Raw genomic sequence first — 72,089 nt, 5'->3', positions numbered from 1 at the left:
GAACATGTATAGTATATTGAGTTTTTTTAACAAACCGACTTCACGAGGAATTGTTCCTGTGAAGGAGTTCTCTTGAAGTTGAAGGGAAATTAGTTGAGTCCAATTGGACAGTAAATATGGTAGAATCTCACCAGATAATTGATTACTTGAAATTCCGAACTCGCTGAGTTGGGTTAGGGAAGCCATTGAAGGCGGCAAAAAACCTTGTAGATTGGTCGAGGCCAATCCCAGGAAGGTAAGATTGGTACACAAGCCAATCTCGTCTGGAATGCTGGAATTCAACTTCACATCTGTAAGGTCTAGTCTTTGCAGCATCTTAAGATTTCCTATAGAAGGTGGAAATGGTCCTTCTAATGGATTTTCATTCAATTCAAGAGTTCTGAGGTTGGCTAACCGACCGATCTCGGGTGGTATCGAACCATTCAACTGGTTTCTACTCAGCTTCAGGTCTTGAAGTTGGGTAAGGCTTCCGATTTCTGGTGGAATTGGTCCTTCAAATGAATTGCCAGACAGATTAAGGAACTGAATATTCTTCAAAGTCTTCATGAATTGAATTGGAAATAAACCTCCTATATCAGGATTATCTGAAATGTCAACATAGACTAGTTTCGGGCTTTTGAAGATGAAAGGTGGGACTTCTGATGCCAATGAATTGAGATTGAGATCAAGACGAGTCAATGATGCCATGCCCTTACACCGAGTAGGGTCTGGATTTGATAAATAGTTCACAGATAAATCAAGATTCTGTAACTTCTGTAGACTGCAAACCTGATATGGGATTGGTCCAGTAAGATTATTAATGGCTAGTCGAAGAAAACGAAGCTCTGCGAGTTTTCCAACTTCTGCTGGCATTGTTCCTGAGAAGTTGTTATTCGCCAAATTTAGGTAAGTAAGCTTTGGAAGAGACCCAATTTGAGTTGGTATATCACCAGTCAGATTATTGAGATTAAGATTGAGCGAGGTGAGATTGCGGAACACTGAGAAGTTGAATTGATCAAGTTTTCCATTCACACCTGACGAATCGAGATTTAACTCTACTACACTGTTTGAGCTGCGACATTTTATCCCAGACCACCTGCAAGGATTGGTGCTTCCATTCGAAAGAGACCATGAGGTAAGAGAATGAGAATTTAAACTGTTTTTCCATTTTATTAAAGCTTCTGCTTCGGTTTGAGCTGAAATTTTGAGAAGAACACAAGAAAGTAACAAGAGAATGATAATTTTTAACGATTCAGTAGCCATGGTTGTCACTCACTTGCTATAAACTGAAACAACTACATGAAAATGGAAGAAATAAGAAAGATAATGCATCATCCGAGATGGTCTGTTTTTCTGTGGTACTTGTTTGACTGCGAAAAGAAATGCCCTCATGGTCAATTCATGCTAGTTGTGTAAATCATGTCATCTCTTTATTAAAGGTGGACTGGAAAATTACACCACTTTGAATAATAGGAGTTCAATTTTGACATTTTAAAGATGTATGGGTCCTTTCAAGCACTTTACAGTCTGAATTTTCTAGCTTGGCGCATGTGGTGTGTATTATTCTTCCTTGTGTGACACAGTAAATTCTAGATTGAATTTTGTTCAGTTGGGATATTTTCTGCCGTTATCCTCTTGTAACATCTGATTAAGTTTCTTTTTATTGCATGAACGGCAAAAAGTTTGACACTGCTAATTTCGGCTGATACTAACAAATAACTAAACCTCAACTCGACAATACCTAAATCTGAAATGGTCCAAAGGGACAACTCCTAATAAAGAGTAATAGCTACTGTGTGACAATGAAGTATGAACGCAACATTGAACCACTTTATGGAGAAATGAATTGTTGACATTGGGAGTATTTAAATTTGACCCAGAAATTTTGTAGACCCACATTGGTTCTCAATGTACAATTTGCATCAAGATAGACAATGATATTCGAAGACTCAACAACTTTTCAACCTCGAGTTAAATGTGATATTGATACAATAAGATTCAAGAATCAGCAAAGCTGCAAATGGAGAGGAGAAATGTTGCTATGATAATTATGATTCTGTCAGCAAAGCTCCGCTCCAGCAGGGATGGCCATAAGGCGGTTATGTCAATCCCAGACACTACTCCGTTCATAAAAAAATAATACCGATATCCGCACCATTACCCACATGAATTGGGACGGGGAGGGTGTGGAGAATGCCCATATGGGACGGCTTTTCCATAGGTTACCCGTAACACTGAGTTAATACATAAATTTGTTTATAATCAAAAATAAATATATAATTCAAATAAAAATAATAACGTAAGAATAAAATTTTAAATTCAGAAATTCATTTTCGAGTGAACTATTGTTGTAGGTGTCTTTTTTTCTTGAAACAATGCCTTCAGCATCATTCTTAACCACATATCTTGTGTAGCACAGTTGCTAGCAGCTATATATTCATCTTTTGTTGTAGACAAAGCAACAACTTGTTGCTTCTTTGATGACCAAGAGAAAAAACCAGTGCCTAACTGAAATCCATAACCTGATGTGCTCTTTCTTCCTTCTGTATCACCAGCCTAATCACTATCAGTAAATCCAACCAATTTTGGATCTTCTGAAACATTATAGAGAATCCCCAAGCTAGTTGTTCCTCTAACATATCTCAAAATACATTTTGCAGCTTGTAAATGTGATTATATAGGGTCTTCCATAAACCTACTAACCAATCTAACCGCATACATGATATCAGGTCTTGTAGCAGTCAAATATCTCAGACATCCAACAAGACCTTTAAAGTCTGTTGAATTCACAAGTTCTCCTGACCCTTCTCTTGTCAACTTCAATCTCTCCTCTATTGGTGTTAAGATTGGATTCCAATTATCCATCTTGAAACGCTTTAGTATTCCTTCTGCATATCTTTGCTAATTGATAAAAATTCCTCTTTCAGTTTGTTGTACTTCTATTCCAAGAAAATATGACATTAAACCAAGATCTGTCATCTCAAACTCCTTCACCATATCCTCCCTGAATTCATTGATCATCTCAGAACTATTTCCAGTCAAAATAAGATCATCTACATACAAACATACTATAATATGATTGCCAAGAGTATCAGCTTTCAAATATAAAGTATGCTCATGTGGACATCTTGTAAACCCTTTCTTAATGAAATAAGAATCTATTCTTGTATACCAAGCTCTTGGTTCTTGTTTCAAACCATACAAATCTTTGTTTATCTTGTATACTTCATTCTCCTTCCCCTCCATAATATAACCTACTGGTTGTTCAACATAAACTTCTTCTTCCAAAACTCCATTCAAGAATGCTGACTTAACATCCATCTGAAAATATTCCAATGCTTCTGTGCAGCTAAAGCAATTATCATTCTTACTGTATCAAGTCTTGCAACTGATGCAAATACTCCTTGTATTTGTCTATATCCCTTAGCAACTAACCTTGCTTTCAGTCTATCTACTTCACCATTTGACTTGTATTTTTTTTTTAAACCCGCTTAACACCAATAGGTTTCTTTCCTGGTGGAAGTTTTGTCAATTCCCATGTGTCATTCTTCTCAATTGACTTCAGTTCTTCATTCATGGCTTGAATCCAACCTTGTTCTTTAGATAGTTCTTCATAAGTTACAGGATCACAATCTCCAAACAATGCAAAGTTCAGGAGATCCTCATCAATGTCTTCATCATCTCTTGATATTACATAATCATTCAACCAGATATAACATATTTTCTTCTTGGTCTTGTAGTTTCTTGTTGTGGTATTGCTTCTGTTCCTGCTTCTTCATGATGTTCTTCAACATTATTTTGAGTTTGCACTTCTTCTTCAACTACAATTGGAACTGTTCTGACAGCAGGTGGATTAACATTCCTTGTTGATTCAGTATGTGGATCAACATTCCTTGTTGACCCAGAATTTGGATCAACATTATTTGTTGACCCGGTATTCCAATTCCATTGTGAATCTTCATCAAAGATCATATCTCTGCTTGTAATTACTTTTCCTGTCTCTGGATTAAACAATTTATATCCTTTGATTACCGAGTTATAACCAACAATAATACACTTTTCACTCTTGTCATTCAACTTCTTTTTAATTTCTTTAGGTACATATGAATATGAAATGCACCCAAAAACTTTCAGATGTCTTATATTTGGTCTTGTACCTCTCCAAGCTTCTTATGGTGTCATATTATTCAAACTATTTGTAGGACATCTGTTAAGTAAGTATATTGTTGTGTCAACTGCATAACCCCATAAATTCTTTGGTAAATATTTTGTTCTTCTTATAGTTCTTGCCATCTCCATTATGGTTATATTCTTCCTCTCTGCAACTCCATTCTGTTGTGGTGTATATCTTGCAGTTAATTGATGTTGGATACCATGTTCTTCCATGAAACTATCAACTATAATATACTTTTTTCCTCTATCAGTTCTTAATATCTTGATGCTCTTACCAATCTGTTTCTCAACATATGCTTTAAAACTTCTAAAAGCATGAAAAGCATCACTCTTTTGTTTAAGCAAATATACTCATGCTTTTCTACTAAAATCATTAATGAAAGTTATAAAATAGTTATTACCTCCATGTGATGTAACTTCTATAGGACCACATAAGTCACTATGAATGATCTCTAACTGTTGTTCAGCTTTTCTAGCTTTGTTAACTGGGAATGGATCTCTATGTTGCTTTCCAAAGATACAATTCTCACATCTTTGTTCTGGAAATTCAATGAAAGGTAACCCTGACACCATCTCATTCTTTACGAAAGTTTGTAAACTGTTAAAGTTCACATGTCTCATTCTCTTATGCCATAACCAAGAATAATTATGCATACTACTGTTGTATCAACTCTCCTTTTGATGATGAATATTCAAAGGAAATAATCTTTTTTTTTGTCATCTGTACTTTTGTTATCAATCTTCTTCTTCTATCTCTGATGAAACAAAGACCATTGTAAATATTCATAGAGTATCCTCTTTCAGATAGTTGACCCATACTCAGTAAGTTTTGTTTTAACCTGGTACATAAAAAACATCCATGATATATGCCTTTGAACCATTCTTAAGAACAATTCCAATTCTTCATTTTCCCATAACTGGAATTGTAGAACTATTACCAAACTTCACAGTTGATCTTATAGACTCATCAAGCTTATCAAATAAGTCTTTTATGCCACACATATGATTTCTACAACCAGTATCTAAGTACCACTTAAGTTGTTATTGTTCTTTTTCTCTATGACATGCAAGTAGCATGTTTTCATCCTTCTTATTCTTCTTCTTCTTCTTGACTTTCTGCTATGTTTGCTTTGAAACTTGCTTTGTAGTTATTAGCAACTGTCTTTCTGGTTTTGTACATTCAGTAGCAATGTGTCCAAAATCTCCACAATTATAACATTGTATTCTTGATCTATCTAATGGCTTCCTTCCCTGGTAACTTCCATTATTTGATCTTCATCCATTGTTATATCTTCCTTGAAAACCTCCAGCATTAGGTTTTCCTTGATTGCTTCTCCAGCTAACTTGACTCTGAAGTGCCTCTTCAACTTGTTTTGCATCAGCTATTTTCTCTAGAAGTCTTTGTTCATAAGCTTGTAATGAACCCAACAACTCATCAAGAGTCATAGTTGCAACAGTGTTGCATTCTTCTATAACAGTAACCTTTGATTCAAACTTCTCAGGAAAGCTTCTTAAGATCTTCTCTACAATAGCTGAATCTTCAATAGTATCACCATTAGATTTCATCTCATTGACAAGATTCAGTGTCTTTGAGAAAAACTCTGATATTGTTTCAGTAGTCTCCATCTGCAATAATTCATTATTTTTTTTCAAAGTTTGTAATCTAACCTTCTTGACCTTGTCAGATCCCTTGTAGTAGCTTATCAATCCATCCCATGCTCTTTTAACTTCTTTAATGTAGATAACTTTATCCATGAGAGATTCATGAATACCCTGATGAAGAATATATATAGCTTTAGAATTCTTCTTTATGTTTCAGTTAATAGAGTTTGCGCAGCTCCTTCAAGTACTACTCTTTCTGCTGGTTCTACATAACCATCTTTCACAATATCCCATACTTCTTGGTATATGAAAATATTCTCCATCTGCAACCTCCAGTGTTCAAAGTTTTTACCTTCAAACACCGGTACCTTAATTGAACTTAAACTTGTTATCTTCTTCAACTTAACAACTGGTGGCGGCCGGGAGATATGTATATTTATATGCAAAATGGTCCCCGGCAGCGGCGCCAAAAACTTGGTGGACCCGGGAACGTGTATAATTAAAGTGAATAAAACGCGGGCCTACAGTAATACCGCAAGTGCACGGTCGTCAGTTGTAGCTCTTGCAAGTACGGGTCGATCCACAGAGATTGGGAGTGTTTTGTAGTGTTTAGCTATTTGGGCTCTAAATTGCTATTGTTGGGCTTTGAATACCCTTTGAATAAATTGGGCCTAATGGGTTTGTTTTTAACAATGAAATGAACTGAGCTTGGGCTCAGTTGGTTTTTGAAGTGTAAATGGGCTTGTGATTGAAGTTGGCTTTGGCCTTATTCCTAAGAATGAACTGGCCTTAGTCTTTTGAGTTAGGCTTTTGGGTTAAGCCCACAGTTGATTGAATTGGGCCTCAGTTATGTACACAGTAGACTGGGCTTAACTTCACCCAATGATGAAATGGGCTTCAACTTTTGGTTCAAACCTGGGCTTCAGTTTGTACAAACAATGGACAGTGGGCTTAGAACTGAGAACTGAGCTTGGGCTCAGTTGAAGTGAGCTTTGGAGCAGCAGTGCAAAGAAAGCAGCAGCAGCAGCACAACAGCTGCACAAGGCAAAGAAAGCAGCAGCAGAAGGGTTGCAGCAGCAGCTGCAGCAGTAGAAGGAAAAGGCAGCTGCAGCAACAGCAGCTGCAGCAACAGCAGTACTGCAGGGCAGTGGAAGCAGAAGCAAGGAAGAAAAAGGCAGCTGCAGCAACACAAGGAAAAGAAAGCAGCAGCAGTGCAAAGGGAGGCAACAAGAAAACAAGTAGCAGCAGCACAAGGCAGTGAATGCAATAAAGAAAACAAGCAGAGAACAATGCAAAATGAACCAAGGCCTAAGCCAAGGGCAGGGATGATAATGAAACTTAAATGGTGACAATGCAAGAGAGTTAAGCATACAAAAATGGAATGGCAAGATAATCAGCTTGCTCAACTGATGTGCTCCTAGCATTGACTGTCTTTTGACAGTACAATCAATCTTAAGCACAGTTAAGCGCTGATTTCTTCCATTACTCAATCAATTCAGTGCTCTGAAAGCTCTAACCTAGCATACCATCACTTCTTGACAATGAATTGAAACACAGTGAGCATTTAAACTAACATTAACATTACATGGAACTAAACATGATTAACAGGAACAACAATTTTAACATATGCAGTGAAATTGAACAGAACACATTGAAGAAAAAAAATATTAACAGAACATAGTTCTGGACACTGGCTAGTCCAGCATAAAGTTTTACAACAACACCCACAAGGCTATTTATACCCACAGACACAATTAGGGTTCTACCCAAAAAAAAATTCCCAAATTAACAGTAGACTAGGGTTTGATTTTTTTTTACCTAATTTGATGTAGCAACATCAAATTAAACTCGACCCATTCTTCCTCTGACTCTCCTGGTGCTTTTCCCATACCTTGATTTCTTTTCTAGCTTCACCTAATTCTCTACCATGTCTATCAATGCTTTTTCTCTATTTTCAAAACCCTATACTAGGGGAAAACAGTGAAAAGAAGTGAGAGGCATGTTAGAGTGATAGGGGTTTCGGTGGTTGAGCAGGTGGAGAGTTGGTGGTAGCGGACATGGAGGTACGGCGGTGGTGGCAGTGGAGTTGGTTCTGCAAACAGGGTGTGGTGGTGAAGGAGAGCTCGACTTTTTTGGGAAGAAGGGGGGTGTTTGGTTAGGTCATAGGGTTCGGGTGCTCCAGTGTGTGGCGGCTTCATCGATTTTTGATGTTCAGCGAGACTAAGCCGTGAGATGTGGAGCTGGTAGGTAGATCGGACGGTGATGCGGAGGCAAGCGAGGAGCGACCGTCGGATGAAGTGATACAACGAAACGAACGGTGCTAGATTAGGTTAGGTGCTGTAGTGTAAGGCGGAGATATCAAACTTTGATGAACATCAAGGGAGCAACCGTTGGATTCAACTACCATCTAATCTGAAGGCTTGGAATTTCAGCGCTGTGGTGCTTGGCAGAGACTTCAGATTTTGATGCTCTATGAAGGAGCGACCGTCGGATGCTTCTGAGAACTGATCTGATGGCTGAGAACGGAGGCGCTTTCGTGTGTAGAAAATGAGGTTGTGCGCACCATTCTTCGCGGCTTCCTTGCGTGATTTCTCCCGGCTTTTCACTACTTTTCTGCTCTTTTGCTCCGCAACTCATCCGAACTTTATTTATTACCTAAAAATGCAAAATTAATTAATAAAAATATTTATTCTTGAAAACAATGAAAATACAGAATATGGGATAAAATGTAGAATTAAGTCATAAAAGATGAGTTAAAATGCCAACAAAAAGGGATAAATATATACAATATTTGGCACTCATCAAATACCCCCAAACCTGAATTTTACTTGTCCTCAAGTAAAACAAAACTAAGGAAATCCTAACTATACCACTGTCGCTGGTCTCTCGAATGCATTTAGCGTATGCACTAAGCCTTTTAAACCACTAAGTGTCCCTAGTGGACGAGTGAAGTCTCGTGAAGGTTTACCAGAGGTGTGCCTACAAAACCTAAGGACAAAATATAAGCTCAGATTCCATCAAACGTGACATGTGCAAAACAGTTTAAGCTCACAGCAAAATGGAGATGTCAATCTAGCTATCGAAGGCACAATCCTAGCACTGATAACAAAAAAAGACATGTGATAAGAGTGTAAAGTGTATCTACACATGTGTAAAGAAAGATCTGAAGTCATGACTACTAATCACCAAGAGATAGTTTTTAGGCTAAGAACCGAATTCTAAGCCAAGCTAGCTGTCCGGCTTTACGAGAATTGTGAATGAGTTGGAGGTATTTCACAATTACTCGCGTTGTACATCAATGGCATACACCCTCCTTGCTTATTACAATGAAACAACAAAATGACTATTTACATGACTCTTATTTACATTGACTATTCTCTTTTATTTTTGGAACAAGAGAGAATGGAATTGATAAATACTTGATTTTTTTGTATTTTTTCTCTTTTTTTTTTTTTTTTTTTTTCTGAATATATACATCGTTTTTTTTTTTTTTTTTTTTTTTTTTTTTTTTTTTTTTTTTTTGATAAGGAAACACTTTTGATACATATACAAAAGGAAACAAAAATTACATGACACTTTGCAAGAGGTAGCCCTTTTTGATGCACCCAGTTAAATTCGATGGTTGTCTTTCTTAATGTAACCTCCACCTTCTATCCCAACCAACCAAAGAACAAGCTAGTCAAGTTTCGTTCAGTATTCTAAAGTGATTGGCAATCGTAACTTCCTATCAAACACCTTGAAGATCGAGGCCATACATGTATTGGTAGATCGTGCGCGTGCAAATTTCTTATCACAATGTGAATTGTGCTAGAATCAGGGTGCCTAAATATCTAGACTAAGACTCCTAATAAAAATACATATTTGCACAAGAGTCAACATTTCAAGGTAAATGAGCTCCATTTTTATGATTTTTTTCAATTTTTTTAATTTTTTTGAATTTTGATTTTTGAATTTTTTTTGGAATTTTTCAATTTTTTCAAAAAGAAGAAGGAGTTCGTTTTCAATTATGGCAAATTATCATGGTATCTACTCTATACCCCCAAACCTAAACTAAACATTGTCCTCAATGTTTCAAAATATGGAAAGAATTAAAATGCAATATATGGAAAGGGACATGCTGAGTAGAGTAAAAGGAGAGAGAATACCCGATTTCGGCGAAAGCAGAATTAAAACTCCGTTATTCAAGGCAAAAATCCAACATATTTCAGCCGAGGTCATATTGGATTAGCAAAATATATACAAAAGGAACAAAAGGGTTTTTAAGAAATTTTATCTACTGGATTATATACAAAAAAATTCACCATACACTAACAATCTAAAGAGTTGAGGATCAACCCAAAAGACAAAGTGTAGACATTTCAACAGCTTCACACATATATAACAGGAAAGAAACGCAAGTGAAACTGTGAAACAAAATGAGCTACCCCCAAACCTGGATTTTACAGAAGATATAATTTTGAAAACAAAATCGCGCAGTTTCGGGGGTTCATCATGCACAAGGTCTAGCTCAAAGTGAACTGTGCTAGGGACGGGCAAACATGCAATTTCCAACTGTGGTTCCTCAAAGTATTATACTTAGAAGCAAAATAGTCCAAAGGACTTGGGAAGCACACAGTTCCAATCCTAGATTAGGAATTTTCAGAAAAATGGTTTTACAATATTGGTACAAACCAAATCTAGGTTGGGTGGAAGGCCATCAGATTGTGACTTAGGTAGAAGAATAGGCATATCATTATCAATCAAATCAAAATCTCCTAAATCATCTACACATGTCACATCATGCTCACAATCATCAATCAGTTAGCAAGATCACTCAGAGTCATCAACATCATCAAAAATTTATTCTCATGCATCGGCAAATCAGGAGAAATATCACAATGTGACCTAGGTAGAGAATCAGACACATCAAATATTTTTCATGCATATTAGTGTCTACAGAAGATTCAACTATTCCTATGTCATGCTCATCTTCACAGAATAATTGTACGAATCCCATGTCAATATCAAAATCATATGAATTACAATGAGTATTAGAAAAACAACATTCATGAAGGTCGAGGGCGAGAAGCCATATGTTTTGAACCAACAGGTTCCACAATATTTTCATGTTCTTCTAACATATCATCATAATCATCATAATCATCATCATGGTAGCATGCATATTGGTCCTCATTAACAGTGGTGGTGTCATTAGTCGATTCATGTTCCTCTAAATTAGGTTCATATTCAACATTATTTACATGAATGGGACTAGACACTTCATTAGGGACACATACATTTCCTCATGAATTTCCTCCTTTTGTCGGTGAAGCAAAATCTGATCTAAATGTGCATGAATTCGTGATGTAGATCTATCATAGTCTTGCTTACAGAGTCTTAAAGCTTCTGTGGTGGAGTCTAAATTCATGGGAGTACAAAATTCTTCATGTTCAAATTGTGGTGAATGGTACATGTGTGCATGGTCATTAGGGTTTACAAAATATTGATCGCAACCCTCAAAGGATTGATTATGGTCCCAATGACTACCATTCTCACAATTTATGGGCATTTCATACATTGGATTTTCTCTAGATTGCCTAAAATTATGCAAAATATGACAATTCTCAACAGGGTGGTCTAAACTACCACATGCGGGACATGCATAGATTTCAGGTTGCCTAAGAAAATTAGATGTGACAGATTCCTCATGTGATTGCATTTCTAAAGCTGTGATTCGAGCTTCTATTTGATCCAGTGATGATTGTGTGAGTGAGGCACTAGCAAAATGTTCATTTTCACGTTGCGATGAATGATGCATGTATGAATAGTCATTAGGGTTCATGTATTGCGGCTCGGGACTTTGAAAATGTCCATAATAATTCCTATGACTATTGACATCATGGTCCGTGGAAGGTTCATAACGTGGCACATGCCCATAAGCAAGTTCTCTAAGAGTTTTATTTCCATCCCCAGGAGCAGACCAAAATCCAGACATGATTGGCTCAAAAGCTAAGTAACTATGTTACAAAGCCCAAAATTTGGTTTTTAAAGGGTTTGGATTTTTGGGAAAAATTTGGTTTTGGTGGGAGACATTTGAAAATTTGGTTTAAATGGGAGCAAGAGAAATTTGGTTTTAAAATGGGAGCAAAAGAATTTTTTTTTTTTTTTTTTTTTTTTTTTTTTTAAAGAAAGAAAATAAATTTGGTTTTTGAATGGGAGCAAGCCCACTGTTTGTTTTGTTTGCTTTGGCTCCGCTTGGTTGAAAACTTTTGGTGGAACTGAGTCCAAAATCTCGGCCTAGAATTTGGGTACTCGGCCCACTAACGAGTTCAACTAGCGTGATCGTTACAAGCTCAGCTGGGTTTAAAAACCCAGAATACAAAATACAAGTCCAAATTAAACAAGCTCACAAAAATTAAATACAAGCCCACAAATTAAACAAACAAGCCCACAAATAAATTATTACAAACCCAACAGAAAATAAGAGAAGCCCAAAAATTGGCTTTAATATTACAGCCCACAATTAAAAAATTGGAAGCCCACAATTCGGGTTCTCTTAAATGGGTTACCTTTTAAGCACAGCCCAGCTGCTCTGATATTGTTGCAAAAACCCAGTTGGGTTTTGGTTCTTTTCCTTGGTGGCGTCCCAGCAGAGGAAAAACAGGTTCAGAACAGCAGGTCCAACAGCAAATGAAGTGAAGCAGATGCAGATGCAAATGCTATGCAGTGAAATGCAAAAATAGCTAATAAAAAACACAGAAAACACAGCACCAATCCCCGGCAGCGGCGCCAAAAACTTGGTGGCGGCCGGGAGATATGTATATTTATATGCAAAATGGTCCCCGGCAGCGGCGCCAAAAACTTGGTTGACCCGGGAACATGTATAATTAAAGCGAATAAAACGCGGGCCTACAGTAATACCGCAAGTGCACGGTCGTCAGTTGTAGCTCGTGCAAGTACGGGTCGATCCACAGAGATTGGGAGTGTTTTGTAGTGTTTAGCTATTTGGGCTCTAAATTGCTATTGTTGGGCTTTGAATACCCTTTGAATAAATTGGGCCTAATGGGTTTGTTTTTAACAATGAAATGAACTGAGCTTGGGCTCAGTTGGTTTTTGAAGTGTAAATGGGCTTGTGATTGAAGTTGGCTTTGGCCTTATTCCTAAGAATGAACTGGCCTTAGTCTTTTGAGTTAGGCTTTTGGGTTAAGCCCACAGTTGATTGAATTGGGCCTCAGTTATGTACACAGTAGACTGGGCTTAACTTCACCCAATGATGAAATGGGCTTCAACTTTTGGTTCAAACCTGGGCTTCAGTTTGTACAAACAATGGACAGTGGGCTTAGAACTGAGAACTGAGCTTGGGCTCAGTTGAAGTGAGCTTTGGAGCAGCAGTGCAAAGAAAGCAGCAGCAGCAGCACAACAGCTGCACAAGGCAAAGAAAGCAGCAGCAGAAGGGTTGCAGCAGCAGCTGCAGCAGTAGAGAAAAGGGCAGCTGCAGCAACAGCAGCTGCAGCAACAGCAGTACTGCAGGGCAGTGGAAGCAGAAGCAAGGAAGAAAAAGGCAGCTGCAGCAACACAAGGCAAAGAAAGAAACAGCAGCAGTGCAAAGGGAGGCAACAAGAAAACAAGTAGCAGCAGCACAAGGCAGTGAATGCAATAAAGAAAAAAGCAGAGAACAATGCAAATGAACCAAGGCCAAGCCAAGGGCAGGGATGATAATGCAACTTAAATGGGGACAATGCAAGAGAGTTAAGCATACAAAAATGGAATGCAAGATAATCAGCTTGCTCAACTGATGTGCTCCTAGCATTGACTGTTTTGACAGTACAATCAATCTTAAGCACAGTTGAGCGCTGATTTCTTCCATTACTCAATCAATTCAGTGCTCTGAAAGCTCTAACCTAGCATACCATCACTTCTTGACAATGAATTGAAACACAGTGAGCATTTAAACTAACATTAACATTACATGGAACTAAACATGATTAACAGGAACAACAATTTTAACATATGCAGTGAAATTGAACAGAACACATTGAAGAAAAAAAATATTAACAGAACATAGTTCTGGACACTGGCTAGTCCAGCATAAAGTTTTACAACAACACCCACAAGGCTATTTATACCCACAGACACAATTAGGGTTCTACCCAAAAAAAATTCCCAAATTAACAGTAGACTAGGGTTTGATTTTTTTTTACCTAATTTGATGTAGCAACATCAAATTAAACTCGACCCATTCTTCCTCTGACTCTCCTGGTGCTTTTCCCATACCTTGATTTCTTTTCTAGCTTCACCTAATTCTCTACCATGTCTATCAATTTTTCTCTATTTTCAAAACCCTATACTAGGGGAAAACAGTGAAAAGAAGTGAGAGGCATGTTAGAGTGATAGGGGTTTCGGTGGTTGAGCAGGTGGAGAGTTGGTGGTAGCGGACATGGAGGTACGGCGGTGGTGGCAGTGGAGTTGGTTCTGCAAACAGGGTGTGGTGGTGAAGGAGAGCTCGACTTTTTTGGGAAGAAGGGGGGTGTTTGGTTAGGTCATAGGGTTCGGGTGCTCCAGTGTGTGGCGGCTTCATCGATTTTTGATGTTCAGCGAGACTAAGCCGTGAGATGTGGAGCTGGTAGGTAGATCGGACGGTGATGCGGAGGCAAGCGAGGAGAGACCGTCGGATGAAGTGATACAACGAAACGAACGGTGCTAGATTAGGTTAGGTGCTGTAGTGTAAGGCGGAGATATCAAACTTTGATGAACAGCAAGGGAGCAACCGTTGGATTCAACTACCATCTAATCTGAAGGCTTGGAATTTCAGCGCTGTGGTGCTTGGCAGAGACTTCAGATTTTGATGCTCTATGAAGGAGCGACCGTCGGATGCTTCTGAGAACTGATCTGATGGCTGAGAACGGAGGCGTTTTTGTGTGTAGAAAATGAGGTTGTGCGCACCATTCTTCGCGGCTTCCTTGCGTGATTTCTTCCGGCTTTTCACCACTCTTCAGCTCTTTTTGCTCCGCAAGTCATCCAGACTTTATTTATTACCTAAAAATGCAAAATTAATTAATAAAAATATTTATTCTTGAAAACAATGAAAATACAGAATATGGGATAAAATGTAGAATTACTGCACAAAAGATGAGTTAAATGCCAACAAAAAGGGATAAATATATACATTATTTGGCACTCATCAACAACTCATACCCACAACCCTAGAATCTGATACCAGTGCTCTGATACCAGATGTGGAGAATCTGATATCAAAGACTTAATGAAAGAACACAGAACTAAACTCAAACAATTCTCTTAATTGATGTAATTCGACTCATGGCTCAACGGCCTATTTATATGTTTAACAAACTTGACTCTCAAGAAATAAACACTTTCCTAACTTTAATCAAACTCTAACAAAGACTCTTCTAGAATATTCTCATGTAAACAAACTCTAAAACCAGTAATACTTGCAGCCCAGGTTTACTTCTAAACACCGTACCATCGTGTTAACCAAACTAGTTGATCCACGCATTGTGTCAACAACTCTTGTTGACCCACTCAAACTCTATCAACTCTCATAGTTGATCCCTATCAACTGTATCAACAATACTTGTTGATCCTTAGTGTAATCTTCACATTATCTTGGTTTAACCTTCAACAAAAACTAACATGAACCCATTTTAGGCCTTGCATTGCAACTAGGCCCAAGCTCACCAAACTGAAAACACCAACAGGCTTTACATATCCCATAACAAGACTAAATTGAAAACAAAAAATTACTTACGTACAATAAAATGGGATTCATGGATTGCGATATTGTGTTTATGTCGACTGCAGTATCGTCCTATACCCACTGTCAAACAAGGATTTTTTTTTCTTGCAAATTGTTTATCCCCGTCGCGCATGGAACTGCCTAAGTGTATGGATAAGGGAAATTTCTAGAGTACAATCAGAAATCAGCTCCCTAGATATTTCTGGGATGGGGCTGGCGCATAATTTGGATTACTTCAGCTTAGTACAGTCTGATACTGTACCAGGTTTACAAAGAAAGTTGAGATACTGTACAATTAACTTAATGGATAAAAATCCAAATATTAAGATTATGAATAGTCAAAATCAATGACTATTCAAGTCAATTATAATAAGGGATAATTGGTTCTTGATACTCGGGTTTAGAACAACACTAGTGTTTGGTTTAACATTTGTCCGACGTTAGGGGTTGGTACCTAGACCAGACGCTGACCTAATTTAACCATTTATGACCACATTTTAATAAAATTAATAAACTAAAAATTTCAAGTTACAATCGCACTCCTAAGGTGAATATGGAATCCAACGGATTTCATAACATTATATTAAGCCTACGGTGTAGATCAAATATCCATCATTTCCTATTTACTCTATTTACTCCTCCATCATCTCCACAAACATATCTTCACAACAGAAAAACAAAAACAGCCGCATAAAGTGATTTTGTTATTACTGAATCCAATTGATAGATTGGGTTTTTGATGAGTAATCTTCTATTCATGGTAAGGAATATCGATTGGGTTTTTAATGAACATCTCTTCATGGTAAAGAATGATTGATAGTTAGGGTTTGGTGTCTATTAGACTTGATATGTTCGTGAAAATCAAGTAAGATGAACCAGAGAGACAGAGATTGAAGAACAATTGAAGAATAGTGAAGACAAGCCTAAGCTATGGGTCATGCAGAAGATGATTTCTAGGGATTAAAAGTGGGTGTTTGATGATTTGAGAGAAGGGGATCTGAGATGTTGATGTTCATGGGTTCAGGTGAGATGGTTTGATCGTTTGTTTGTTCAGAATCAATGAAGAAATTGGCAGCTGGGGTTTGAGTTAATTTTGAATTTGGCAGTAAGATGGTTTCATTTCGAATTGATGGTGAAATTAGGGCTTTTGCAGCTTTGAGAAGAATGGGCTTTTTCTGTCTGTGTAATTGAATGTTGCAGCTGAGTTTGAAATGGAATTGAAGATGGGTTGATTTGAATTTCGAATTAGATGAGAGGAAAGTCAGGGTTCTATGAGTCTGTGGTGATCAACCAGGGTTTGGGTTAATTTTGAATTTGGCAGTTAGATGGTTTGATTTCAGATTGATGTGAAATTAGTGTTCTTATAGCTTTGAGAAGAATGAGTTTGAGATGTTTCTTGTTTCTGTAATTGAATGTTATTGCTAAACAGAAGATGAGTTTGAATTAGATGGTGCTTCTGTATTGATTTGATTCATTGAGTTGTGATGGTATTCACGGATATGGATATGGTGGTGGAGGAAGAAGGTTATAATAATAAATTTGCCTTCTAATTTCATCTTTTTTTTTTTAATTTTAATTTTTGTTTTTATTTTATTTTATAACTATTAAACAGAAGTTAAGACTTAACTTCGTCAAATCAGGTCAACGTCTGATTCAAGTACGAACTCCTAACGCTGGACAAATGTTAGACCAAACAATAGTATTGGTTGGTCTAAATCCGAATACCAAACACCAATTATCCCTTATAGTAATACTAGAAATCCTGTACATCTTTCAAAAGATTTACTATAACTAGTTGCATTGCAGGCTGTATTAGTGCACGTAGAGGACGTAAAACGAGGTAGTTTTAAAATCTAGAAATTGTCCGTACCTTGGTAGATTACTAAATTAGTGTACGTAGAGGACGCAGGAACTAGTATACTATAGTACATTACATTGCAATGAATGATCTTTAATTTTTTCTTTAAAGCATGAATGAGTGATCTTTATAAGAACACGTTGGAATATTTTATTAATGAAAACAAAAAATGTAAAAAAAAAATGGCCTAAAGATCCTTCAAACAAGTTAATGAACCCGACTAAATTGGGGCCTATATGATTTAATTGGGGCTTATAGGTTTTTCCTTCTCACACCCCAAATTACTCTAGGCACCGAAATCTTATCAAAAATACTAATTTATCCCCACATTAGTTTCTAAATCTCACTCATATATTATAGTCTTTCTATTTTTAGTAAATCCAAAATCAAAAAAACCTAAACCTAAAAAATCTTTCCATTTTTATCATAAACTTTCCAAATTCTCAAAACCCTAATCAATTTTTTTTCATCCTCTACTCCGACGATCTTCAATCCAACCAAGAAGAAGGTAATCTCCATCAACCCATCTTCTTATCTTATTGATTTACATCTTTAAATCATCGTTTTTGACAAATCAAAACTCGGATTCAATCCAGAATCGGTTTTATTGACCTATCGAATAAACCGATTTTGGATTTTTTCCCGACCATGAAGAGCATGCACAACAATCGGGTTACATTAGGATTAACATTATCCGATTCTGGCTTAGAAATGAAATATGAAAATGCATAGCCAGAATCGGTTTATATATGTAATATGTATAATCCGATTTTGGTTGTTTCTTCAGAATCGGGTTACATATAATTCTTTATGAACCGATTGTTAACTTGATTTTTGTTTATTTTTTGTGTAGAATGGACTTCGGACACCTACTATTTTACAATCGAGAGTTAACCGTGGAGGATATTATGAGGAAACCACAAAGAGTTCCAGTGAGAAGCCTATATAAGTTTGCTTACGGAGCTGAGACCCGTCTCGAACAAGCCCTTGCATTGATTGATATGCTTTCACTTGAAGAGCTTGTTGAGGTCATGACGTTTGCCAGGATGAGGAGAAAGATTATTTCAGCTGGTAGGAATGCCCATCAAGAATTGGAAGGTATGTTTGAAGAAATGGTTGAATTTATGGACATGGATGATGCAGAAGTTGCTGCTCTTGATGATGATGCTGCTGCTGGTGGTGTTGCAGCTTCTCCTGATGCTGGTGCTGGTGCTGCTGCAAATGCTCCTGGTGCTCCTTAAGTTTTTAAGTTTCACTTTTAAATTCTAAAACTTTAAGTTTATAAGACTTCTGGTTGTTTTAAGTCTTTTGGGATGGTTGATGTTTGTATTTTGGATGATATTGGTGTGGTTTATGTTTTATTTTGGATGATCTTGTGTTGAACTTAATGTTTAAATTGATTCTAGCCTGACATGTAAACAATCGGTTTACTCGATATGGCTTTAAAAACCGATTGTGCAGGCCAATCTTTCTGGATGTTACAAAATCGGATCACATATGGAAATATAAAAACCGATCATGCAGGCCAATCTTTCTGGATGTTTTAGAATCGGATCACATATGAAAATATATAAACCGATTGGTGTCGGTGAAAATTCAAAGTTTTAATTGTCTTTAATCGGTTTATATTGGTCTCAAGAAAGTCTGATTTCTAGTGCCATGCAAACACAATCGGGGTTTACAGTCTTTCTAAAAGACCGATTATTTCAAAACGACTTAGACGTCAATCCTCCAAAAGGGTAGATTCCACAACCTTTTGGGCTAGGGTACACAACAAATTTAGCCAAGATTTTACGCAAGAAGTGTTCAACAAGTACACGATAGGCACCTTGTCATCGAAAACGCGATACTTGATTTTTTAGCTCTCCAACCTCGGATTTTTAACACTCGGCTCTTCACCTTGTCCATTGTGCAATTTGTGAGTAATTTTGTGGTTTTTTTTACGTAACCCATGTTGTTTTATCTTCCAATGAAACACCACTAACAAATGTAAGTTTGTTTTTGTGTTTTTGTAGCACGAAGCCGTGAAAACGCGCTACTTGGAGGTAAAGGGGGAACCACTCGCGTTCGATGCAAGCTATCACTTCTTGGCAGATAGAATCCCGGTGGATAACCCGTACTACTTGGATGATGTATCGTCTTCTTCGGAGGAATATTGATGGATTTAGAAGTATTAGTGTAGGTTTTGTGGGTAGATCTCTATGTAAACCCTCACGAGACTATAACTCGTCCACTAGGGTCGCCTAGGGGTTTAAAGGCTTGATGCATGTGCTAAATGCATCCTACAATAATAATGCGATGAATGAAAATTTGGTAATGAAAAGAAACAATCGGTTTATATGTGTCATAAGAAAAAACCGATTTTCATAATCGGATTATAAATCATGTCAAAGTAAACCGATTCTGGATGTCCTCTGGTAATTCTAAACACCAATCCAGAATCGGTTTACAAGTGGATGAACATAAACCTATTCTGTGTAACTTTTACGAAGAAAAAAAATCAAAATGTTGATGTTTTGATGAACTCTCTAACATTAGTTAATCTCACATCCAAAACAAAATTAAATCCTAATATAATTAATTAGTGCTAATTAATCAGGAGTAAAATAGGTAGTTTGGTAATTATTTTGATAAGGGGTGGTGTGAAGTGATTTCTAGTGACCTTTTTTGTCATCTAGCTATAGGCCCCAATTAAGTCATATATGCCCCAATTTAGGGAGGTTAATGAAATCTAAAATAAGAAATGAAAGTACGCATATCCAAATCAACAGCAAACTTGGACATAGGGTCAGCACCGAAGTTAATTTATCTAAGACATGCTTAATCATAATTGTTCTTTAATTAGTCTTCTCCATCTTCCCAAGACCTTCTGAGGCAGCTTCACACCTATAAATGCTTGAACCGCACTTCTTGAAACAGATGCAACAATAATACTGTTCGTTTACCATCGTACTGCCCAGTCACATGCATGTCCATTCTAAACCGGAGATTATAGCCTCAATTTCAGCATCACAGATTTCTTGTCGAACCCAAACCAATCACCAAAGCACCCAAGCAAGTACTATTTGAATCAGGCAGTACACAACCAGCGCCTACCGCACCTGGATCCAACATTGCAGCAGAGCATTAGCCTGGATCCAAACACACTCTACAAGACTTCTATTTCTAGCTTTCCTATTCTCAACCTTAAATAAATTGAGAAGAGAACCAGTAAATTTCCATGTCTATTTTATTATATGTAAAAACAACTATAACTAGTGATGCTAAATTTTGTCTTTCAATTTTTTTCTTATCATTTTAATTAAACCTCACATAAATTCTAACATGTGTATGTCAAAAACCATGGCTATAGGGGGACATAAACAGTTTATTTTCAAGTTTTGGATGTCGACCATCTTTCATATCAACTCTTGATTTTGGCATTGTAATATTGTATAGCCATGGTTTTGGCCATCGATCTCTCTTTTTCAGGGCCTGGCGGCCCTGGCCTATAACTTGGATTATTATACGCTAGTACAGTTTGAATTTTGAGGCCGAAGCAGAAAATCATTCAAACTGCACACTCTTTTGAGGTGGCATGATTAATATCATGAAGAAGAGAAAGACAAAATCAAGATTTAACGAAGAAGTTAAGAAATAAATATTTGTATAAACCAACTTAATGGATAAAAAGACAAATATAATTCATTAACGAAAAGTCAAAATCAATGACCAATCAAGTCTAACTACAGTACTACTATACCACCAGAAGCTCTATACAAATCTTTCAAGACACCCACAACTTGTTGCATTGTAGGTCTTTTCTCGCTATGATTTTGTTGGTATCCTGTTTCTCTCTCTCCTCTCTCTCTGTCTGAACTTCTAACTCAGGCTAGTTTTCTCGATCATTAGAAACGATTCTGGTCGGTCTATGAAGCATCGACACGCAAATATTGGTGTCGTGTCCGTGTTAGATGCCACATGATATATGTGCGACACCGACACGATTCTTCTTTTTGGACACTTCTTCGGCACCTTCTAATGAGTGTGGTTCCTCAATGTCCCCCTCATCAACTTGATCATCGAAATTATACGATTGTTGCTCCTCGATAACAACTTTTGTTCCACCATCATTAGGCCGTGAAGGTTCTACGTCATTGGGTAAATCAGAATGTTGTGCAATTGATTTCATGACAGAAATTTCTTCCTCATTTGAAATAATTTCTTCAATCGGATTTGTAGTTTTAGCACCAATTATTTCGGTTATAATCCCCTGCTCCTTCATTCTGTAACTGGAATCAAATGTTTGATTTTTGTTAATTTACTAAAAGGTAATTGGTAATGTCACAAATTAACTAACTAACATAAAAAGACAACAATTTAAATTGAGGGAATGGCAGTTAATTAGTTACCACCGTGCCAGTGGGGAAATTAGGGAATCAAAACGATTTGGTCTCCTCAGATTCTAATAATTTCAAGTTGAAAGCACAAAAAATACATAACTTAAGCCTCATATCCCTTTTCTAATACACGAATATATTTTATCATTGTAGAACAAATCATGGTCGAAACACAGCCGTCGTTATTTCCCTGAACCAATGAAGACAATTTCTGTCAAACATTCTGGATGAATCAACGGCTTAGGAGTTTGGATGTGCAACTTCTAAATATTCATGATGTTTGTTTTACCTTTGTTGTCCACTCAAATTAAAGGGATCGGTCATAATATCAACCTAAGTGGCCGAACTAAATATTAGAATAATTTTTAAAACATAGACGAGTTTCATGTTCGATATTGTTGTTTAATAAATGGGCGAACAACCTGCAACTATCCACTGCCGCCATTAACCAAATTCTAAAGAACTTTTACAAAATTACTCAAGTCAAAACAAAAATTAAAAAAACGATGGAAAATTACCTGGGATTTTATATTGGTCCTTTTTCCTTTATCTACTAGTCAAAAAAGGTGTTTCTCTCAACCTTTTTTGGACGTGATACAAAACCAGAATAAAGTAGTACTTCGGTAGTCAATCTGGTTCGTTTTTTTATTAACAAATAGATGGATGCTTCAGGTTATCTTCGATCGACAAACTTTTTCGAATTCAAAGAAAAGTCCACAAAACCTTCCGACAGTGGAAAGTTTCAGAGTGTTTGGGATGCTGTAAATGTTAATCAAATCTAATATACCTATTCCGGGGTAAAGGGTACAAATATAATATGAACAATTCAAATCTAATATACCTATTCCGGGGTAAAGGGTACAAATATAATATGAACAATTCAAAAGTAAGATCAACATTTGGCTTTTCAGTGGAGACGTCCCTTGGCATAAATTTTGGATGGAATTAGTAGGTTTTAGCGCAAACCATGTCTTCATATATCGCAAACCATTTGTCCAAACTGGAATGTTAACATGACCCATTTTAGGCCTTGCATTATAACTAGGCCTGAGCTCACCAAACTGAAAAAAATAACAGGTTTATACCCTGTCATTTTTAGGGACGACCCAAAAGGAATTAGGGGAGACTTTTTTATTCCCAACCTATACACTACGTTAAGGGATGTCCAAAAACGCGGAGAATACGTTAATGCCCTTACATAATGGGAAGCTATATTGTACCCGATTGTAAATACCTAATCGGAAGGTTATTAACTAGGTTACACTACCGATTAAGTTCGTTTATGTGCCAAACTCGTATCTGGATTCTATAACAATCGGGAGTAACAAGATCCTCAAGAGACTACCGATTGTTAAAGTATAAAAATAAGAAATTTTTAGATTTTTGCAATGGTGAAATTTGGGGCTCCTATATAATCGGATGAATTAAAACCTGTCTAAGCTAACGATTTGGGGCTTCCCATAATCGGAAAGCTACGAGTAACAATACCTCCCGATTATGGTAGATTTCAAATTCATTAAATGAAGGATTTTAGAAGAAAACTTATTTTGGGGCAACCTATAATCGGAAGTTTATGTAATCCATATACCTTCCGATTATGACTACATTCAAAACACGAACCAAATGGTTATGGTCGGCTTTGTACCCTCGAAACCAATAATCCGTAGGTATTGTATTTAGCATATCTACCGATTATGGTAGCTTTCAAAATTTTAATTTGGGGAAACTTATAATCGGTAGGTTTTGTAATATATTTAACTCCCTATTAACGCTGCATCCAAAACACGAACCAAGTGGTTATAGCTGGCTGTGTACACTCAAAACCTATAGAATATGGCAAGGGTTTTATCTGTGGCTCCTTATAATCGGTAGGTTGTTAAGTTTTATTCTCTTCCGATTATAACAGGTTTCAAAATTCAATATATGAAGGATTTTAGAGAAAATTCATTTTGGGGCAACTTATAATCGGTAGGTTTTGTAATATATTTAACTCCCGATTAACGCTGCATCCAAAACACGAACCAAGTGGTTATGGCTGGCTGTGTACACTCAAAACCTATGGAATATGACAAGGGTTCGATCTGTGGCTCCTTATAATCGGTAGGTTGTTAAGTTGTATCCCCTTCCGATTATAGCAGGTTTCAAAATTCAATACATGAAGGATTTTAGAAAAAACTCATTTTGGGGCAACTTATAATCGGTAGGTTTTGTAATATATTTAACTCCCGATTAACGCTGCATCCAAAACACGAACTAAGTGGTTATGGCTGGCTGTGTACACTCAAAACCTATGGAATATGGCAAGGGTTCGATCTGTGGCTCCTTATAATCGGTAGGTTGTTAAGTTGTATTCCCTTACGATTATAGCAGGTTTCAAAATTCAATACATGAAGGATTTTAGAAAAAAACTCATTTTGAGGCAACTTATAATCTGTAGTCATATATGTTGGATAACCTACCGATTATAAAAGGGATTATTAGCCGAAGTATCTACACTATAATCGGTAGGTACAGTTTCAATTTAACCTATCGATTCACCTCTAACCTACCGATTTTGGTGTAGGCTCCCGATTATATAAGGGCATATTGGCCATTTCGAAAAATCAGAGATAAGGGATAGCTTAGAATTACGTTTGTGTGACTTTTTTTGTCTTTTAGTGTCGCCCCTAATTCCTTTTGGGTCGCCCCTAAAAATGCCATGCTTATATCCCATATCAAGACTAAATTGAAAACACAAAATTACATAGGCACAATAAATTGGATTCATCGATTGCAATATTATGTTCGTATCGACTGCAATATTTTCCAATACTTACGGTCAACCAATTTTTTTTTATCTCTATCCCAGTCGCGCATCAAATCTATCCATTGGAACTGCCTAAGAGCATGTTTGTTTTTTCCTCTATGTAGAAGCTAACCTCTACTAGCTTCTATGTAATGGTGGGTCCCATTTAGATTGGTGTTTGTTTTTTCCACTACCTCTACATAGATAGAGGCAAATCTCTATTAAACTTCTATTAGAGCCTCTGCATATGTAGGTGCTATCTTTGAGCCTCTACCTCTATTAAACTTTGAAATGATTAATATACACTCAAACAAACTTATCATTTCCAAAAAAAATTCCTTAATTCAAATCTATATTTTTCCCAGTTTCAGGAAAAAGTGATACTTTCGTCTCGTTTCAGAAAAAATGATATTTTGCCCCGTTTCAGAAAAAATGATACTTTCGCCCCGTTTCAGAAAAAATGATACTTTCGCCCCGTTTAAGAAAAAGTGAACATCTTTGTTGTATTTTCTAATACAATTTTTTTTTTTGGAATTTTTCAACATCTTTAGCTGTAGTGGATCTTCATGGATTTTTTGAATTTTATAAGGGTAAAAATGAGAAATATACAAAATTGATTACACAATATAGAGTTGTTAGATAGTGGTCAAACAAACATGATTTTAAAAGACATTATATAGTGATATTTATATAAACCTCTATATAGATCCTCTACCTGTATAGAGGAAAAAACAAACATGCCCTAAGTGTATGGATAAGGGAAATTTCCAGAGTACATTTTGAAATCAGGTTACTAGATATTTTTGGGATGCGGCTGGCGCATAATTTGGATTACTTCGGCTTAGTACAGTTTGAAGACAAAAAAAAACCTGCAGACCCTTTTGAGGTGCATAACCAAGATGCAGAGAGAAAGACAAAATCAAGGTTTACGAAGAAAGTTGAGATGCTGTACAAGTAACTTGATGGATAAATCTTTCAAAAAAGATTCATGACTTGTTGCATTCTAGGTCTCTCTTACTCAACTCGGCTGCATAAGTTTTATATATTTAGGCCATCGATCTCTCCTTTTCAAGGCCTGGCGTATAACTTGGATTACTGTTCATACACTAGCACAGTTTGAAGCCAAAGCAGGAAATCATTCAACTGAACACACTTTAGAGCCTGCACACCCTTTTGAGGTGCATGCTTAAGATGCAGAATAGAAAGACAAAATCAAGATTTAACGAACTAGCTGAGAAAAACAAAATATGTACAAACTAACTTAATGGATAACAAGACAAATATATTGATTAATGAAAAGTCAAAATCAATGACCAATCAAGTCAACAACAGTACTGCTACTACCAGAAGCTCTGTACAAATCTTTCAACAGACCCACAACTTGCTGCATTGCAGGTCTCTTCTTGCTCAACTCGGCTGTACACAGATACCCAACTCGTAAACACTCAACCATCTCACTCACCGAGTCATCATCACTACTCAGCATCAACAAACTCTTGTCTAATCCTTGTATGCCTTCCCTTTCTTTAACCAGTCCCCTAACCCATTTCACCATCTCTTTACAAACAATCTTCCCGGTTAACAGTTCCATCAAGATTACACCGAAACAGTAAACGTCGTCTTCGGTTGTCCCGGTCATTTCCTCTTCTCCTTCTCTTGTGATGCCGAAGTCGGCAATTCTGGGTTCGAAATCATCCGAGAGTAACACATTCGAAGACTTTAGATTGCCATGGATTACTGCCTTGGAACCACCGTGGTGCAGGTATGCTAGTCCACGGGCTATTCCAATGGCGATCCGGTGTCTAATCCGCCAACCCATCTTGATATCATTGGCTGAGAAAATCGCACTCGAGGAGGAGCTTCCCTCATTAGGATGTTGCCATGAATCATTCCTCCAGTCTTCCACATTGGACTGCCCTGTTGGAAGTTCATGTAACCACCTGTGCAAGTCCCCATTTGGCATGAACTCGTATATCAACAATTTCTCTTTTCCTGCCAAACAAATATACACATAAAACAACACTTAAATCGTCTACGGCAGTTTACAAAAATGTCCATGGATTTGCAAATTGCAAGCCCAAAATTGAGATATCAACAGGAAAATTAAAGCATTTTGCAACAATCTAATGTGGCAATGGAAACCATTGAAATATGGCTTTGCTATGTGGGGCTGTCCTAGATGTAAGCTTCAAAATTGAAATGATGGTAGCTGTCAAAATTACTACTATTTAGTTTGAAATAAGAAAACTTGTGGTAAATACCCAACAAGACTGCTACAGGGATTATCAAATTCCACGAGGGATTAGCAAGCCAATAATAGAAATTGTCTGATAATCTTCCTGAAATTTGGTAACACCCATAGCAGCCACGGTGGAATTCGCAAGTTTTCCTACTTCATGCAAGTGCATGAATAACTAACAAGTGGAGTGGTGTATATGAAGTGTAAGAACTAACAGTTTGTTAGACGTGATAATTAAAAACGTAATAATGAGGGTTTCACGTGTGAAGTAATAAAAATCCCTGGCATACATCACATCCGCCATTACTAGATATCCTGAGCTGAATTAAGTTCTGTACTACAGACAGTGTATTCACACACTGTCAGTTTCGTTGACAAATTTCAGTTTCTCATCAGAAAAATTTAATTTTTTTTTTGAAAGAAGAAAAATTAAAACTCTGGCTTACTCACCTGCAATACAGTAACCGGAAAGAGGAAGGATGTTTGGATGTTTCAATCTGGATAGATCAACAAACATAGCAGCAGCTTCATCATGTTTAAGACTCTGAACTTTCTCTAGAACTCTAATGGCAACGTGAATATCTCCAGGTAAAACAGCGGTATAAACTGGACCATTTTGACCGCCTTCAGCAACAAGTGATTCTTTACCGAAGTATGATGTAGCAGCGATTAAATCTATGAAGCTAAGATTCATTAATGGCTTCTCGAATATTATTACTGGTACTGAAGAAGGTTCTTTGATGTCAGCCACCCATGTTCTTGACTCTGTTTCAAATGAAAATGGTCCTGATGATTTATCGAGTTTCGCTGTGTTTGGATGAATCGGTTTTGATATCGCCCATTTCTTTCTTTTCTCTGTTCTCCTCTTTCTCAGTACTAAACAAATAACCAGGGATGTAATGGCAATCAAAACCACACTTCCTGCTGCTGCAATTACTATACTCAGAATCAAAACTCTGTTTTTCGATTTGGGTTTGTGTAAATTTTGGTTTGCAACAATGGGTTTTTGTTTTTCTTTTGATTTTGTTGACGGAATTGGAGATTTTTTTGAAGTACTGATAATCTTCCCTGCTTGAATAAATGAAGATTTGCCGAACTTTGTAGTGTAAGGATTTGAATGAAGAGCGAAATGATTGAACGAGATATTCAAGAACCTGAGATTCGTAAGAGGAGGGAAATCAGAAGGAAAAGAACCATTCATTTTGTTAACAGAAACATCCAATGATTTCAGAGAATGAATTTCGGAAATCGAATATTTTGGGTTTTCAGAGATATTACAGTTGGAGAGATTAAGATATTCAAGTTTATTCAAACTCTGAAACCCAGACGGAAAAAACCTCAAATCATTATTCGAAACATCAAGACTCTTCATCTCTGTGAAACCAAACAACCGAAACGAATTCGTAAACCTGTTGTTTGATAAATTCAATACTTGAATCGATGAAGAAGATGAACTGATTTCTGATTCAAACCCAACGTTCCCACCAAACCGATTCATTGAGAGATTAACATGAACCAGAGACGGAATCAACCAGAACCCACCAGGAACAGAGCCTTGTAACGAGTTATTAGAAAGATCAATAGATGCTAACTGAGTTAAGTGACTTAGAAAACCCCATGAAACGATTCCACTCAGATTACTCGATGAAAGATTTATTTCTTTTACTGGTGGATTCTTACACTTGTTATCAGTGGATTTAAACACTGAAGATGGTTTGAATCCAGAAACAGAACTAAAAGCTTTCAAAACCAACTCTTGGTCTTTACTATTACACACACTATTACTAGCAGATTCTGCAAAAGCTAAAACCGAGAGGAGAACAAGGAAGAAGAAAATCTTGCAGAGAAAATCCATTTCTGAAAGACTTCACTTACTTGTTTTAGAATTCTATACGAAGGGTTTTTCTCATCATCTTCTCCATGAATCTTTTGAGTGCTGTGAGAGTGTGGAGAAAACAGAGGGAAACAATAAAGGAAGTAGTTGTAACAAATACACCAAAAATAAATACCGGGTTCCCTCTTCAACTGGGTTACTGCCACGTGTGGCATAAAATAATCTGACGGCTGACAATCTTTTTGTCCATTTCATGGGGTTTAGAATATAAAAAAGTTTCTTTTTTTGGGTTAAGGAAAAGCGGATTAGGTGATTATTCTTTTGAAATAATCAGGGGGCTTGATAAGAGTTAAAAACAAAAGAAGAATAGAAACGAATCCAATTGTGTTTGGTTTCTGTGTGTTGGTTTATGAGAAATGAGAATATTATAAAGCAACTTTTTTTGACTCGTGGAGTAGCGAGTGAAAAAGAGAGATGGATTTTGGATTTGTTAATGGAAATGGATGGGTTGTGTGAACGAGAAGCATATAACAAGGAATTGTTATGGATAGAAGAGTAAATTAAGATATTTCAAAGTGAGAAAGGAATAATTTTCATTCTTAAGTTGATGACAGCAGCACAAAGACCGGAAGAGTAAGACTTGTTTATGCACTAATCAAGTCAAGATCTTAATTTCCGCAAGTTATGTATATCTTATTGACTTGGGAGAATGTTGTATGACCAAAGCAGCTGGGAAATATGCCTAAAACACCAAACAGGTAGGAGGAGGAGTTGCCGAGTAGGGCGTCTAAAATGACGTAAACGGCAGATTTTGTTTAAAACATGTTTGCCGACCAGAAGCAAAAATCATGAGATAATCTGACAGCTTAGACCGTGCATGATGGCATTAGTTTTTCCGTTACTTACCAAACACACCGTGACTACTTTATTCGAAGTCGTTTTCTCCACCAATTGAGTCATGATTCACTTATCAACATTTCATAATGAGAATCTTAATATAAACCACATGTTTGGAAGTGGTGTTTACTTTAATCATATGATTAGACAGGAGAAAGGGCGAAAAAGAAGGTAATTAGAGGTGCATAATTATCAGTTAGAGGGGAAGATGGACCAAACTCACCACCTCTTTACCCAGCAAATCCCACATGTGGTCTTCCCTACGTGGTCATAAATCAGATTAAAAGCAGCTATATATTCGGGATTGAGTATACTTTACTTTCCCTGAGTACTAAAGTGTGTTGCATTGGTTCTCCAAAGCATTTTGCATCGGCCCATCATTAACTCATAATTATATAGTTTAATTAATAAAGCCAAAGTACCAAAGCTAAAGCTGTCTCACTAAAACTTTTGATCCCAACCCATTTCCGGTTATTCAGCAAAGTGACAACAGGAGCTAGTCTAGCGGGCCAGGAGCATGACTCTCATATTTGTAGATTTCGTAAAAACTGGTCTCGTCAAATTTGGGACTATTTTTTCCAGCAATCACAATCATAAGTCGTGATCCATGTCCAAACAGACGTAACTCGACGTGCACGATTAGATTCTATTTGTAAGCAACAAGCCAAAGAGGGCACCAAGCTGATCGCAACCGGGGAAGTGAGTTCATTTATGGAACTCTTTTAACTCGTTGGTTGATTGGATTGTGGTCACGCATAGGGTATCCCATCCCATGTGGTCATATCACCTACCCCACGGCATCACATGAGCAATGCACCTACTCCTCCGAGTCCAAATTAACACTCCACGCTGCATGCCTACAAATACAAAATTCCACCCTTGGAAAACAAACAAACAAACAAACTCGTGCACTAAATTCCTAGACTGCGTTAAGAAACGCTACTTGCCCACCTTTTTATTCCAAGAACAAAATACAAAATGACATTTTGCCAAATTTCAACGATTATAGCTCATCAAAAAACTTGATATGACATTTGGTAGATTTTTAATGAAGGAAAAATAAATCATGTGCACACTGTTTTAAAGAGTTAGTTCCATTAGCTAAAGCTTAAAGCTTAAGTTTGTGATTATCAGTTAGTAGCTTTTGTTTAACATCATAAATACACTTTGTCCTACAAATTATGAGCTACTTTATCCCCCGCCTCATTGTTTATCAATTTAAGCTTGATGATGATGATCTATATTAAATGAAGAGATCTTTTGCCTTAAAAATTAGGCTGCACAAACGAAAGAGATTACCGATCCACGGTAACTAGCCAAAAAATACAAAAAGAGAAAGCGAAAAGAAAAAGGAAAAGAAAAGCTGGAAATGATCCTACATGTCTGATTATCCACCGTTTCGTTTTAATTTTACCCGCCGTCTGCTTCTTCGGAGTCCTGCCTGCCTGCCTTATTGCAGCCGCGTAATGGAGGCAGGTAGAGGTAGGATTGTTACCCTGTTAATCCATAGCACTTATTATTACAAGAGGTTGTAAAATAATAACTAAGCTACTAACTCTAGTAAATAAGAGAATTTACTTCTGAAAAGTAAAGTTACTGATTAAAAACTTTTTACCACAATTTATAAAAGTCTTTCTCAAATTATTGCAGAAATAGTCAATTTGAAATGCAGTCAATGATTTATGAAAGTGGGGAAGACCACAATTTCCAAAGTTTATTAGCATTCAAGATATACACTCACCCGAAGGAAAAAAAAAGGTTTCTCAACAGGGGTATTGACGAGACACCTGACCCGAGTCATGTTTTCACTCCCCATATAACCTTACTACAAGCTATACTGAGTACTCAGCAACCAGGATTATCCATCACCATAACCCAATTTGACACACGTCTGGCACGACAAAAATGACAAGTTCTTAACTTACTACTACATATATAGACCTGGATTCCTAATGATTTTCATCTAGTTCTACAGATAGCTTACGCTGCCTACCTCCACAACTGCTTCATGTTTTGTTACTTATAACCTTCAAAGAGAGTATTAACCAGTCTTCAACCTTCCCATACTACCACATAATCTGCTTTCCAGCCGAACTTTCTGCTTCAACTGAACTACATCACTTTACGCTGGTCCCTTTAAAATCCACAATTCCTTTATTTCCCTGTACAGGAGTTTACAGTTTGTACTGAAAGATCCATCAAAAATTAAAGAATCGGAGAAGTTTAGATCCAGATCACATACTAAAAGTGACTGGCACCGTCAACCATAGGATGTTTCTCCACACTAGGGATGGGATATTTCTCCCTGCCACTATCCTATCTTGCTGATCTTTGTTTTCAAATTTTGCATAATTAGAATGAGGTTCACAGGGTATGGTATTACGTGCAAAGATAACACTTCCTTTATACTTCCATATGAACCAAATAACCATAACTACAAGAGACTACAAGGCTGTAAGGGTGCAGGGCAAAAGGCACAAACAAGCAAAAACATATTTTTACTAAATTTACCCCGGTAGTGTTGAGTAACAGTAACTCATGGTAACAGATGTTTATAAATAAGCAAGTAAGCTAGTACACCAACAAACAAATAGCAAATTAAATCAAAGAGGCACCATTTTTCTAGATTCCCAGGCAAAAAAGTGGCACACTGAGGCACCTCGACAACTTCTCAGGCAAGCATAGCACGGAAATAATATCCCAATCATATTAATGTTAATATCAAACTTAAGTTTCAAAATTCTCTTATCTATACTCAGATGAATAAGGTTTAATCCCCCTCTCAAACCGCAATACCAAAACCACATTCAGGAAAAATATATGTGACACTTGGTTTGTACATACACTCGCACATACATGTTCAAACTAATACAGGATACTTAGAAATGAAAAGAGACCTAACTTAAGTTGATAAAGAAAATTATATACCAGGCTTGGTTTCAACATTTGGTCGCACAAGAAAATTCCAAACACTAAAAAAGCAAAGTGCGTAGAGATTACCCGAAATGTCGTCGTATCACCACCATGCACCTAAACTCGGTGTTCTTGGATAATCCACTGCTACATATAACAAATCATCTCCCGCAATGATTTCTGCTTCCCTTTTTTAGCCAAAAACATAAAAGAGATTGACACCATCCCTTTCTACCATACCTCTCCCTTACTTTCTTGCGTAATCAATTCCAGATCCACATCAGACATTATTATCTGTCTCTTCTTGTTTTACTTCGTTGTACCTTTTTTTGTTATTGCCCAACATAAGCACCAGAGTTAAGTGCTACCAAGGTCTCAATATAAGCCTCTACAAGAGCATCGTCCGGGAAGTCGTGTATCTTCAGGTCTCTAGCTCTTTCAAGATTAGGGTCATATGACCGTAAACCATTTCCTCCACCGTCAAATAGGATCTTACCATTCTGTAAAGTTTGAATTGGATGTCCAAAGTACATCTGTGCAGTAATCTTCAAATGTTTACTCCACTTGTTATCGATCATGATCCACACATCAATCTGATCGTTCATACGAAGTAGGCAAAGTTTCCCTTCCAAGACGCCCAGATCGGATATGCTACGGTATCCATCCTCCTTTGAAATTTTGTTAGGTAATGGCACATGATGGAATGTCTCGTCAGAAATATCATAAGAAACAACAACGTTAGATTTGAGTCCATTACGATGAGCAATAGCAATCCAGTGAAGAACACCATTAAGAAGCAAACCCTTATTTATACCATAAGAGAAATCATAAGGAATAAAACCAAGATTCTTCCATGAATTTGAAGCTAATGAGTATACTCTAGCTTCAGAAATTTTATAATCAAAATCAAATCATGCAATTCTTAATACCTTATAATCATCATTTTTTCAATCAAAACCAAACCCATGGGCAATAAGAAAAGGATTTGAGTGGGGTGAAGGGTCTGGTATATGTTTATATTCTCGGGTAGCCGGGTTCCAAATGCAAATGTCTTCAGAAATTGGTCTAATGCAAACCAATCCATTAGAAGAACCTAGAAGTTGAGGCACACATTCTGAGGACATAAGTGGATAATCAATCTTAAGAGCATGACCTAAAAATGGTGATGATGTTGATGTTAAGACACTATTATCTACAGAATAGAGAAAAGGTTCTGCAGCTATATCACCAGCAGGGATATTATCCATGTCCCCGAAGTTGTGAACCAAGTGATTGAACTTATTCATGAGATTAGCATGGTTGAGATGATTTTTAATAAAATTAGGTTTCGAAATAAATGATACCAATATTTGGAAACACACCTGAATCTTGAAGTGTATTTGACAGGTAACCTTTTGAATATGTTCTGTATGATTTCCTCTGGTAGTAAGCTTGACATTGTGGTTCTTCTAATCTTCTTCTTCCCTCCCTGTAACTGTGAGTTAGCGCGAGTGGTAGGGGGCTAAATTCTAAGTTCTTTATGAGCGAGCTGTTTTTTAAGATTAGCCACCCACACTAGCCAAAACGCACTTTGGCCGGTGTGTCATTTCTCTCAACTATATAGCTTATTTGAAGCCGAGGGAAATGGGTTCCCGGGGCGATCTCTTTATGGTGTTAGGCTAACCCTATGGGCTAAGATTGAATTGCTAAATTGGCCAAAAAATGTTGCAAATCATGAAAAAAGTGTTGGAAAAAAGTTAACACTGATAGTTGATAGTTCTTTCTCCTAACAAGTACTAAGATTTTTCAAAAGCGAAAACTAGGGTTTCACGAGAAAGAGCTCCGGTGTTCTCTCGTTCTCTTTCTTTCTTTGCGTTCTTTATCTCCATATGATTTTGCGCTTCAATGGCGCAAAATCAAGACAATAATCCGCCTGTTTTAGGCAATCATCAAGATAATCAACCTAAAAGGATATGGAATCAATCTCGAACAAGGAGCATTTATATCCCACGGAATAACGCTGCAAACCCTAATGATATGAACCCTAATTCGACTGAGTTTGGGAAGCAGCACGAAGATGGTAATCCTAACGCGTTTAGGAATCTGCATGAAGATGGCAATCCTAACGCGTTTAAGAATCTGCATGAAGATGGCAATCAAGGCGCGCATAAGGAAGGCTCTTATGCGGCTATATTAAAGAAGAGAACACATGTTTTGTCAAGGATTGATGCTAAAACGCTCTCTCTGATGAGTGCCAAATATTGTATATATTTATCCCTTTTTGTTGGCATTTTAACTCATCTTTTGTGCAGTAATTCTACATTTTACCCCATATTCTGTATTTTCATTGTTTTCATGAATAAATATTTTTATTAATTAATTTTGCATTTTTAGGTAATAAATAAAGTTCGGATGAGTCGCGGAGCGAAAAGAGCAGAAAAGTAGTGAAAAGCCGGGAGAAATTACGCAAGAAAGCCGCGAAGAATGGTGCGCACAACCTCATTTTCTACACACAAAAGCGCCTCCGTTCTCAGCCGTCAGATCAGTTCCCAGACGCATCCGATGGTCGCTCCTTCATAGAGCATCAAAATCTGAAGTCTCTGCCAAGCACCACAGCGCCGAAATTCCAAGCCTTCAGATTAGATGGTAGTTGAATCCAACGGTCGCTCCCTTGCTGTGCATCAAAGTTTGATATCTCCGCCTTACACTACAACACCTAACCCCATCTAGAGCCGTTAACTTCGTTGTATCAAAAAATCTGACGGTCGCTACAAGCTTCACTTCACATCACCGTCCGATCTACCTACCAGCTTCGCATCCAGTGACTCAGCATCGCAGAACATCAAACTCGATACGCCCGCCTCACACCCTAGCGACCGGACCTATACCAGCTAACCAAACACGCCTCCTCTGCCAAACCATCGAGCTCACCCCATCTCCTCCCCCATCCCCTCTGCAGAAACCATGTCCGCCACCAGCTCCGCCTGCCTCTGCCTCAACCACCACCACACATCTTCCAAAAAGCCATCATGGCTATCACCTACACAAAACGCATCATTCCCCTATTCTTCTAGCGGCCTATTGCATCAATTTCTCATCTCTCATCTCACTGAAACCCTAGGTGAGAAATTGATGAAATAAGTCGACCTAGAAACACAATTGAGGACAAGAGATGGACCAGGAGAAGCATAGGAAGGATGGGTCGACGAGATGGAGCAGTTATCCCGTCTAATTAGGTGAGAAATTTGGAAAACCCTAATTTCATAAATTGGGGATTTTTTTTTGGGGGAAAGTTGTTGTACGTCTAATTAGAGGAATGGGTCGAAGTTTTCAAGTAGTTATCAATCTATTAGTTTTTTTTAATTTCACTTTTTGTCAGAACCCTAGTTCACTGTTTTGGGGGAAGAAAAAGCTATTGTGTATAAATTAGGTTGATTGGTGTGTAATAGAGGGATCGCTGGGCTAGCCAGTGAGAAAATGTGATAGTTTTCATTTTATTTCAAATATCAGTTACTTGTGATCAGTGCAAGTGAATTGTGTGTTATGCCTAAAAATCAACTGTGAAGTGTGCTGTTGTCATGTGGAGCATGTGTGTATGTGTTGACATTATGATTATAAGCATGTTCATGTGCTAATTCTTTTGCTAGGGCTTAGAGGAAGCTCCTGATCATATGCTAGGATAATAAATGTGTATATATTGTCTTGAAATGGTTTAACTGCCTTAGGATTAATGAAATGCCATTTGAGTTACTCACTTGTGATCAGCTGTGCTGTTAGAAGACAGCTGATGCTAGGAGTGCAGCTAGGTCAGTTGCAAGAATTTAGTCCATTAGAGAGATTGCCTTAAGTCTAGTTAGCTAGTTGAGCTAAAGATTTGTGATCAGTTGTGCTGTTGAAAGACAGCTGATGCTAGGGGTCATTTAGCTAGGTTAGTTACTCTATTCTCATTGTAATCTTTCATGAAAAAAAAACAAGACATACATTGCATCACAATTTCCTTAGCCTAGGGTCAGGTAGTGGAATCAAAAGCCTTAGTACCCTCCCTTGAACTCAGAAAGCTTTAGAAACTCCCCAAAGAGAACTTTAGCAAATCCTCCAAGTCCCTGTGGACAAACCCCTATTTTACCCCTTTCTTGCTTCAACTTCCCTGTATACTTGCAGGTTAGTTTGTAGGTTACTTTTCCCTTCACACCACTCTCACCCTCCAATTCGTTCTACAACAAACAATGATGTTATGGTTAAAATTCCACGAGAGACTCATGCTAGAATTAAGGCTGTGTGGAGATTTAGTTTGGTTGGGTGTTTGATATTTTTCAAAACCCTAAAATTCGAGGATGTCAAAAAAGATTTATTGAATAAATGGAATCTATCAGGTTCGATTCAATTTATTCCATGGAAAAAGGGATATTTTGTTATTAAGCTTGACAATGAAGATGATCGAAAACGAGTAAGCTATGATGGTCCGTGGAGGATTAAATATGAAACAGGGTTCCAACAGCTTAAAATTTATCCATGGACGCCTATGTTTGATCCTGGGAAGGATAAGATTACTAGAGGTGCAGTTTGGGTTCGTTTCACGGCTTTGCCAATGGAGTTTTGGGATGAAGAGACGATTTTTCGAATGGCAAGAGGGCTTGGTAAGCCGGTTTCTGTTGATCCGCGTACTCTGCGTCATGAATATGGTTACTTTGTTGCTGCTTTGATCGACATAGATTTCTCTCAACCTTTAGGAAGGATTTTGATTGATGGTGAAGAGAATGAAGAAATTTTTGTTTAAGATTATGAAATTTTAAATAGGCCAAGTTTTTGTGATTATTGCAAATCTATTGGCCATAAAAAATATGATTGTAGAAAAAAAAGTATGATGATTTGAAAGACAAGGCTGATGAAGAAACTGATCCTATGATCAAAAAATCAATTGAAGCTGATATGGATGATCTTAAGAATTTCTGGCAAAAAGAACGTATTCCTAAAGGTAAGAAGAATGTACCAAAAGATCCTTCAATCATGGAGAAAGATCAAACTAACAAGCCTGGAGATGATCCAAAAACAATGAAGAATTCAATTCTTGAGATGGCCACTGGAAAACATATAATTTTCCCCGAGCATAGTGCTAGTTCTGGTGAAAAATTGGGTGAAGATGGTAATGAATCAGAGATGCACAATGATGGTGAGGCATTGTCTGTGCCGCACAATGATGGTGCGTCATTATCTGGGGTTCGCAATGAAGGTGTTGTCCACTCTGTGCAGCACAATGATGGTGTTGTTCATTCCGTACAACGCAAAGATGATGCCAACGATGGTGGTGGGACTCAGCCTGTGCTGCACAATGATGGTGCAGAATCTATTTTGCGCAATGATGGTGCTGAATCAGTTTTACGCAATGATGGTGCAGAACTTGCGGAAACTGTGCAAGATAATTTGCGCAACGAGGATGATACTAATCTGGAGATACAAGAGATGGAAGCTTATAAAACTTATGAGGCCATGAAAGAGACAGCCCGACAACGTGAGGTCGATGCTGAAGTTGCTAGAATTCAACAAGAGGTGGCTAAGACAAGGCTAGAGAATTTGAGGAAGAAGGTTTTATATTTGCAACATGCCACAACCCAGCCAAGTTTGGTTAATATTATTGACAATGAACATGATGATACTATGGTAGCAGCTTGTTCCCCAATTGCTAGTCCGACTCCTATGGATGATCATGATGAAGCTAGTTTTAGTGACGCCACTAAAACTTCAAGAAGATCTACTCCGGCTAAATCTTTAGAGAACCTAACGCTTTCTAATATATTTGAAACTTGGACCGAAGAAATTGATGAGGTAGTTATTGAAACTGATGACGAAGTTGCAGATGCGGTGGATACGGTAGCAACAAATACTTACAAGGTAGTTGAAGAGGATGCAAGAAATTTGGAGTTACTTGCTAACAAAGAACTGGATGAGCGTGAGAAGAAGGAATTGGTTGACAAAATGAAAAAACCAAAAGTTTCTAAAAAGAAGACTATTACTGTGGCAAATGTTAGTCAAGTTCAAACACGAGGCGGTAAATCTTCCAGACAGGGTTCGGCAAGCCCTTCCAAGAACAGAGTTAATTAATGCGTGTCTTTTATTGGAATGCTCAAGGCTTGGATAAAGATAGTGCAAGGGCCAAGTTGAGTGAGCTCTATCGCTTGCATAATCCTGATGTAATTTGTATTGCGGAGCCGCAGGTTCGTTGCGCTACACGTTTTGTTAGGAATTTAAATTTGCTAGATTTTTGTGAAGATGTTATCACTAATGAGGTGAATGGTGAGAGAGGTAACATTTGGCTCTTTTGGAGGAATTCTATAGCAAGGCCGAATGTTCTATCTTCTTCAAAACAAGCTATCACTTTGGATTTTTCTGGTAATTATATCACGGCTGTGCATGCTTCTTCTGATGCGGTGGCAAGGAGGTCTCTTTGGCGTCATCTGGGGTTGGGATTTATTTCTATTCCGTGGTTGGTGTTGGGTGATTTTAATTGTGTTTTGCATTTAGATGAAAAGAAGGGTGGAAGGCCGATCAAAGAAATATATATGAATGAATTTCGAAGTTGGATCTCTGACAATGGTTTGGTGGAAGCAGATGTTATTGGGAAGAAATATACTTGGTCTAATTGTCGGAGTGACATTCATAGAATCGTTTCTAAACATGATAGGGTTGTTATTAATGATGCTTGGCATGATAAGTATGCTAATTGGAGGTGCAAAGCTATGCCAAGAATTTTCTCTGATCATTCCCCTCTTTTTGGTTTTGCTTTTGATAGTCCAAGTCCAAATAGGGCTCCTTTTAGAATTCAGAAAATGTGGCTTTCTCACCCATCTTTTTTGGATTTTGTAAAGGAAAATTGGAGTGTCAGGCTGGATGGTGCGCCTCCTTTTGTTTTCACGTCTAAGTTGAAGAAACCGAAGGATGCATTGAAGATTTGGAATAGAACTGTGTTTTGGGATGTTCAGTTTCGCTTAAAACAAGCGGAATTGAATCTTGATAAGGAGAACGATATTCTGGATCAAAATGTTAGGTGTGAGCTGTAATTTTTGAAGGTTGCCGATGCCAGGAAAGCTGTTGATGAGGTGCGAACTGAATTGGCAGTTATGCTTAAGAAAAAATCGAGAACTAGTTGGTTAGAAGATGGTGATCAAAATACTCGATTTTTTCACAACACCATTCGAATGAGGAGAAGCCCAAACGCAATCTCTGAATTGAAGATTTCTACTAACTCTACTTTGTTTTTGCAGGATGAAATAAAAGATTACATTGTTGATCACTACCGTGCAAAATTTAATGGTGGAGATGTGCATATTGATCCAAAGTTGTTTGAATATGAGCATGAAAGCATCTCAGCTGCTGAAAGTGCTTTTATGGATGCTATTCCGTCTTTGGATGAAGTTAAGGAAGCTGTTTTTGATCTGGGCGCGGATTCTGCACCTGGCCCTGATGGATTTACAGGTTCTTTCTTTAGAGTCTGTTGGAACATTATTTCTAGAGATCTTTTTAATGTTATTGCAAACTGTTGGGCGATGCGGAAAATTTCTAATGGCATTAACTCTAGTTTTATTGTTCTAATCCCAAAAAATAATAAATCTGATGCTATTAAAGACTATAGGCCAATTGGTTTAAGAAACTTCTTCTTCAAAATCATTACAAAGATTATGGCTACCAGACTTGGTACAGTGCTGAATAAATTGATTTCTGAGGAGCAAGTGGCTTTTATGAAGGGAAGAAACATTCATGAAAACATAGCTTTGGCGTAGGAACTGATCAATGAGATTAGTGTGGAAAGGAAGCATGGTAATGTTGGCCTCAAACTGGATATAGCCCAAGATTTTGACACGGTTAGTTGGGAATTTGTTGTTGAGGTTTTTCTCAATATAGTTTTTCTGATGCATGGTGTTCGTGGCTGCTTAATATTCTTAACTCTGCTCGGATTTCTATTATGATTAATGGTAGCCCTGAAGGTTTTTTCAGTATCACTAGAGGTCTGCGTCAAGGTGATCCTCTTTCACCTTTGATTTTTGTTCTTATTGAAGATGTCTTGAGCCGCAATCTCTCTAAGTTGTTTGCAGCGAAAAGTATGCAACATATGGTGAGTAAGAAAGGTGTGGCGCTCATTTACTCTTTACGGATGATATTCTTATTTTCTGTAAAGGTAATCTTCACAGTTTGCAGCATTTGAAGGAGATGTTTGGTATGTATCAACTTGCTTCTGGTCTATATGTTAGTTATGTCAAAAGCAAGTTCTATTATGGTGGCGACAGACATTCTCGTGATGTTGCTATTGCAAACTTTATGGGCATGGAAAGGGCGCTATTCCCAGATAAATATTTAGGAATCCAATTATTTGCTAATGCAAACTTTTGGAAGGGTAAGCTCTTGTCTTTTCAGGCTCGGCTAGTTTTGATTAAATCAGTGATTTCTAGTTATTTGCTTCATTCCATGGCTGTGTATAAATGGCCATGCACGGCTATCAAGTCATTTGAGAGGGCCATTCGAAATTTCTTGTGGTCTGGAGATGCTGAGAAGCGTAAATACTTTACGGTTCTTTATGATGATTTATGCCGTTCTAGGCGTGAAGGTGGGCTTGGACTTAAGAAGTTGATTGATGTTAATAGGGCCATGCTTATGAAGTTGTGGGTTTCTATCCGTGACTCTGATAAGACTTGGGCCAGATTCTTGAAGGCGAAGTATTTCAAGATAAATGACAACTTGATCGATTATAAGTTGGGTTCTTCGGTTTTTCCAGGAATCAAATTGGTGCATAATTTTGTGCAAAGGCATACGCGCTCAATTATAGGTAATGGTGCTAATACTTTCTTATTTTTTGATAATTGGTGTGCTGATTTTTCAATTGCGCAAAGGCTTGGCATCACTAAAAAGGGTCCTAATGATTTTAAGGCCAAAGTTAGTGATATTATTGTTGATGGCTCTTGGGTTATTCCTCCAAAGACTAAGGAATTGATGTTACGATGCAATATTGATGTAGATAATTTGCCTCTTATTGGTGGTGGAGATGACTACAAAATTTGGGACTTGGATAGCAAGGGCGTGTTCTCTATCAAGTCGGCTAAGGCTGCCATCAGGGCACCTGTAGAAATTTCGCCAACTGCAACTCTATTCTCGAGAAGTGTTGTGCATCCTACTTTAAGTGTTCAGTACTGGAAGTTATTTAATAAGCAATGTTGCCCTACTGATGATAATATCATGAAGAAGACAGGTATGGAGATGCCTTCTATGTGCCGTTTGTGCAGGCAGGATTGCGAAGATGTCAGCCATATTACTTGGAATTGCAAAATTGCTAAGAAGATTTGGAATTGGGCAACTGATATTTTTAATCTGAAACCGAATGAAGATCTTGTGGCCTCTTACAAGGTTGCAAAAGGGCGGAGTAGGATGATAAAGGATCTGTGGCTTGTTGCAAATCTTGCAATAGTTACGGAATTATGGAAGTTGCGCAACAAGGCTTATTATGAGAACATGCGAGTTCGATGGCTTGAATTTAAGGGACGGGTTCATCAGGTAATTCGTGATAACTCAATTGGAATGAAGGGCCACATGTATAATGCCTTAGATGATTTGCGAATTTTGAATTTCTTTAGAGTGAAGCATAGATCTTGCAAACACTTTGGGGGAGAGAGGAGATGAAAATTAAAAAAATGAAATTGTTTAACGCTATTTGGTTCGACGTTTGGGTTTTGCGCGTTACTAAGATTGTCCTATGGGTTAGATATCTAACAACTAGATTGATCATCCACGTCAGCTAGGATAACCTCATAAATCCCATGGGAGTTCTAACCTAACAATGAAATGTCGAATAAACCATACAGCGCCAAAGAAACCTTATTTGATTTTTCTATTTTGTTGACCAAAACATCACTGCATTCATTTATATATGTACGGAGTAGTTTGAAAAGTAATGATGTGAAATGATTTATTAGTAATCACGGTATTCATTTATTACTTTGTTGCTCATATCTGGGAGTATTATATTACCTTGTTTTTAACTTTTTATGGTGCACGAATTTTTGAGAATAAAATAATTAAAAGTAAGCCATCAAATCGTAGCTATTGGGAAGCAAAGTAATGGTATTACACTCCATTAACCGCCTCAAAAAAGAAAATGCATGCAACCCCTGCTCTAAAGCTACTTCAAAACATTGAGCGCCCAACCATTCATTGTTAAAATCATTTTTTGATCGTTGATTCATTCAGCGTTTCAATCTCGTTTCTAATTGAACCGCAAGCAAATGCTAGGAGAGAGAAGTATCCAGAAATAGTGTTAACTTTTCCCACACATTTTTCTAATTTGCAATACTTTTTGGCCAATCTATCAGTTCAATCTAGCCCATAGGACTTAGCCTTAGGACAGTTCCTATGGTAATGTTCAAATGACAAACGCTATGGGAACAGGTGGATGGCCAAACAGGTGTTTCCACTATGGGCAACACCGTGCGGTTGGTCATCAAGCCCCCGTACTAAGGACAAATGCTGGCGTGTGTAGGATAAATGCGGCGCTGGAAGAAAAATCGTTGGTGTTCAAGGAAAAAACTCTAGCGTTGGTCATATCATTTATACTTTTAAATAATTATTAAATAATCAAAAGTATTAATCATAGTTGATATTAAACTTGTAATTGTAATTACACCCCTTGATTTGTATTTCATTTGTGAGATCCCAAGTGGAACGGGAGAGACGGCACCATTCAACTAATACGAATGGATATCAAATAGATGGGAGTCGCTTTTTCCCTCGTTTATGGAATCAAAAATACGTGAGGATAATAAACAATTGAAAGGAGGTGGGATTAAATGTTCCGCATTGAAGTCTTTCCTTACCCGACCTAGAAACCCAGAAGATGTAGATGATTATCCTAAACTCGAAAAAGTGTTTATCTTATGGGTATTGGATCATACATTAATTCTTTCCAAGCTCAACTTTGGTTGCTTGTGTTAGTTGGCTTCAAGCGTTAGAAGATCTTGACAAAGCACCAGATTATGACTAGGGATCTGAAATTTTAACAAAAATGTACCGTGGGCTGGATAAAGCGTCAATGGGAGGAGAAAACTTCACTGGTTTCTGGGGCATCATAAAGGTAAATATCAAAATTATCATTTTTAAATTTAAATAGTTTTTATGAAAAAATGTAGATTAAATTAAAATACTAAAATTATGGAGTAATTTGCAGTATTGGTGGTATACAAACTTCTGTGTTAGTAAACCAATCATTAAATATGATACCCGTAGATTTACATTCTTGGACATGTACATCTCGAGCAACTGGGAGAAAGACACTGTCAGCGACGTCTCGGGTTCCAGTTTTGTTTATAGGTTTCATCAGATGACTCAGAGCCAGTACAACGTAGTTGTGCACCCTTACATTGATTTTCTTCAGTATGGTGCTAATGATGGACAACATATTCTTGATTATTCTCTGCGTAGAGTTTTTTTTTACAATCCAGAATCAGAAAGAGGGGTTTGGTACCTGGGAGAAAGATTTCGGTACCAAATACAAGGTATATATGCAATTGCAATTAACCCGCCACAATAGATGCAAACATCTGGATCAGATTTTGATAGGCTGAGAAGAACCAATTGGGAGTGGTATGAACTAAATGAAGAAACCTTTTGCAATAAAACTTAGGCTGCACAAACAAAAGCGATCGCGGATCTACTGCAACTAGCCAAAAAAATAGGAAAAGAAAAAGCGAAAAGAAAACCTCGAAATAATCCTGTCATCTGTTTCTCCCGAATCCTGCCTGCCTTCTACCATTGCACTGGCGTAATGGAGGGAGGTAGAGCTAGGATTGCTACTACGTTAGTTGATAGCGTTCATTTTTCTTAAAAGAGGTTGTAAAATAATAATTAAGCTAGCCTGAAGAGGGTGAAGTGGCAGTGAACACAAATGGATCATGAGGAGATGAAAGTGTTGGGTTCGGAGCTATTATTAGAGTGGAGACTGGTGATCCAATCGGCGCAGTTGCTGGCAGTTCAACTCCTGCCTCAATCACGCTCCATGAACTCCAAGGTGTAGAAGTTGGACTGAAGCTTGCCATCATGAAAGGTTGTTCAAAAGTCTCTTTGCGTTCTGACACTTTAACAATTGTTTCTTATCTTACAAAGGATAATTCAAACCCCCTTGGAAGTGCCACCATGTCTAAGAATCCATTAAAAGGTTGCGAAGTCAGCTGCAGTCTTGTTCAGCTGTTCACTCTTATAGAGAATCAAATAGAGTTGCAGACTTGCTAGCTAGTTATCGGCCTTCTAGTGAGTTCGTAGAGTACACTCCGGAGTTCCTTTGCTGAGGACTTAAAAAAGATAGTGGCGGAAGATGCTGCTGGCAGAGCTTATTATATATAGGAAGTGCTTATTTTGGGTTGTTGTGTAGCCTTGTATAGGTTGGGTTTTTGTCATGTTTTTGTCTTCTTTTTTCTTTCTTTCTGTTGGTTGGGGTCTCCTTTACCCCCCTCCTTTCCAAAAGAATAATAGTAATCAATGATAGAATGTTGAGAAAACTGATATGATAAGGAACCGGTCAGACAATCTTCAAAGCACAGGCTCATGTTGTGATCCATCCGATCATGTACATCAAGCTTGTATGTCCTTTCAAAAGAGTCTTAACGTTGCAAGTAATCTTTGTAAGAAAGCTAAACAACTGTATGATTCTCTAAAAATTCATACAACACTACCAGGAAACTCTAAATTGAGAAGTACTAGTAGTATGGGTGCCTTTTCTTTAAGATCCACATCTCCCTTTCAATGGTTTCTTGATAGTGGATGCGTTCGACATATGACAGATGATCTCACTTGGTTTGTTTCGTCTGTTGACTATGAAGGAGGTCCTGTAATATTCAGAGATGGAAGTTGTTGCTACATTAGAAAAAAGGGAACGATCAATCTACCCGGTGTTCCAGAAATCCATGATGTGGTGTACGTTAAAGGTATGACTGCTAATCTTCTTTCTATTAGTCAAATTTGCGATAAGGGCCATCGAGTTGTCTTCAATGCGAATGGATGTGACATTGTTGGCAAATCTGGGAAAGTGATTTTTCAAGGAACTCGTGGTAAAAACAATTGTTATCTTCTTGATACTCAGTTTAGCAACCGTTGCAATTTGACTAAGGTGGAATCTACACATCTTTGGCATGAGCGTTTTGGTCACATCAATTATCGCCTTTTAACTAAGATAATTAACAAAGAACTTGTTAGAGGCATTCCCAAAATTAATGCAAAGATTGAAGGTGTATGTGGTGCCTGTCAAAAGGGTAAGCAAACGAAAGTTCACCACAAATCATCTCGATATATTCTCACTAAAGCTCCACTTGATTTAATTCATATGGACCTCTTCGTACCAATTCAACAACCCACTGTTGCCGGTAAGAAGTATGCTTTAGTTATGGTAGATGATTACACCAGATTTACTTAGGTTGCATTCATATTCCGTAAGAATGAAACCCTCAGTGAATTCAAGATTATTGTTAAAAGGATCCAGAACGAACAAGGTCGCAAACTAAAGAAAATTAGAAGCGATCGTGGCACTGAATTCAAAGACACCAAGGTATTTGAGTTATGTGACGAATTGGGGATCATTCAACAATACTCACCACCAAATACTCCTCAAGCTAATGGAGTTGTTGAGATAAAGAATAAGAACATCCAGGAAATGGCCAGGGTAATGCTCCACAACAAAAACTTACCCTTTAAGATTTTGGGGAGAAGCTGCCTTTACAGCATGTTACTTGATCAACCGTGTATTTACGGTGTAAAACCCTTAACACTCCTTATGATTTATGGTATGGAAGGAAACCCAACCTACACTATCTCAGGGTGTTTGGAAGTAAGTGTTATATTCTGAAAGATCGAGAACAGAAAGGGAAATTCGACACCAAAAGTGACGAAGGTATCTTTCTTGGCTATGCTTCTGATAGTCGTGGTTTTCGAGTTTTTAATCTCAGAACACAAGTCATGATGGAATCTGCTAATGTTATCATCGACGACATTAGTAATTTTCGTCAAGATAGTTCTCCTACTGAGTTGCCTCCAACTGAGACAATTGAGAAAGTCAAAGAAATTCCAGAATCAGTTGAAGTTATTCCAACTGTTACTGATCCTGATATTTCTATTGACGAGGAGAAGAGCATTGATCAAGCCATTCCTGATGAATAAGAACGTGTCCCTCCATGACATCTTTGGGTTCAAAGGAATCATGACCCCAACAGTATCATTGGGGGAAGGGATTCTACATCCAAAACAAGGGGTCAACTTCAAAATATATGCAATTTTGGTTGTTATCTTTTGCTGGGGGAACCAAGGAATATTGATGAAGCTCTGAAAGATCCCTTTTGGGTAAATGCGATGCATGAAGAGTTAAATCAATTTGAAAGACAAGATGTCTGGGAACGTGTATCTTTTCCTCCAGATGTCAATATTGTTGGTACCAAATGGATATTCAAAAACAAGTCTGATGAATTTGGCACAATTGTCAGAAATAAAGCTATACTTGTCGCTCAAGCATATTCACAGATTGAAGGAATCGATTTTGACGAAACCTTTGCACCTGTGGCACGTCTTGAGTCCATTCAACTTTTATTCGCCCATGCCTGCTTTCTCAAGATTAAGTTATTTCAGATGGACATAAAATCAGCTTTCTTGAATGAAATTTTAAAAGAGGAAGTCTATGTCGCTCAACCTAAGGGGTTCAAAAACCCTGATTTCCCAGATCATGTGCTAAAGCTCAAAAAGGCGTTATATGGATTGAAGCAAGCACCAAGAGCCTGGTTTGAGAAACTTACTACCTCTCTTATTATAAAACGTTTTTCAAGAGGAGGAGCTGATAAAACATTATTTACCAAATAGAGTGGGAAATATGTGGTCATTGCTCAAATCTATGTAGATGATATCATCTATGGATCAACTTCTGAAAAATTCGCAAAATATTTCCAAGTCTCTCTTGCTACAGAATTTGAAATGATCAATGTTGGTGAATTGAAATTCTTCTTAGGATTACAGATTCAACAACATAAGGAGGGTATTTACTTATCCCAAGAGAAGTACGCACGTAATATTTTGTCAAGATTTGGTCTGGATAAGTCGTCTCCTAAGTTGACTCCTATGCCTACTACTGGTAAATTGCACAGGGATGAGAAAGGAGCAAAAGTGGATCAAAAATTATATCGATCCATTATAGGTAGCCTTTTGTATCTTACAACTACTAGACCTGACATTTCTTTCAGTGTTGGTTGTATGCCAGGTTTCAGGAGGATCCAAAACAATCTCATCTTGTAGCTGCAAAGAGAATCATACGATAAATAAATCACACTGTTGGGTATGGTCTCTCGTACAATTTTGATACTAATGCTGACCTTTCTGCTTATTCTGATGCTGATTGGGCAGGATGTGTAGAAGACAGAAAAAATACAGTAGGGGGCTTCTACTATGTAGGTCTCAATCTTGTAGCATGGCATAGCAAGAAGCAAAACACTCAATCCCTGTCCACATATGAAGCAGAATATATTTCCGCCGGATCATGTTGTACTCAATTCCTATGGATGAAACAGATGCTTGCTGATTATGGAATTGATACTGGAATAATGAAGATCTTTTGTGATAACTCCATTGCGATTCGAATTACTGAGAATCCTGTTGAGCACTCAAGAACATAGCACATTGACATAAGGTACCATTTTATTCGTGATCTTTATGAAAATGGTATCATCAGTATGGAGTTTGTGCCTTCCGAACAACAATTGGATGATATTCTCACCAAACCCTTAGACACTGCAACGTTTCAACACTTGCGGCAGTCTATTGGTGTTGTTTTGGTTCATTAAAACGTTTCATTGACTCTTTCCCCCATGCTTATCCTTATCTTTTGGGAAATTGAGTCTGAAACTCCAGTAGGTACTTTCCAGTTCAGTTTCTGTAGGATTGTCATTATTGTATTTTTAGTATCTCTTTAGTGCTTCAAAATCCTTCCTTTCTTTCGAAATTAAGGTCGCTCTTGTTGTTCTTTCGGAAATGACATCAAATGGGGGAGAGTTCTTTTGAACTTGTGCTTAATGGTAATATCTTGCGGGGTGTGCGACTGTGGAATTTTATAAGGGTTATCTTGTATCTTAAAACTCCTTGATGAATGCATTTAGCTTCGGCTTTATGATTGCATCTAAATTAAGTTGGTATGTATTTTTCTTTTAGTCTATGAAATGTCTCTTGTGGAAATTTCATTATGATCCCGTTCTTTTACCTTTGCCAATTTTATTGACAAAAAGGGGGAGAAATAATGTAGTTCACACTACAAATACATATGGTTTTCGGATCATTGTGTAAGGGGGAGTGGTTTCCATGATCGAGATGGAGTATTGACTAAGGGGGAGTGATACATATCACCATAGTATTGTTGTTAAAGTCGTGATGCAATTGGACTTTGATGTTACATAATGATACTATGACACTGTATAATAATGATCGAGAATCTCGATTTCTCTCATTGTTATAGCTACGGATCTTCAACAACGGTGGTGCTAAACTTACAACCTTTGGGATCATTGGAGTACTTGGAAGGACGAAGATTTCAAGGAACGTTGAAGATTAGACTATGGAATAGGAGCCACTAAAGTTTATCTTTTTTGTATTCCATATGTATTAATAGTTTTGTCACTAAAATTGACAAAGGGGGAGATTGTTAGAGCATAGCTCGGTCGACCTCGCATGCGTTGCTATATCAAGCATGTTTGTCAATGTTAGTGATCAAAACTATGAGTCTTGATTTCTAGTCATATAGCTAAGTCTCGGACTAGGATAGAAAAGTGTAGTTGAGCTCAAGGACTTCATGGATTCATCATACAACGAAGATCTACTCAAGGAACCGTGGAACTTCATCAACAAAAAGGTATGTGGAGACTTGAACTTATCTATCACTCAAAAGTCTATCTATTCTATCTCCTACTTCTTATGAGACAAAAAGTCGTATGCTATATAGACTGGATCATACACATTTGACATTTCGAGCTGAGTATTCACTACTTATCTTTTTCTCGAAATCGCGTGTTAGTAAAGCGTTTCGCTTTGATCAAGTTTATATTCACCTAGTGACGAAAGTCATGAAAAGTTTCAATTACTTTGAGAATTGCTCTGACGTGAAACGGTTTGTGAATAACGGCTATATAACGTCTTCTGAGAATGTCTCAATGATTGGAATGAGAGTTTAGATTACATAACCATGTATTCCTTAATCCGAAGTTTTCGAACTTTGTTGATTGAGAGAAACCGGAGGAATTGGCTTTGCCAAGTCCGCGAACTCAGTTTGCGAACTGACGGAAGTTCTCTTGCCGAGAATTTCTGCTGGGATTTTCCAAAAACTCGTTTGCGTGTTTCGTCCGCGAACCTAGTCCGCGAACTGGCGGAAGTCTCTTTGCCGAGATTTTCTGCTGAGTTTGGAAAACTCTGCCGGTTGCCTTATGTCCGCGAACTTGTTTGTGAGCTTAAGTGGTTATAATCTAAAGATGTGCTCTGAACATGAAATTTAAATTACTAAGGAATGCTTTATGCAAATCGTGGCTATAAAGTTCATGATCCGATTCAATCGAATCGAATCATCTTTGTTTCAATTGTGTCTTGTGTAGTTACATAAGATCTCATAGAAATTGAACAAGTCTCTAACTAGTTCATTTGAGTCAATTGAACTAGTTATGGTGAAGAAGAACTAGGTTAATATGAAATTCTCATATGGTTAACCTTTTGGGTTACTATGTTGAACCAACACACACGTACACGTTTGGGCACGGTTTTCACAGACCCAGTAAACGTCTACCCAAGTGTGTGTGACAAGCTAAGTTTTCGATCTAACGGTTGAGAAAATATTAGCTTGAATCTAAATCAGGTTTTCATATAACGGTGAATATGGATTGCTTTGTAACTAAGGCAAAACCCTGAATTGAAGGCTATATAAAGGAAACATCTAGCATTGTGTAAAACTAATCCCCACACGTCTGTGTGATACTAGTGCGCTCGCTAGATTCGATACTCCTTTAACCTTTGGTTTTCTTCTCTAAAACCAGGTTAACGACTTAAAGACTTCATTGGGATTGTGAAGGCAGACCGATACTACTTTTATCGTAGTTGTGTGATCTGATCTTGCATCTTCTATCGTACGAGTACAATCTAATGATTGGCTTGAGATCGTGAGAGTTCTCCGATAGGCAAGATAAAGAAGTCACAAACATCTTCGTCTCACTGTTTGTGATTCCTCGACAAACTGCTTGTGTAGTCAAGAAGGACTGTTGAGAGGTGATTGATTAATCTAGACTGTTCTTCGGGAATATAAGACCGGATTATCAATTGGTTCATGTTCACCTTGATTTTATATCTTAAGACGGAACAAAAACCTAGGGTTTTCTGTGGGAGACAGATTTATCCTTTGATAGACTTTTCTGTATGAGACAGATTTGTTTATTATCAAGTCTGCGATTTTGGGTTGCAACAACTCTTAGTTGTGGGTGAGATCAGCTAAGGGAATCAAGTGCGCAGTATCCTGATGGGATCAGAGGCGTAGGAGTACAACTGTACCTTGATTTAGTGGGAAACTGATTGGGGTTCAACTATAGTCCAGTTCGAAGTTAGCTTGTAGTAGGCTAGTGTCTGTAGCGGCTTAATACATTGTGTATTCAATCTGGACTAGGTCCCGGGGTTTTCTGCATTTGCGGTTTCCTCGTTAAAAAAACTTCTGGTGTCTGTGTTATTTCTTTTCCGCATTATATTTTATATAATTGAAATAATACAGGTTGTGCGTTAAGATCATCAATTGGAAATCCAACCTTTGGTTTTTGATTGATATTGATTGATCCTTGGACATTGGTCTTTGGTACCGTCCAAGTTATTTCTCTTTGATAAAGACTCGCAGATTTCCATTTGCTTGAGTAAAGATCAAATCGAGAGATTGAGATATAAACTCTTTGATATATGTTTTTATTGATTGAGTCTAACTGTCTAGTTGATTCTCATAAAAAGTATATTGGAGTTTGTCCATACAGATTGCTAAGCGAAATATTGGGTGGTGTTGTTAGACCCCCGCTTTTTCAAATGTAGAACAACAACCAACGACATCATCATCATCGTTGGGTCATTCAATAATACTAATTGTGAATAAACTACAAGATATATTTGCACAATTAGGAAGTTCATCAACGATTGAATTACCACAAGTTGTTGTTGTTGGAAGTCAAAATAATGGTATATCAACTGTTCTAGAAGCTCAGGTTGGTAGAGATTTTTGTAGAATTTAGTAGGTATTTCCTTTAAGATAGAAACACTACTGCACGTTCGTCTCGAGTAAGATGTTCTAGCGGTTAAACACAATATAGAAAACTAAGAAGAAACAAGAACGATTCGACAAACAAAAGATTTCAATAATTCTTTGAAAAAATCTTACACAGATTTCCTCACAAGAACTAGTCACTCAAAGCTCTCCCACAATAAGAACCCTAGCTGCTCTTTTGTTTTCTCACAAACGGGCGTTTGTTTTTCTCTAAGAAGAAGATATCTAAACCCTGATCCTAAGGACCCTTTTTTATAGATGACACAAACTTGTTCCACAAGAACTTCCTAGGTTAGTTTTCTACCTAAAATAAATAACCGACTCAAACTTGGAAACCACATAACATGGGAAACAACCAAGTAATATTTCTGACCCATTCTGGAATATTCCAGGACTTACCGGAACAAAATCTAACAATCACCACCTTTTGTGACGTGATCAAAACCAGCAGCTGTCTTCTTACTTCTTCATTTTGCGTATGAACATCTTCTTTTTTCTCACCCTTATTCAGGGCCGCCCTCCCTTAAGAGCCATCAATTATCTAGGTTGATAATTAAGCTATGTCCAAGTTGGACATAGTCACTGACACCTTCCGTCGAGTTGTCTTGAACTTTCGTCTAGAACCACCACCTAAGCCTAACCTCCTCCTTGTTGCATCAGCACCACCGGAACAGATGTTTTTTAAACTTCTAGAACCACCACAAACAATTCTTCCATGTAATCTATACAAGTTCCTGCACCGTCTTTCCCTCAAAATTACATTGCTGCCATGATATACACTCATTACTCTATTTTTAGTAGAGTATCAAAGTCTATTGGTTTACAGGACGACCCCACCAATCTCTCTATTCCCAGAAGTGCAATATTCAAAGTCTATTTACAAGCCTGTTACTATGTTCTTGCTTGGTGATAGGATATCATGTTCAAGGTAATAAAATCTTAATTAGCTATAGATTAAGTTTGTCCTGGAAACCGATTAAGTGTTACAATGGTTGAGAAATCTCTTAAGCCATGCCTTCAAGAAGATACTTTTTTTCTTTGCTCTCTTCTTGTAATTTATTAACGTGCATTGGATACGTTTCTTCTTATTTTGTTGGGTTTATGTTTTGTGCATAGTGGTATCTGCCTTTAATATGTTGGCAGTAACGAAGAGTTTCAAATTTTAATGACCTGAATTTTTTCCTGCGTGACAGGGATATAGGAGTGTTGAGCATCAAACATAAGTCTACGAAGCACAATCCACTTTATCATATTTATATATTTTATGAATCCATGTATGCTAATCTATGCAGTGGCTTACAACAACCGATCTTGTCTTTTCTGAAGGACGATATCTTTTATTGGAAGATGTAGATGTTACGATCAATCCTTCAAAAGGTTTATATCTTACTGAAAGTATATCGTCTGATGAACAAAAGGAGCTCCGGCACCCGGCAGTTAATTATGTTTTGATTTTTTTTTTCTTCTTTGTTGTTTTGAACCAGAAGTAGCTTCTGTTGTTGAATTTGAAATGTTTGGTTTCTCAAAGTTGTAATTTTTCTTTTGAAGCATCGATTGTTACTGAATTCAAGTTAACTTAAATAAAATGGTTTGAATTTGTTTATAAAATTCTATATCTTGGCTTGATTATTAATATTCTGAAAATAGTACTAACAAAAAAAAAAAAAAACTTAGCTGAATCATACCCGTCAAAATCTGATTAGGGTGAAGCTGAATCCAGCTGAATCTTAAAACTGATATTTCAACAAATGGGGTCAGTTGTTATTTTAGGACAAACAAAAACCGATGTAAATTTTTGACAAAAAGAGTCTGTCCTTTAAGAAATAGTACACCAAAAATATGACAGACTATAGGACGCACAATATTTGTCCTATAAGACTGTTTTTAACAGATTCTACACGTCCTAAATTCCGCATTTTGGACTAGTGTAGGGTCATATGACAGTAAACAATCTCCTTCGCCTTCAAATATGATCTCACCATTCTGTAAAGTTTGAATTGGAAGTCCAGAGTGTATATCTAAGTAATCTTCAAATGTTTACTCTGCTTGTTATCAATCATTATCCACACATCAACGTGATCGTTCATACAAAGTAGGCAAAGTTTCCCTTCCCAAACGCCTAGATCTGATCTGCGACGGTAAATATCCTCCTTTGATTTATTTTTAGATAATGACACGTCATGGAATGTGATAGACGCATTTATGTGTCTGATTTGTCCTCAATGTTTTGTATTGTTAATTAGTACTCGTTTTCGTCCTTATTATGGTGTTTTGTGTGTTTGTAGGCATTTTTGGGAAAAAAACATTTTTGGAAAAATCGGCTTGAAAAGTTGATTTTGGGCCTGGAGGACATTTGCTTAACTGGCCCCTGCTTTGGATAAGGGGAACCTCAATTTATAAGGGGTACCTCAGTGTCTAAGGGGCACCCAATTGCTATTTACACCCCTGGTTTGGTTAGGGGGAGGTCCATCTTCTTTGTTTGAAGTGAAAAAATGGCGGGAAAATGTTGCTTGCAACTGCGGAAGTTCTGGTCTTGGGCGATATTTCATGTGACTTCTTCGTTAGTATGGATTGGTAACTTCCTGTTTTGACTAAACAGGGTTGGTAAGTGAGCTGGAAAAGAAAATAAAAGGAAGATTTCATGCATATCTCGGTAATTCAGGAAACAAAATATATCGAGTGCTGTTTGGTTTAAAATGGAAGTTTCGTAGAGAATATTTGAAGGATATCTTTTTCTAGATTCGAATATATCAACTAGAAGAGTTTTGGAAACTTTAACAACTCGGTAAACACGTGAAGATAAAAACAGGACGTGAAAAATACTCGGGATTTGGTGTTGCTGTCACGCGTTGTTGAGTTATTTCTGGAAGCTGCAAAGGTTTGAATCAATCTATATTGTGTAATCAACGTGTTTGAAGGGTACTGAGCTGTAGCAGGCGTGTGAAAATCAGATAAAAGGAAATCATTCTCGTATAATGACACAGAAGAATAATGGAGAATATCTGGCAATAATTAGAGAGATTTGGATCATGTGAAGTATAAATAGAGTGCTGGGGAATCTTATGCGGGGGATGGAGAGTTGGGGAAGAGAATAGAGAGCTACAGAGAGGAGATTGGAAGAGTTGCAGAGAATATTTTTCTGCTGTTGTAGAACACAAAGAACACGAAGAACAGACTGCCAAAGACAGTCGTTTTCCAACAGTGACAACGACGCTTAACGTGGGTCTTAGAGCAACAGTATCGGTGACACATACTGCGGGTCGTAGTTCTCTGGTTTGTAACAAATATAATTGTTACAAACCCGGTTTTGAATTATTTCTTCATTTTCTCCTTGTAAGCACCTTTTTGAGCAATGAAAAATTCTTTGAGTGTGTTTTCACCATGCGGAGCTAGACCCCATCACTGGGACACCGTAGGAAACAACTTTTCATGATTGTGGTAAATGAATTAATTATTTTATTGACTTTTTGCATAGATTTAATTGTTTTATGATTTCTATTAATTATTTGTTATTTTGTTAGATGCCGCATGCTTAGTTTTAATTACTTTAGATGCGTCGTGCTTTTAACTTACAAATAATATTTTACGAAATCTATTTTTGGAAAAGAACTAGAGTCACAACTTCTTTTGTTTGAGCTACATTGTTTAGAGTTAATGACTGAACCACAACAATATGAAAAGCAGTGGAATCCCGAGTCCCGGTCTCTCTTCATCCTGTGACAAATTTTGTATATATATTTTTCCTTATTTTCTTTATTAAGTCTTAAAAAAAATTCTCAACAAATCTGAGTGAACGAATCATCTTACTACAACATCATTGAAAACTACCATCAATTTTTGGCACCGCCGACGCGGATTTGTTTGTAGGTTTTATTTTATTTATTCTTTTTTACGCGTTTTGGTACTTTTATTTGCTTTCAGAGTTGGAGCTAAGCTAAAGAAAAAGAGAAGTGCTGAAAAGAAAGGTGAAGCCCAAAAAAGAAAGAAAAGAGAAATCCAAAAGGAGTGAAGAAGAAGATTTTGTAAATAATTTTTATTTTATTTTTTTAAAAACTGTAAGTTTTTTTTTATTTTTGTAAAGTTTTATTTGTGGACATTTTTATTTTTGGACATTGGACACTTTTATTTATTATTGTTCTTTTTTAAAACCCTACGGAAGGGTACTTTTAAATAAACTGTTTGCAGAGAAGGACGGCGATTACGATATCGCCTCGGCCCCTCGGGTTCGTACATGACATAGGAGTCGTGGCCCGAGTCGACTTCAACGGTTCATCCCCCGTCTGGAACGGGAGGTAAGAATTTTAAACACCCGCGAATCCCCTGTCAGCGGGTTTACTGGATGATTTTGTATGCTTATATGTTGAGGACCTGAAATCGGATTTAATTTTCTAGTAAAGGGCAAGGCCTGGCCAAATCAAGATAAGGACTCGGATTTCATCACTGTTTCCTTCTTGCCCGCCTTAGGAACACGTAACCTACGCGAACCTAAGCCTTAAAATTTGGACTAGAACGAGACCGATAGGGTAACGAGGTTAATAGGAAAGTCATTCGAAAAATATTGGTTACTCTTTTAAGCATACTTCGAAGTTCATGATGGTTTCTGTGAGTTGAATGCGTGACTGCGCCGCCTTGTAATGCGGTGAGGCCTTGGGTATCAAAGCTCCACGCAGCTTCCCTCGCCTTTATTCAACTTACTTTGACTCACATTGATTCCAGGGGGGTTTTCTCAAATTGTGACGAATTCCCTTTCGAAGGATTAGAAGCTGGTCTAGAAACAATCTAAGTGGAGCCATCATGCTTTTTGCTTGCTAGATAAAATAGGCTTGTTGTGGTCGAGTCATCCTTCTTTGTGTTTGTTTAGAATTCCCTTGCAGTTAGGATGTCGAACTGGTATTATAATAGCCAATACAATGAGTATCCGACTGAGCAGCTTAGACATTATCCTTTTTATGACCATAGTGTAAATAGTGATTGGGAACGCGAAACCTTTGAAGGTTATGGTCCATACTATTTTGAGACCAATTACTATCCACATACCCACAGGTCATAAGAGCAAAACAATCCTTCTATTTCTCTAGAAGAGTCTCTCAAGAGTTTCAATGAGTCAGCACGGAAGTTATTTATGAAAGATACTTATAATATCCTTCTCCCAGAAGAGTCCGTAGAGCGGTCAACTAAGATATCTCTAGAAGAGACCCTCAAACAATTTACTGAGAATACAAATAGGATTGTGGAAAAACTTTCTCAGGATAGTCTTAATTTCCAGTGTAGTTTTCCCAATACCACCCTCGAAAATAAGGATAGTTTTTATTCACATAATCAAGATAACGAGGTTAGAATTGGTAACACTACTTGTTTTGATAAGGTTCGATCATTTTCATGTTATTATAGTGATGATTATGATGAGGATAGTATTGATGAAGAACATGAAATATGTAGGCATAGTGATCAGGAATTTTTTACTCCGATTGAGCTTTATAATGATAGTGTTGTTTCTAGTACAAATCCAAATAATTTTAATAATTATTCACCTATTCAAAAGGATGAGGATTTGACTAGAGTTACCACCGTTTTAGACGATGTAGTTCATGACCCTTTAGCCTGCAGTATGTTGGATAATCCATTATTTGATGTGCCTATCAGTGAGTCGGAGGAGGTAACTATGATTAAAACCTTAGTTGATGAGCCTTTATATGAAACTTTCTCTGATAATCCTTTATATCAATGTGATGATGGTTTAGAGGAAAGAATTTACCCTGAGAATACTGTTTTAGAATCTAGCGATTTAGAAACACTAGTCTTAGAAGATGATAAACTCGTAGAAATGAGTGAGGATGAACCCAACTTAGAAGAATCTATTGACCATTTCCAGGAATCTGATGACATAGAAATTAGGGAAGTTGTGACTAGTATTTCTAGAGACACAGAAAACTCTAAGTTTGGGAGTGATTATCATTCTCCGTGTGCTTTAACTCTTAGAAAGTACCCTCCTGTAGGACTTGACATTTGTGCCTCAACCATCTTACAAGATTATCTTCATACTCGTTTTCCCGAACCTAATGATGTCCAGAAAGAAGCTCAGTTGTTAGAAACCCATCCTATGGTTGATGTGGTTAACCCAGGATATGATACCAAGATTGACTTTGTTTTCCCACCAAAAAATTTTCTTCCAATTGTGGGAACTTTTGATTTTAAGATGCGTCGGTTATTAAGTTTTGAGACTAAACCTAATCACTTTAGGATATTAGGGTCGATACATTTTCTTAAGGAAGACCACCTCTTTCATTGTGGTCATATGTGTGAGTCAAATCCGATTGACTTAGAGGATCCCCAGTTATTCAGGTTGTTGTTATGTTCTTATAAGTTCTTAGTTGAGTTTTTCCAGACTCTAATACCTGAACCGGATCTTAGCTTTGAGGAAATCCAACTGATGAAAACCTGTTATCTAGACCAGTTATAGAACCTGAACCTGAGCCACAACTAGATGTAGTTGTCTTAAACAAGGGTATGTTCAGTATCTTTTTGGTCTGTTGCAGTTTCCTATTCTTGTGGGTAATACTTTTTGATACATATGACCCACAGTTATTCCGGCTACTTCTATATGATTCTATGAGGTGACTAATTCTTCCAATGTCTGGCTGAAGATTTTAAACTTAGCACTTCTTGGGAGGTAACCCAATATTCTTGTGACACGGTAATATGTTTCCTTATCTCTTTTGCTTCAAGTGGTAACAGTTTCTCCTTGTTCATGCTTTTAATTTTATCTTTAGAACATTGAGGACAATGTTAGATTTAAGTTTGTGGGTATTTTAGTCGCATTTTTGAAACTTCTAGCGTCACATGGTATCCGGTTAGCTAAGTTTACATAGTTTCTCCCACCGAAAAGATAGAAATTGGAATGCTAGAGATAACAACTATTGAGACATTAGAGAAAAACATTGAGATCCTTGAAATTCAGGAGAGAACTTGTTCCTTTTAGAGGGTAACCGTGATGGACCTAACCATCCATGATGGAAAGGCAGTAGGTCAGGAAATGCCAGAAAGACAAAGCAACCTCACAATGTAGTCTTAGTTACTGGATTACGACTCTCTCTCAGTAGAAACTTATCATCATCAACAAGCAGAGCGACATCAAAATTATGAAGAAAGTTGAAGACGTTTAAGGTTTAGAAGCAACAATAGAAAAGAATATTCAAAAATCAAAATCAAAGTTGAAGACTTAGTTACAAAAAGTTATAGAGCAAATGATATAAGTTGTTGAAGTTCATGATACCAAGACATCACAAGTTGCGAAGATCCAAGTTCTAAAGTCCTTCTATCATGGCCATTTAAATTTTTGTCTTGTTATTTTTGTGTACAAAAAAAATGAAATGAAAAATGAAAAAAAAATGAAAAATGAAAAAAAAAAATCATCGTTACGTTTTGTTCAATAAGGCCAAAGGGAAGTAGAAATTTATGAGTCAAGCAAGAAATCGAAGAGAAGAGTTAATTGTCAAGGTTCTATGAGGTTCGATAGTTTATCATCAACAGTTGAAGACCGAAGAAGACGTTGTTTCTACTGAACACTATGAGAGAGTCGAAGAAAGATACATTTGGTTGCTTTGTTAGTCCGCTTTCAATCTGGCACAAGATCTTTCTAGCACTGGTTTAACTCATCACACGTAATTAGTCCAGCGGTGCAGCAGATGTCCCTCTCATCTTTATCTCTCTCCTAATCTTATCCAGCTTTAAATCAGCAGACGCATCTTACAATGTTTATCTAGTTGTGTGGCGGATATCTCTTTATCTAGCAGTGATGCGGATGTGTCTCCCCTTTTCTTTAGTCAACTTTAGAGATGGCACCTTTAATTTCTCTAGCATTCTAGTTACTTGGAGATAGGTTGAGAATATGTATGTCCTCATAGCTCTTTGGATACTTGTGACCAAGTAGGAGTAATGGTTTTGTGGGTACACCTCTGGTAAACCCTCCCGAGACTATAACTCGGTCACTAGGGCCACCTAGTGAGTTTGATTTTTTTTTCTCTAGAATAAATTTGCTCGAGGACTAGAAAATAATAAGTTTGGGGGTATTTGATAGACGCATTTATGTGTCTAATTTTTCCTCAATGTTTCGTATTGCTAGTACTCGTTTTCGTCCTTATTATGGTGTTTTGTGTGTTTGTAGGCATTTTTGGGAAATAAACATTTTTGGAAAATTCGGCTTGAAAAGTTGATTTTGGTCCTGGAGGACATTTGCTAAACGGACCCCCGCTTTGGATAAGGGGCACCTCAATTTATAAGGGGTACCTCAGTGGCTAAGGGGCACCCAATTGCTATTTACACCCCTGGTTTGGTTAGGGGGAAAATGGCGGGGAAATGTTGCTTACAGCTGCGGAAGTTCTGATCTGGTCTTGGGAGATATTTCATGTGACTTCTTCGTTAGTATGGATTGGTAACTTCCTGTTTTGACTAAACAGGGTTGGTAAGTGAGCTGGAAAAGAAAATAAAAGGAAGATTTCATGCATATCTCGATAATTCAGGAAACAAAATATATCGAGTGATGTTTGGTTTAAAATGGAAGTTTCGCAGAGAATATTTGAAGGATATCTTTTTCTAGATTCGAATATATCAACTAGAAGAGTTTTGGAAACTTTAACAACTCGGTAAACACGTGAAGATAAAAACAGGACGTGAAAAATACTCGGGATTTGATGTTGCTGTCACGCGTTGTTGAGTTATTTATGGAAGCTGCAAAGGTTTGAATCAATCTATATTGTATAATCAACGTGTTTGAAGGGTACTGAGCTGTAGCAGACGTGTGAAAATCAGATAAAAGGAAATCATTCCCGTATAATGAAACATAAGAATAATGGAGAATATCTGGCAATAATTAGAGAGATTTGGATCATGTGAAGTATAAATAGAGTGCTGGGGAATCTTATGCGGGGGATGGAGAGTTGGGGAAGAGAATAGAGAGCTACAGAGAGGAGATTGGAAGAGTTGCAGAGAATATTTTTCTGCTGCTGTAGAACACAAAGAACACGAAGAACACACTGCCAAAGACAGTCGTTTTCCAACAGTGACAACGACGCTTAACGTGGGTCTTAGAGCAACAGTATCAGTGACACATACTGTGGGTCGTAGTTCTCTGGTTTGTAACAAATATAATTGTTACAAACCCGGTTTTGAATTATTTCTTCATTTTCTCCTTGTAAGCACCTTTTTGAGCAATGAAAAATTCTTTGAGTGTGTTTTCACCATGCGGAGCTAGACCCCATCACTGGGACACCGTAGGAAACAACTTTTCATGATTGTGGTAAATGAATTAATTCTTTTATTGACTTTTTGCATAGATTTAATTGTTTTATGATTTCTATTAATTATTTGTTATTTTGTTAGATGCCGCATGCTTAGTTTTAATTACTTTAGATGCGTCGTGCTTTTAACTTACAAATAATATTTTACGAAATCTATTTTTGGCAAAGAACTAGAGTCACAACTTCTTTTGTTTGAGCTACATTGTTTAGAGTTAATGACTGAACCACAACAATATGAAAAGCAGTGGAATCCCGAGTCCCGGTCTCTCTTCATCCTGTGACATATTTTGTATATATATTTTTCCTTATTTTCTTTATTAAGTCTTAAAACAAATTCTCAACAAATCTGAGTGAACGAATCATCTTACTACAACATCATTGAAAAATACCATCAGAATGTCTCATCAGAAATATCATAACAAACAACAACGTTAGATTTGAGTCATGTATGATAAGCAATAGCAATCCAGTGAAGAACACCATTAAGAAGCAATCCCTTATTTATACCATAAGAGAAATCATAAGGAATAAAACCAAGATTCTTCCATGAATTTGAAGCTAATGAGTATACTCTAGCATCAGCAAATTTATCATTATAATCTAAACACGAAATTCTTAATACCTTGTAATCATTATTCTTGCAATCAAAACCAAACCCATGGGCAATAAGATTAGGATTTGAGTCGGGTGAAGGTTCTGGTATATGTTTATATTCTCGGGTAGCCGGGTTCCAAATGCAAATATCTTCAAAAATTGGTTTAATGCAAACCAATCCTTTAGAAGAACCTAGTGTTTGAGGCACATGTTCCCGGGACATAAGTGGATAATAAATCTTAAGTGCATGACCTAAAAATGGTGATGATGTTGAAGATTGAACATCGTTATCTATAGAATATAGATAAGGTTCTGTAGCTATAATATCAATTTATGTATCTATATTATCAATATCAATTTTTCGTTGGTAACCAAGATGCTGAATCGGTTCATAAAAAGAGCATGGTTGAGATGATTTTTGACAAAATTTGGGTTTCGAAATAGATGATACCAATATTTGGAGACACACCTGAATCTTGAAATTGACTTTACAGGAAACCTTGTGAATATGTTCTCTATGATGTCTTCTGGTAAGAAGCTTGACATTGTTGTTCCTCTTCTCCTTCCCCTTCATGTAAAACAACGAGTGAGTGAGAGTGAGACTGGGAATTCTAGGTCTATAATGAGTTAGGCTGGGGTTTTTACTCGAGGGTGAGAGTGGTCGAGCCCTTGAGTGCCTTCAGTCCGGTCCTTTTAAGGAAAAATATGGAAAAATATGTGTATCTGTTCTAACGAATCTATCTCCCCTTAGAGAACTATCAAGTGGTCTGTTGGTTTTCATGCTCGCTCCCACTGCGGAGGTCAGGTTCGAACCCTTGTAATTACTAAAATTCCTAAATGAATGGGATTTAGGAGTAGTCTAGGGACCACTATACCAACTTATCAAAATTTTTTTTTTATCTCCCCTTCAAATTGCTAATGGGGTGTACCAGAATACTCGGGGGTGTACCAAATTCTGAATAAGACAATGCATGTTTTACCTTTGGGATGGTACACCCCCTAGTAAATTGGTACCCCCTATTAGGAACCATGAATTTACACTCAAACTCTCTCCTTCAATTTACCGAGACACACCAATGCCAAAGTTGTCTCGGTAAATTTTTCCTCTCAATTCATTCCTAGTTGTTCTGGCAATTCGTTATTCAAGATCTTCAAGTTTTTCAATCACTGCAATTGTTACCATATATCCATTGCCGAGACAGCCCGATTCGTTCACATTCAGACTCTTAAAAACCGATTCAAACTACCATTATTACACAAGACACATTGGATATTATTGTTGCTCAAGACGCTTTGGTTATTGTTTAGGTATTATTACTGTTAGTTGGATCGTTGCTACCCTGACTGCGTTAGGCAATCAAAACTTTAAAAACTCCGGTTCATGTAATCTACATGTTCCGATGAACATTGGGTTAGATTTGATCCATTCATTGCTTTGTGCTTTGATACATATCGGTTGGTTTTGGTTTCAAAACCGGTTTGGCCCTATTTGTTTGTTCCTCTCCTTTGCGAAAGAGAAAGTCTTCTAAACTGTTTCTAGGTCTGAAGGGATAGAATTGATAGGAAAGAATTGGTGGAAATACTACATCCTGATTGATTATTTTGTAATCTTGAAAAATTCATGTAGGGTTTCCGATTTCCTAAATCGGTGTTATCAATATATGTGTTGAGGTTATCCTCTTTTCCAGGGAAAAAAAAGTTGTTCTGGCAAGTGACCCAGTAACAGTTAGATATTCGACTCTTGGTTCATACTTTACGAGATTTATGAGTCCAATTTCTAGAGAGCTTGGATAACGCATGAAAAATCAATCTCAGAGATTTTTCTCCCACCCAAATATCATTCCAAAAATAAAGAAACCTAATATAGGGGATTCACATTCCAGTAGTGGGGCTTCACATGGATTTCTGGTGACTAAAAAGTTGATTATGGGGTGTTTTTATGTAATAGCAAATGTCTAAGTTACCCTCCATCTAAAATAAAAACCTAATTCTAATTCAAAAATTCTACTTCTCTTCTTATTCTAAGCATCAATTGAAATCCCTATAACCATAACCAACTATGTAGACATTAGGATCATGGGATATTAGGGTTAAATTGGTTGAAATAGGAAAAAAATAGAGTTTACGGTTAGGTTTGTTACCATAACTGGATTTACGGTTGGTTCCGACTCTCACAAAGCCTAGCCGTAAAAAAATCTGAATTACAAATATTTTTCCAGAAGTTTTCAATGCAATCATGGTTGAATTTTCTTTAATTTTAACTTACCGTAAAAACTTATGTATATCTTATCGTTCAAGGGAAAGTATATGGAAGATTTGTTAAGATTTTATTAACATAACGGTACACCTCATGGATATATCAGCCCAACTAGAGGTATTAGACAATGAGATCTACTATCTTCCTATACATTCATAATATGTGCGGAAATCCTGTCTACAAATCTGGGAAACCTTCGAAATCAAAAGTTGGTTCAAGGTCTCGACATCTCAATAAAAGCACCACATATTATTCATTTAATGTATGTTGATGGCATGCTAATCACTTATAAATCCTCTGCTTAGAGTAATCTTAATCTCAAGAACATGATTCAGTCATACGACACTTCGGCTAAAAATTGTAATGAGAATAAGACAAAGGGTAAAAACAGGAAACGATATAAAAACCAAAAATTTCTTAATTGAAGAGATTTCACATTCTCCGCCTATATATTAGGGACGGAGGGAGTAATATTTATAAAATGAGATTATGCTATTGTGTGGTGTGTCCGAATTCGTATCTATGATATAATCCGACAGTTTATACGGTGTATTTGAATGCATGATAGCATTAGTCTTCTGTTACTTACCAAAGCAGTGTGACTATCCTTATCTACCTTTCATTCAAAATAATTTTGGGAAAAATATCGTTTGGTCCTTTTTTAGGTGGTCCCATGTCTGTTTAGTCCTTTCAGAAATCACTTTTTCCATTTGGTCCATAATTATTTAAAAATATTAAATGGACCAAAGTACCATTCCGTGTTAATTTCTAATTTTTTTTGTAGTTCATTCGTCAAAATGAACTCCTTGTTGTAGGGCTTACAGCCCATAGGTGTGAGGCCCAAAACAGATGTCTTTTGGTTTTCCCATCTCCATGTATATACATGTATTATATCCATGTAACCTAAGAACTCTGATCAATATAGAATCCTCCTCTTTATCTTTTCTTATCTTTTGTACTACAAAACATTATCACGCACGAGCTCTAACCCTGAGGCAATGGATTTTGATTTTGATTTTTTTTGGTTGCTATCAAATACATACGTTGGAATCAATGGAATCGTCATCGTAAAATCAGCTAAGTTGGATTTATTTCTTTTCCCATATGTATATTTTCTTCTCTTCAAATATAGATTCATATTCATCCGAGATGCCTTGTTATTTGATCTGATTTTGGCATAGCCGTCGAATATATTTGTGACTGTGTATAGATGAAATTTGTTCCCTGATTTGATTTGCGAATATATTTTAATAATATTTTATATCATATATTTAATTAACTGTATGATGTTCATGCTGTGATTTATCAAATCATCAGCAAACTAAATCCGTCTGTGGGAAATTTCCGTGAAGGAGAAAGTACGGACAAAGTAAAGCCGGCGTCCCGTTTCCTATCCTGTTCCAGCAGCACTCGGTTCCTATCCTGTCCCAGGTGGCATCCTGTTCCAAACTGACCCAACCGAACTGGTCCAACCCGACCCATCCGAACCGGTCCAATCCGACCCAACCTGTTCCAGCTTGGTTCCGGTGTGTCTTGTTCCCCTGCCCGGTTTGGGCTGTGCACAACTAAAGTTGTCCCGGTTCTGTCTATATATAATGGGAACCAAAGTATGAGGTATGTAACTACAACGTGGATCTTTACATTGAAAACTTGTTAGGATTATTAATTTATTTTTAGAGCATGCCTAGTTTTTTTTTTTTTTTTTTTTTTTTTTTTGTGTTAAAATAAGTCTACAACATATAAATGATCAATTTAAATTATGATTGTGATCTCCATCATTGAGAATTTTGGTCTTAGTTATTATTTTGTTCTCTTGAATAAGATATTGGTTATAGTTGAATTATGTCTTTTGTTTAATTGATTGTACCAACTCGATTTCGATGTATCCATTTGGGGTTTAGAAGTACTTAAACACCATTATTGCATACTTGATATTTTCTCCCAAAATTTGAATTTCGTGGGATGTAATCCACTTTCTCAGCGATTAAAGAGTTGGTATTTTCAAATGATACATTGCAAATAAAATCACATGTATTCCAAATTTTGTGGAAGAACTCACAAAAGATGATATGATTCATAAAATTTTCATTTCTCTACTTCATCCATGATACTAACGAACCAGTATATGTTGAAATATGACAACAAGAAAACTATCTTTAGTAATCTATTCAACCTAAAATAATTGGTTGACACGTGTACTGAGATTCTCTTGGCATATTGAGATAAAGAAATTTCTCAAATTAAGCTAAATGTAGCAAAATTGGAAATGGAAAAAACCCTGAAGTAATAAGGGTTAGACGTAATGACTCATACAAAGCATGAGAAAACGGACATATATATCACGGGATGAAACTAAAATGTAATTCTAGCTTCCATCATAAATGAAAGAGTTGGAAATGCACCTGGTTATAGGTGTTGGTATATACAATGTAATGTGTGTAACATAGTAGCAACCAATTTTCACATCAACTTTTATGGAAACAAGAACTTTGCCTAACCAATTGACTATTTAATTGAACTAGATCAAATGTCTGTGCTTATGTAATGGAAATTACATCATTCCCACAAGACATAAATTCTCTAAAGCACTTGGAATATATCTGGATGAAATGTAACATATATTCATTCTAAAGTAATTGAGTTGAATCCGACTTTTGTTACATAATAAGACCACACCACTTATTAAATCTATGAAGACTCAATGTTTAAGCTTTGTATTCACTAAAGAATAATCACATCTTTTAAGTGCAAAGGGTGTTCATGCGTGAACTATTACCTACCTTTTTGAAAACTGAGAATGGAGTTGATTGCATCTATAAATTATTTCTGTTAAATGTGAAAGAAAGCATATTCTTAGAAAATTAATGTGTCAATCTAGTGAAATGTGAATCACTGGACTTGAATTACTGAATTCATTTTAACCCCAACAATGAATCGATTGGGATTGATTCAAAGACTTTGACATAACCATAAGGCACATTGGTTGTGACACGATGTTCCGTTTTGAAAGTACTAACACGGGCATCACTTCATTTGAGTGTACAAGACAATGAACTAGTAGAAAACAAAGTTACGACATCTATCACAATCAGTGATTTCTAAAGTTACTAGATTTATACTGCCTCTCCCCATTATGCTTTAAAGTAAGAAAGCACGTCACTCATCTTACAAAGTCTTTCTTTAGTAAAACATGATTGAAACCATCATGTTTTACTTACATGCAAATGGAAAATAACTCATTCTTCAAAAAAATAAAGTGTTTGTTAGTGAACATGTATCCATGCAGAATGCGGACCATTCAAGTAATTTATGGCTCCGGTGGATGATTCGACGCGTTGAATCAATTATTACTCACAACAAACGATGTGTTTAATTTTTGTAAAAACTCCTAGCACATATTACACAATGAAAAGTGCAAAGGATCACCACCCTTGTTAATGCTAGAGAATTTACATAAAAAAGAATTGATGAATATTGCATATTTAATAGGATCAATATAGAGCATCTTATACCCAATGGTCTCTCGGAGGCTACCATCAAAGGTTACAGATGGTTTCTAAGGAATAGGTTATGAGTACAAACCTACCTTTAAATGCTTGGGGAATATTCAATACTAATGCATCTTTACTTAATTCATTTTAAAACCCAATATTAGTCATCCTTTTCTACGTACCAGTTGGTAACTGGATTTAAGCCTGACATTCGTGTCTTACGCATTTTTGGTTGCACTATATATGTGCCATTACGACTCCACATCGTACTATGATGGGTCTTCAAAATTGTTATGTAGTTATGTTGGAAATGGAGTTCCCAACAATAATCCGTATTTTAAACTTTTGGCAGGGGATCTCTTACCGCTAGATTTGCAGTTTATAACTTTAGTGAGACAGTCTTCCTGTCGTTAGGGGGAGATAAGAAAAAGTATTTTCTAAGGGAATGACAGGAATTGTCGTGGTGCGTTCCCACTGTGTCTCATATTGATTCTTGTACTCCACAAATGTAAATGTGAAGTGACAAAAAATAATCGATTTTTAGAATGTACACTGATGTCGCTAAGGTGATGAGATCGCACATACCAGCTGCAAACCTACCTGCAAGGTTACAAATCCTTAATAAAGGATATATACCATAGACTAAGGTGTTTCAACTACACTTGGTGGAAGTGTAGTTAAGGCCATGACTCCACAAAGGAAGACGGATAGACCAAAAGGTTCATTCAATACTCACCTATAAAGGAAGTAAATGAGTAAGGCACAACCTAATTTGTATCATTAATGAAATCATCTCATTTAATTGTCTCTGACTATGTCCATGAATCAATACTGAAGGACGCTCCGAAGTTTGATGGTTCCAGAGAACAATGAAATCCTAAAGGATTATGAGAACACACACGAGTCAATAGAAAGATCGTGCGAGCATATTAATGATTATTTTTATATATAGTTGCTCAAGGAAATAAAGCACGATGAGATCGAACCATGCTTCTTATTGTTTAATTCAATAAATAGCATATTTGGCCTACGCAATCCAGGTAAACTTAGTTCTTTGGAAAATATACGGGTATTTGGTGTGGTAGTGCTAACCAACCAAGTGTAAAGCCTATTGGACATACAAAATTAATTTGTCACAAAGCATAATGAGAAGAAAGTAGTCTGAAAGTACAAAGACTCGCCTTGTGGCGCAAGGTTTCTCCCAAAGCCCTGGAATTGTTCTCTTGTAATGAACATTATAGAGTTCTTCTACTTAGTTAGCTTGGTAATTTCAAAAGGACTTGAAATGCAGCATATGTATGTGGTTGTTACGTATCTATGAAAGAATCAAGAGATAGAAGATATTTACAAAAGTATTTGATAGACTTTTGTTTCCCAAATCAAGTAACTCTAAACCACAGAGTGCGTTTACAATTAGATAGAACGCTCACTTATAGATTGAAGCAATCAGGCGGAAGTGGTATACCCGTCTAAGTGGCTATTTGATTTGGAGGGGATAGACAAATAGGTTATTTTTTCTTGCGTATTCACAAGAAAGTTCCTAAGTTGGAATTGTGGTTATTTATGTCGACGGTACAGACATGATAGGTATTCTTGATGTAATAAGATACCTTAAAAGCTATTTAAAAATCCGAATTTGAGATGAAAAATCTAGGGAAAGCTCGACCGAGTACTGAGCTTGTGGGGTATTATTCAACCAGTTTGCATATGTCTAAAGTTGTCAGGAAATTTAACAAAGACATGCATCTGATAGCACTCCCATGATTAGTCGAGGTTCAAATGTAAGTAAGTGACCATTTCGTCTAAAGGAATATGACGAATATGTGTTGAGAGATGAAATTCCCATATCTAAGTACAATAGAAGCATTGTTGTACTTAGTATAATAATGTACTCGATTAAATTTTACATCATCAGTGAACTTGTTAGCTAGATATAGTGCAGCGCCAACGCAACGTCATGGAATGGTATAGTGAATGTAATCATGTACTTAAAAGTAACCATTGCCATAAATTTGTATTATCCCTACAAAGACATTAAAAGGAATGCTAATGAAAGTGCAATCCAAAAGTTGTTGAATATTAAGGAACAATAATCTCTTCTCCAACGAAAGTAATCAGAGGGAGATATGGTAGATTATTTTCTAGGTTATCATCGATATGCAGTTTCGAAAAGAACATGATTAAAGGAACTGTCTGGAACAACTCTGAAAGTAATCAGGGGGAGGATCCAAGGACATGATGTCGATATATTTTACTTCGAAATTGAAGTTGTGTTGTACTCTTTTTTCCTTCGATCGAGAATAGTTTTTCCCAAAGGGTTTTGTTACTCGACAAGGTTTTTAGCGAGACAACACTATAAAACATCAAGTATGTTGAACGTTGAATACATAAAGATCGCCGTTGATATTACTGAAAATATCTGGATCAAAGAAATGAAACGTGATATTTCTGTTAAGCAACGTAACTTCCAGAATCAATAACATGGTCTTATAAACATTCATGTCACCAAAGTAAAGTGTGATAAACTCCTTTTGACTGCATTAGACTAATGAAAATTGTCTTACATCAGGGGGGAGCATCTAATGGTGTGTTGAAATATTTTCCTTCACCGAGGTTACTTTTTCCTACAGGGTTTTGTTGCTCGGCAAGGTTTTTAATTAGACAATAAAAAAAGACGGGAATTAACTTCCCAAGTAAGGCTATTGTCTTTTCCAGAAGGATTTTCTGCCTAAGAAGTTGTGAAGCAACTAATCAACTTCAACGAAGCAAAGTTATCATCTGCAACGGATCACCTTTACTTGCATCTGTCACTTTGTACTCTTTCCCCTTCGTCAAGGTTTTGTCCCACTGGGTTTCCTTGTCAAGGTTTTAATGAGGCAACATATTCGAGTCCAACTATGTTCTAAGTTTACTTAATATTGTACTATTTTCTTTAGTTCAGTTTTTGTCCCTCTTAACTTAGACTCGTCGGTCTTTGAAGATTGTATTGCATGTGATGAACTACATGTAAAGTACGAGATAACATGTGAAGTACTACATGTGAATAGTTGTACCAAGGTTTTGTCCCAATGGGTTGTTCCTTGTCAAAGTTATGAGGAAATTGATTTCGGCACAAGTCATCAAGGAGATGACAACATTTGAAGAACTATATTCGAAGCACTTTATATGAAGCACTGCATACGAAGTTCTATTGGACCGCACAAGGGGGAGTGTTGTAGGGCTTACAGCCCATAGGTGTGCGGCCCAAAACAGTTGTATTTTGGTTTTCCCATCTCCATGTATATACATGTATTATATCCATGTAACCTAAGAACTCTGATCAATGTAAAATCCTCCTCTTTCTCTTTTCTTATCTTTTGTACTACAAAACTCCTGTTAATTTCTACTTATTTTTTCAGAAATCACCTTTTATCAGGAGTTCATTCCAGAAATGAACTCCTGATAAAAACCTATATAAATCAGAGTTCATTCCAGAAATGAACTCCTAATAAAAACCTAAAAAAACAGAGTTCATTCCAGAAATGAACTCCTGATAAAAACCTATATAAACCAAAGTTCATTCCAGAAAATAAGATCATGATAAAAAACTATATAAACCAGAGTTCATTCCAAAAATGAACTCCTGATAAAAACCTAAAAAAAACATAGTTCATTCTAGAAATGAACTCCAGATAAAACCTATATAAACTAGAGTTCATTCCAGTAATGAACTCCTGATAAAAAACTAAAAAAACAGAGTTCATTCCAGAATGAACTCCTGATAAAAACCTAAAAAAAATAGAGTTCATTCCAGAAATGAAAAGCATCATCATTCTTCATCTTCTTCGACGTCTTCAACAGCAGCAGCAACAAACATCATCGTCTTCAAACATCAGCAGCAACATCGTATTCATCACGTTCATCGTCTTCATCATCTTTAACACGAGCAACAACAGATCTTGAAAGTCTTCATCAACTGCAATACCATCAATCAACAGCAGCAGATCTTGAAAGTCTTCATCATCATCATCATCATCATCATCATCATCTTCATCGACTGCAACACCATCAGTCAACAACAGCAGATCTTGAAAGTCTTCATCATCTTCATATTCATGAGAAACAACAACAACATGAGTTCATGTAAAGAATGAACTTCTTCGTCTTCATCATCTTCATCTTCAACACGAGCAGGAAGAAATCAAAAACAAACCCAAAAATAAAAAACAGATTTAGATTTTCACTTCTGAATCGCCGTTGTTGCAGCAACACAAAGATGAAGATGAAGATGATGAACTCACACAATCTTCTCTGCGATCTTTATCATCTTTGCAAAATCAAAAACCTAGCAGGAAGACGAAGAAAAAAAAAGAAAAAGAAAACTAGATCTGAAAATATGGAGGTGAGAGAAAATAAATCTGAAAATAATATATTCTCTCTTGAATTGAGTACATATGTCCTAGAGTGACGTCATGGATGATGTAATGGTGCCAAAAGGGTATTTCTGCCACTACAAGATGACAATTACATCATCCATGACGTCTCCCAAGGACCAAACCATTATTTTTTAGGACCAAACTATAATTTATTTTTCCAAAAAAGACTAAACAGACAGTTAACTGAGTCAACTGGATCAAACTCATCCTAATATATTATTTCTAGGACCTATTAGTATTTCCTACGATCGTTTTCTCCGAAATTGAGTCATGATTCTTTTATAATCATTTTGAGGATGTGAATCTTAATATAGCCACATGTTTGGAAGTGGTGT

The 72,089-nt window shown here is 37.0% G+C and overlaps 2 protein-coding genes and 1 long non-coding RNA gene across 3 annotated transcripts in view; all 3 read right to left on the bottom strand.

The window, feature by feature from the left end:
- LOC113290280 (MDIS1-interacting receptor like kinase 2-like) overlaps positions 1–1,545 on the bottom strand; it is a 4,399-nt gene extending 2,854 nt beyond the window's left edge. Inside the window, exon 1 of the mRNA XM_026539888.1 lies at positions 1–1,545. This exon is cut by the window's left edge and continues 2,062 nt beyond it. Within this exon, the coding sequence (XP_026395673.1) occupies positions 1–1,242 (1,242 nt within the window). The 5' untranslated portion in view covers positions 1,243–1,545.
- A 24,199-nt stretch (positions 1,546–25,744) lies between these two features.
- LOC113290278 (calmodulin-binding receptor kinase CaMRLK-like) lies at positions 25,745–28,736 on the bottom strand. The gene is made up of 2 exons (XM_026539887.1): positions 27,202–28,736; positions 25,745–26,504 (listed from the first exon to the last, which is right to left on the bottom strand). The coding sequence occupies exons 1-2, from the start codon at positions 28,604–28,606 to the stop codon at positions 25,819–25,821; spliced, it is 2,091 nt and encodes a 696-aa protein (XP_026395672.1). The 5' UTR covers positions 28,607–28,736; the 3' UTR covers positions 25,745–25,818.
- A 1,950-nt stretch (positions 28,737–30,686) lies between these two features.
- On the bottom strand, positions 30,687–33,938 carry LOC113290277. The gene is made up of 2 exons (XR_003331574.1): positions 32,483–33,938; positions 30,687–30,978 (listed from the first exon to the last, which is right to left on the bottom strand). It is a non-coding gene; the product is annotated as an uncharacterized LOC113290277 (long non-coding RNA).
- Positions 33,939–72,089: the final 38,151 nt, after the last annotated feature.

Source organism: Papaver somniferum, chromosome 6 (assembly GCF_003573695.1).
Source record: "Papaver somniferum cultivar HN1 chromosome 6, ASM357369v1, whole genome shotgun sequence".
NCBI classification, from domain to species: Eukaryota; Viridiplantae; Streptophyta; class Magnoliopsida; order Ranunculales; family Papaveraceae; genus Papaver; species Papaver somniferum.
This window is presented reverse-complemented; position numbering and strand designations above follow the sequence as displayed.

Bases quoted from the DNA above. Each gene is read 5' to 3' on its own strand.
- LOC113290278 (XM_026539887.1), bottom strand. From the start codon at position 28,606: ATGGATTTTCTCTGCAAGATTTTCTTCTTCCTTGTTCTCCTCTCGGTT. The intron at 26,505-27,201 runs GTGAGTAAGCCA...TTTGTTTGGCAG, and splicing joins TTCCGGTTACTGTATTGCAG to GAAAAGAGAAATTGTTGATA.